General features: G+C 51.7%; 1 protein-coding gene across 1 annotated transcript; it reads right to left on the bottom strand.

Moving 5' to 3' along the window:
• Positions 1 to 22310: 22310 nt before the first annotated feature.
• Positions 22311 to 43523, bottom strand: LOC129403550 (CMRF35-like molecule 5). Its single transcript, XM_055132288.1, has 6 exons — positions 43505 to 43523; positions 35409 to 35738; positions 35005 to 35137; positions 34623 to 34694; positions 33845 to 33929; positions 22311 to 22367 (listed from the first exon to the last, which is right to left on the bottom strand). The coding sequence occupies exons 1-6, from the start codon at positions 43521 to 43523 to the stop codon at positions 22311 to 22313; spliced, it is 696 nt and encodes a 231-aa protein (XP_054988263.1).
• Between the last annotated feature and the right edge of the window lie 27439 nt (positions 43524 to 70962).

Below are 70962 nucleotides of genomic sequence, written 5' to 3' on the forward strand. Positions count from 1 at the left end.
GTGGCTTGACAGTCACCTTAGTCACCTTGTGGAGCTGGCGGGACTCAAGGTCTGTGCCACACAGGGTCTCATCACAGACTTTCTCCTCCCTGCCTCAAATAAGCCACCCATGGGGCCCCCGACGTCACTTCTGCCAGCTCTCGGGCTCCTTCCCTCAGTAGATCCAGGCTGTCCTGTTGGTCCTTTCCATCAGCCCTGCATGCTCTCTCATCCTGGCCGCTGTGTGGGTGGAGGAGTTTGCTGGGTGCCAGCACCCCGGGGCTCACACACTCACTGTGCTGGTCAGCCTCTCTCTGCTCAGTTCTCCCCGCTGCTTCCTGCCTCGCTTTCCCCAGGTCTTACACACTCTGCCAAGAACCCAGGTCAGCGCCTCTGGCCCTCACTCTGTTACTTCTCCACCTCCTCTGTCACCTCCTCCCCAAGGACACCCACTGCTGACCACAGGAGTAGGGTGGATCCCCCACTCAGGAAGACACATCAGCCCCGGGAAGCTGGGCTGAGGGGCAGATGCTGAGGGCCGGGTCTGTGTCTCCACAGGAATCGGTCCCTGGAGCAGTTTGGGAAACAGGCGCTTCAGGCTCAGATGCTCCCTCACCCCCTTTTGCAGTCGCCCCTCCACACTCCACCTGCCCTAGATGGCGTCCCTGCTCTGAGGTTCCTTCCCACCATGGGGAGACCTGTCACACCCTCCCAGTCTCTCACAGGCCCCTGCAAGGGAAGGTGTGGGGTGGGGGGCCCAGTACAGTGGGGTCTCAGGGTCTGAGAATTGGGTGAGGTGAGGTCGGGGGACACGTCTGAGGGGAACGTGTGTGAGGAGCATGTGTCTGAGTCGGACACGAGTGAGGAGAGCATGTAGGCTCTGTGTGTGTGTGTGTGTGGTGTGTGCCTGTGTTTGTGTTGTGAGCTGTGTCCCTGGGCATAATCTCGGGAGTTTGCACTTTGCTGTGCCAAGAGGTCTGCGTGATTGTCACTCGACAAAAAATTATATTTGTGCTATGATTTCAGGTTCAAGTGTGGCATGAGGCATGTATGTGTGTGGTGTGACTGGAGTGTGTGTTTTTCTCATGGTGTGAGATGTGTCTTGTATGACATGTGTGGCATCAGAAAGTCGTGGTCTATGGTGAGGAGTGTGCACCTAAGATGCGGTGTGAGGTGTGTGTGTGTTTGTGAGTGTGTGTATGTGATACACCCCTTGTTTTGTGAGGATTCTGCAGTGTGATTTATTGTATTTGTAGTGTGAGTTGTGTTTGTGTGAGTGTGTGGGTGAATTAGTTTTGTGTAGTGTTGGTGTGTTTCTTTCTTATGAGGTGTATGAGTCTCTGATATAAGGTGTGTCTGTGTCTGCAACATAGTCTAAAATATATGTGTCTGTGGCCTGAGGCATATGTGTTTGTGATATGAGGGTGTGCCTATCTCTGTTTTGAGCTGTCTGTGTGTCTGAGGTAGTAACTGAAATGTCTTTATGGTGTGAGCTGCGTGTGTTCTCTGAGGTATGTGTGTGCATGTTTGTGGTTGAGCTGTGTGTTGTGAGATATGGGTGTGTGTGGTGTGGGCTGTATGTGTACTGTGATGTACGTGTGCACATGTTTGTGGTTTGAGCTGTATATGTGTCTATGACATGAGACTGTGTCTGTGTCTGCGTGTGAGCTGTGTCTGTGGTGTTTTTATGAGTGTGTGGTGTAAGGTGTGTGTGTGTGTGTGTGTATTTGTATGTGTCTGAAATAGTATCAGGTGAGTGTTTGGAGTTTTTTCTGCGACTCCTCCATGGGGCCCTGAGACAGATACTCAGGAATCTCCATGAATTTCTTTTCCTTCCTTCCTTCCTTCCTTCCTTCCTTCCTTCCTTCCTTCCTTCCTTCCTTCCTTCCTACCTTCCTTCCTTCCTTTTTTCTTCCTTCCTTCCTTTTTTCTTCCCTCCTTCCTTCCTCTCTTTCTTTCTTTCTTTCTCTTTCTTTCTTTCTTTCTTTCTCTTTCTTTCTTTCTTTCTTTCTCTCTCTTTCTCTCTCTTTCTTTCTTTCTTTTTCTCTCTTTCTTTCTTTCTCTCTCTCTTTCTTTCTTTCTTTCTTTCTTTCTTTCTTTCTCTCTCTTTCTTTCTTTCTCTCTCTTTCTCTTTCTTTCTTTCTTTCTTTCTTTCTTTCTTTCTCTCTCTCTCTTTCTTTCTTTCTCTCTCTTCTCTTTCTTTCTTTCTTTCTTTCTTTCTTTCTTTCTTTCTTTCTTTCTTTCTTTCTTTCTTTCTTCCCCACACCCAGAAATGCTCAGGAGTTATTCCTGGCTCTGTATTTAGGAATCACTCCTGGTAGTGCTCAGGGGGCCCTATGGGGTGCCTGGGATTGAACCCAAGTTGACCGTTTGCAAGGCAACCGTCCTCCTTGCTGTACTATCGCTCCGCCCCCATGATTTATAAAGTCAAAAGAGGGAGCTGGGGAGATTGTTCAATGAGTGGGGCACACGCTTTGAGTGCGGAAACCCCAGGGTCAACCCTGACACCCCATGGTTCCTGAACACCTGCAGAGTGACCCCTGAGCCTGACAGCCACGATGAGAACTGAGCCGGAGGAGTCCGCAAGCACTGCTGAGTGTGGACCCAAACCCAACCTCCAGTCAGGCGAGGAACACTGGCCTCCACAGTTGTCTGAGCGTGTTCCCTGACGAGACTCAGGGAAGCTCACAGCAGCCCCAAAAGGGTAGATGCAGGGAGTCCCCAGTCCTCTGCTCCCCAGGGACCCCCAGCATCCTGAGATAGCCCCCGAACAGAGAGCTCTCCCAGGATGGCAGGGACGGTCATTCCTGGTCCCTGGCTAGACAGAAAAAGGTGCGAGCGACAGACAGAGTTACTCTCCACAGGAGGTCATCATTAGGAGGCGTTGAGCGAGGGAAAAGTGGACAGGTTACTGCCCAGGGTCGGATGCGTCCGGGTGAAAGCTGAGGCCCGTGGCATCACCTTCCTATTTAAAGAAAAATATTTTGGTTTTAGGTCACAGCAGTGGTGGTCAGGTCTTACTTTTGTTTTTGTGTTCAGGGAAGTCCTGACATGGTCGAGGGACAATTTGGGGTGCCGGAGAACTCATAAGTGATCCAAGGCCACGCCTTAATCGCTCCCACCTCCCCTCCCCGCTGTACTATCTCTCCAGCTCTCCATGATTTACACTTATTATAGAACCAAAAGAGGGAGCTGGCAGGTGGTCCAATTGGTCTGGCACCTGCTCTGCATGTGGGAACACCGGGGTCAACCTTAACCCAGGTTTACCCATCCCGATGAGGGATCGGGGTTCTCAGAGACTCCGCGTGGGAAACCAGGTCTTATGGCTGGTGGATCACTTGGATTGTGGGCAGTAGAAAACGGACAAGCAAGAAATGTCTTTGCTGAAACATCCGTTAGCAGCGCGTTTGCCATCGTCCCTGACTGGCAGCCCGAGAGCTCCTGGAGCTGAGGTCAGCAGTGGGCACTGGACTGGATGAAACAGGGTCCAGTGGGGAAAGGGCTCTCCCTCAGTCTTCTGGGGGACCAGTAGGAGAAGGAGAGTCAGTGCTGCCCATTCCTGGTCTCCTCTGAAGGTCTCCTCTGGGGGAGAAGGTGTGTTTGAGTTTCCTAGGAGCAAACACCCCTAGATTTGGAGATAAAAACCACAGACAAACTCCCTTGTTTTGGGTTCTAGCCTCGAAGACTGAGCCACAAGCGGGCAGGACCCTGTACCTCAAGATAGTGGGCGAGGTGCTGGTTTGGGAATAGGACTGACCTGGAAAGGGTTAACATCTCTTCCCTCTGCTCTCTTGGCCTTACTCTAAATTCTAGCATGACTGAAGAAGCAGTCTTCCCTTTCTCACAGATCCCTGACCCAGCTTGGCTTTGGAATGCAGACACTCTCTCACCCGTCTTATCACACCAGGTGCCAGGGTTTGTGACTTCTGTGCCAGCTATAGAGCTCCCCTTGCATTCCTCCCCGGAGATTGTTGACCATTTGGTTTACAGACACAACAGAGCAAAGTATTGATTGTTGTTCTGTTGTCCCTCCTGCACCCTCCTTTTCTCCATTAGTGACTTCTCTAAACTGAGCTCATTAGCGATGCATCCCCTATGCATAGGGTAGTAAATAAGAGACTGTGGGATTCTCCTCCTCAGCTATCACTCCAGAGAAAGCTGTAGCCCTCAGGACCAACTCCATTCCTCTCCTGTTTCTAGTCTCAGCACCTCTGACCAAAAGAATATTCATACAATACCTCCAAAGTCCTAGACCTGGAAGTTCAAGTGGCCATTGGCACCTGCCCACAAGAAGATGGCAACTCCTGGCAGAGCCCCTGGAGGCCGCAGGTCTCTTCCTCTTTCTGAGGGCTTGGGGCTTTTCTTGGCCAAACAACGATGCATTTTCACATGTTTCATTCAGAAGCGCTGATGTCTGGACTTGGAGATCTTCGGGGTCTGCAGCCCTGGTGGAGGGCCCTTGGCAGCCTGGACTGGTAAGAGCTAAGCAGTCAAGGCCTTTTTGTGTGTGTGAGTGTGTGTGTGTATGTGTGTGAGAGAGAGAGGTTGTGGGGGCAGAGCCTCCCAGGGGCCCAGCAGGAGGGAGAGACACTGTTAGCAGTATAGCCCGAAGGTTCAGGGACGGAAGGCAACGGGGGTGCTCAAAGGGGCCTGTTCTGCAGAAATTTTCCTTGGGGACACAGAAACAGGCTCTAACGGAAGCTCGTCATGACTAGTGACCTCCTAGATCTGAGACCAGGCAAACCGCTTCGGGCTGGCACCTAACACATCCCTCAGCGGGGAAAGGAGGTTCTGGGGCTGGAGAGATGGAATAGGGCTTAAGACAACTGCTTGCATGCGGCTGACCCTGGTTTGATCCCTGGCAGCCAAGGGATCCCCCGAGCCTGCCAGGAGTGACCCCTGAGTGCAGAGCCAGAGGAAGCCCTGAGCACTGCCAGGTGTGGCCACAAAACCAAAACCAAAACGAAACACCAGGCAAGAATGTTCAGGGCTAAATGAAGGAGGTGAGGCCACCAGAACATGGACAAAGGCTCATCTGCCCCAGTGCCCTGCATTTATTGTCCAGCCCTGTTGCTTGCAAGAAGAGGGGACATTTTCTCCATGTTCCGGAAGGTCAGCAGGAGCCAGCTCGCAGATGGATGAGGAGGCACAGCTCAGTAGGGTGTAGCTGAGATGCAGGCTGGGTGGGGGTCACCTAGCGCCCCCCCCTTTCCACAGAGGCTGTTTCTCCCTGGAGCTGTTTCCCCTGGAAGCTGCAGACTTGATCCGGGGGACGAGGCCAGACGTTCTCTTCTCTGCACCCTGAGTGGGGCCTCCTGCTCCTCCACTCCATCTCTGACCACTGTGTGGCCCCTCGAGCAGGACCTGGAAACGCTCAGCTGTGGGTGGGTAGTGTTTCAGAGGGTGGGGACTGGGCCCTAAATGGTGGGCACCATGACTGTGCCCACCCCAATTTCTGCGGCCCCTCAATGCTCTGTGTTGGCGGTTCTGTGTCTGTTTCCTAGGGCCCTTCTGAGGCCAGCTTGCCCAGACGACGGTCCCCATCAGAAACAGCAGCAGGGGAACCTTCAGGAAGACCAGGAGCAGGAAGTGGACGTGGACGCAGCTGAGCAGGGACCTGAGGGGGGACAGTGATATGAAATGAGTCACCTTCCAGGACCCTCTCCCAAGCCCCTGGGCCCCAACACCTGTGTGAGGGAACCTGAGTATCCCCCAAGACAGCCCCTGGGCCTCAGTCACTCGGACTCCTCTCAGCTCAATTAACCCATCAGGGTGGGAGTACTGATGAACTTTGAGCCCCAAGAACCCTGTAGCTGGTCGGATGCTACCCCCGTAGCCAGAGACCCTCATGGGGCTTCCAGGGATGACCCGGAAGAGGAAGCAGGTCTCAGATTACCTTTTCTGAGAGATTGGAAGGAGGAAACTTCAGAACAAGGACATGTGGGATGGGGTTTGAGGGTGCTGAGGGGGATCGGGGTCTCCTGATGGGGTCACCATGTCCAGGGTCTGAGCAGGAGGGGCAGGGCCTCTCTGCTTCTAGAAGCCTCAGATTGGCAGAAGCTGGGGGCAGCAAGCCTGGACTCAGTCTCCACTCTGAGAATGGTGGGCAGCAGGGACAGTCAAGGATAAGAGCCTGGGTTGAGACAGTGTCCCATGGCTGCTGGCCACCAGGGTCGGGAGTATTAGGATGACCCAATCTCCATGCAGAGTAGGGGAGGGGAGAGAAAAGAGGAGGGGAGAGGAGGGCAGAGGAGCAAAGAAGAGGGGAGGGGAGAGGAGAAGAGGGGGAGAGGACAGTAGGTGAGAGGAGAAGAGGGGGCGAGGAGAGTAGAGGAGAGGAGTTGGGGGAGGGGAGCATAGGAAGAGGAGGGGAGAGGAGAGGAGAGAAAGGGAGAGAAGAGGATAAAAAGGGAGAGGAGAGTGAGGAGGGAAATAGAGAAGGGGAGAAAAGGAGGACAGGACTGGAGGGGAGGAGAGGGTAGAGAATCAAAGACAGGCATGGTGGGTGCCCACGGCAGCTCAGACAGCATGTGAAAGGCTCCTCCCTGGAGTGCTCCCACCCTTGAGAGAAGTGTCTTCCCTAGCAGCTCAGACCATCGGCACCTCCTTTGGGTCCTTTGGGGACTTGGTGCTGCCAACTGGTCCAGGTGGCGAGTCCTGGGCTCCAGGCCCTGAGCCAGAGGTGGGCCTTGAGGAGGACATGGGCCCAGTGCAGGACAGGAGACATGGAGGGGGAGGGATGCTGGGGGCAACAGAGTTGGGAGTGGGGCCAGAGGCGATCTACCATCGATACCAGAGAGTGCCTCCAAACCCACCCACACTTTGGTTTCAGATTCAGGTTCGCTAGGAATGAGAGGGAAGTGGGGGACCCTAGCTGGGCCCCTCGAGGAGCCTGAGGGTCCAGAGACAAGTCCTGGGGGTCCCCATGGAGCAGTGGGCCCAGAGGGACGCAGCAGAGAGCAAAGCATGTGGCCGGCTCACGTGGTGTTGGAGAGGGCCCTGGTTACACTTGGGGCGTCTGTGGTCTCTTCTGTGGTGGCCGCTGTCCTGGGCGCGTTGGTGGTTGTTGTGGTCGTGGTGGACACAGTGGTGGTGGTCGGGGCTGGGGTTAGAGTTGGACAGAGAGACCAGGTCACAGGCGGCTCAGGCTGCTTCGCCAGCCCTAGCTATGCAGAGAGCGCTGAGCCCAGAGAGGACAGGGGCACCCAGGGTGGGGGGAGCCCCCGAGCATCGCAGAGAAGCCCCTCCCCCACTCAGTGGCCACATGGGCATGAGACCAGGACTCAGCCCCAGGACTGTCCTCCCAGAGTGACCAACAAGGCCAGGGGAGGGACCCGGGGAGAGGCCAGAGCAGGGCCTGGGGGACTCATGACACGGACACGGTCGCCTACCTGGGATGATGGTGACTGTGATCTGGAACTTCTGATCAGATGGCTCAATCCCGCACCAGTACGTGCCCGTGTGATCAGCCCTGAGCCGCTCCATGGTCACGGTGAAACTGCGCTGCCTCTGGTCATCCCTGATGGTCACCCGGTCCTTCCTCACCACCTGCTCTGTTCCAGTAGTTTCTACACGGTTCGAACAGCCACCCAGGGCCGCCCCTTGGCACCACCACTTCCGGTGCCTCTCATACCCGGCGTCATACTGACAGTTCACTGACACAAAGCTTCCAGCTTGACCGACAATATCTCTGGGTGCCCTGAGAGCAGCTGAGCCTGGAGACAAACGCACGACCCTTTGACCTCCCAGTGCGGGCAGTGCCACCGCCGGGCATGGGGACTCGTCCCATCCCTCCCCACCCAGGCACACCTGCCTCCCTCAGTCCCCCTTTTCTACCCTCCCCAGAACTCCCAGGACCCCATGAATATTAGTATGAAGTGTTTTAGCTGTTGTTGATCCTGGATCTATTCGACTTCTACTGCCTCCCCCAGTGTTACCTATTTCATGGAGTGTTATTATTGTTATTTAGGGAGGTTATGTTGGGGCCACACCCAGCTGCTCTCAGGGCTTACTCCTGGCTCTGTGCTCAGGGATCCCTCCTGGCAGGGCTCAGGGAATCACAGGTGGTGCGGAGAGTGAACAGAGCCAAGAGTGTTCAAGGTGAGCAACTTACCCGCTGTGATATCTCTCTTGACCTTTCATAGACTATTAATAGCACAAAATTTTTAAAATATAACTTGAATATTATTCACCATGAAAACTACTGATCTATTGTGAATGATACATTTTTACTACTTTTACTGATACTATTTTGATCAAAGATTTTTTTTTTAACCTCTTCAGGAATTCAAGCTGTTTCGAGATTCATTTGGTATTACTATCTTTTATTATTTAAATGATTAATTTCTCTCACATTTAAATTGATTCCTTTTATTTCTTTAAGTATATTTCCTGGAAACTGAGACTTAAACCTGAAAACTTTGTAACTTCCCACATGCTGACTCAATAAAAAAAAATTTAAAAAAAGAACATTTCCTGGGACCAGAGCAATAGTATAGCGGGGAGGGCACTTTCCTTGTATGCAGCACACTTGGGTTTGATCCCCAGCATCCCATTGGTCCCCCAACACCAACAATAGCAATTCCTGAGTGCAGAGCCAGGAGTAAGCCTGGAGAATTGCTGGGTAGGATTCAGAAAGAATCCTACCTGGCCTGGGTTTCGATCTGCGGCATACTGAATCCCCACTAGGAGTGATCCCAGAGCCCAGAGTTAAGAGTAAGCCCTGAGGGGCCAGAACAATAGTACAGAGGGTAGAGCATGCCTCCTTGCATGCGGCTGACCTTGGTTCAATCCCTGGCATCCCATATGGTCCACTGAGAATTGCCAGTAAATTCCTGTATACAGAGCCAGGAGTAACTCCTGAGCATCGCCGAGTGTGACCCCAGAAGCCAAGAATAAATAAACTATTTCATTTTTAAAAAGGAAGAGTTCTCCCTGAGCACATCTAGGTGTGGCCAGAGTTAAAAAAAAAGGAAAACACAAAAAATAATTTTTTCCCCACTTTTAAAACTGAGATATCTTTTGCAAAGCACCCAGCACTGCTCAGGGCTTAATCCTGACTCTGTGCTCAGGATTCATTTCTGGCGGTGCTGGGAAATTAAGAGGTGCCAGGGACCAAACCAGGGTTGGTGGTGTACAAGAAAGCACACCAGTTTGGATATACAGTATTCCCTTCCTTCCCTCCCTCCCTCCATCCCTCCCTCCCTCCCTCCCTCCCTCCCTCCCTCCCTTCCTTCCTTCCTTCCTTCCTTCCTCACTCTCATTCCTTCTTTTTTTCTTTCTGTTTTTGCTTTTTAGGTCACACCCAGCGATGTTCAGGGATTACTCCTGGCCCTGCACTCTGGAATTACTCCTGGGGGGGCTTGGGAGACCATATGTGATACTGGGAATCAAATCCTGGTCGGCCGCATGCAAGGCAAATGCCCTAGCCGCTGTGCTATTGCTCCAGCCCCTCCTTTTTTTCTTTCCTTATTTCTTTCCTCATTCCTCTTATGTTATGAGCCAAATATTATTCCCAGAACCTCACATATTCAAGGCAAGTATCTATCACTAAGCCACATCCCCAAATGTGTTTTTATTTAAAAAATCCAAGTCTTGGGGAGATCAGGGGGTCAGGGGTACTGGCCCAACCCTCTGCTGAGATTTAAGTGCAGCGGCCACACGTGTGTGGCCTTTCTGCTGCTGCAAGAGCATGATCCCAGAGGCCAATTAAACTACTTTGGACACTAGTAGCTTGCAGAAACGCCTCTAGACTGTGAACTGAGCCTCTGCCCGATGCGGCGCCAGGCAGGTAGGGTTTCTCTCTCCAGGATTTTCCATCTTATGAGCACCACAGAAGGGAAGTAAAAGCTTGCAGTGATGCAATTTCTGGCGGAATTTTCCCTGGACTTTATACAGAAATCCAAAACCCAATATTGGTTTTAATTAATCCAAGACCTAATATCTCTTAATTGTCAGCAATGTGAAACGGTTCCTTTTTAGCAGGTCTGACTTTGGGGGGAAACTCCAAACAATAATAGTGAGTTTTTGTTGAAATATTGAAGGTAATCAAAGTAGCAGCCACGTCTCTAGACTGTGAACTAAGCCAAATCCGCACGCCAGCCGAGGAGAGAAAATATCCTTCTTTCTCGGTTACTTTCCCTTTTCGGGGAAAAGCGGTATGGCGTCTGCCATATTATAAGGTCTATTAAGCAGGTACGAACTTGGTGGCGTGGGAAGGAGAAGAAAAAGGAAAAAATGATGTACTTGGAACTGCGGGACTCTTGGGCAGTCTCGGGCCGGGGCTGTTTCCGGCGCACGCTCTTCTGAGATTCGAACCGGTTGGCCACACTTTTGTGTGGCCGCTTTGCCGCTGATCGACCAGGATCCGGAGGCCAGCTAGATTACTTTTGGTCCCAGAAACTGCTTGCAGCCATGTCTCTAGACTGTGAACTAAGCTGTAGCCCCACACCAGCCGAGGAGGGGAAATATCCTTCTTTCTGGTCTTTTTCCCCTTTCAGGGAGACGCGGCGTGGCGTCCACCATATTTGAGGACTATTAAGCAGGCACAAACTTGGGGGTGCGGGAAGGAGAAAAAAAAAGAGGTATGTACTTTGAACAGCGGGACTTCATATCTCTTCATTCTCAGCAATGGAAAACTAATTATCAAATGCTTCCTTGGCAGTAGGGCTGTCTTTTTGGGGGGGAAACTCCAACAACAATGGTGAGTTTTGTGTTAAAATATGAAATGTAATCAAGGCAAAAGAAAATGAAGTGAAATTTATCATTTAGGCAGGTGGGGTTGGTGGGGGCGGGGGGTGGGAGGTATACTGGGTTTTTTGATGGTGGAATATGGGCACTGGTGAAGGGATGGGTGATTGAGTATTGTATAACTGAGACATAAACCTGAGAACTTTGTAACTTTCCACATGGTGATTCAATAAAATAAATAACTTAGAAAAAAATCCAAGTCTCAATACTTTTATATTGTCTATATTTCATATTATCCAATGATAGCAGGTTTTTAAGGGAAGCTAAAATTAAAATCAGTTCAGATCATTTTTATTTTCTGTGAATGATTTTCAGATACATTCTTCTTTTAATTATTTAGCTCAATATTTTCACGACATTTTGACTACATACAAATATTACATCAGCACACAATTGCCACCGTACTCAGGGCCGTTTCCCACAGGCTCAGACAGCCTCAACAATGAGATAATCTACTGAAAACAGTTATGGGGGTTTTGTGACAGAAATCTCCTGGCTTGCACAGAGTTGGTCATGGGTGACCTCCCCGCATCTCCCTGTTGTGGTAGTCATGCCCACAAACAGCCTCTGGCTCCATATAAGCTCATTAGCCATGATCCAGAGGCTCACAAATAAGCCTCCAAAGAGGAAGAGAGCAACATTCTGCAGAGATGCCTCCAGACCCAACGTCACCATCCAGTTAAACATTTAACTCTAGCTGTATCACCCTAGTTAAAATCTTAGACTTCTCAGAGCATGGGCTGCATTCGTGGCCCCGTGACATCTCTCACTCTACACCACTGATGTGCCAAGGGTAGCATATCACATTTGATGGGGTTTTAAGTAGAAAACAATCAACCTTGATTAAAAAATTATATGTATATGTATATACTAGTATGAAAGGCTCAACCTTTAACAACATGTTAGTAAACTCTTATAGAAGTGTTCAATGGCTCCAGGGTGAAACACAATAGTCGTTATACACTTTCCTCTAAGGAAATTTCTTTGGGTCATTTTAGCGGATTATTCATACAAAATAAATTATTTAGGTCCAGTTTTGTGGACAGGCTTTGGATATCAGGGTGGAAAAATTCTGAATACGGTGCTGTGAAGGTATAATGGTGGTGGGATTGTTGTTGGAATATTGAATGTAATAAATTATTGTGAGCAACTTTATAGAAATTAAATTAACTTAAATAAAAATGTAGCGTCAGGATATACTATTACAAAAGTGAAATGAGAAGAACATAGAATAGTGCACGGATGAATAAAATTAAAAACTGTTTTTTAATAAAGGGTGAATGATGAAATAGTAAAAATTATGAATTTTCTACAAACCAAAGCCACATCCATGATCCAGGCAGAATCTATTGCTTCAGTACTGAGCCTGACAGAGAGAAATTCCCCTACACTTTACTTAAACATTTTGGTTTTCAGAGTTTCTCATAAAGGTTTGTGACAGTCATTCACTATTCCAATACCAACCCCACCAGCACTGTCACCTTCCCTCACCATTGTCTCCATTTTCCCAACCACCTCCCAAGCCTGTCCCCACAACAAGTCCAGAATAATTTATTTTATATTTCTTGTTATCCAAAAATGACTAACAGAAGGATCAAAAAGTGTTTCCTTAGATGAAAATTAGTGAAAACTTTTGTATCTCACCACGCGCAAATTTAGTCCTAGTTTGAGGTTCTACTAAAATGTCTTCACAAGTTAAGCTCCGGTGTTAATGCTTTTCTAGTCGAGATTGGTTGGTTCTCACGCCCTCCCTTCCCATCTGTGTGCTCCTGCTGGAGTGTCAGTGCGGGAGAGTCTGGAGATGTCATGCGGCCTTGAATGGGCGCTCGCCCAGAAAATCCAGTTTTTAACTGGTCAGTCCATCTGGAGTTAAATGTTTTACTGCTGAACTAAGCTGGTGGTGTGGGTGGTCTTGGGCATAGCTGTGGAGACTTCTGGAAGTTCAGGGAGGTGTGTGCGGGTCGCCCATCCCGACTGTGAGGAGGCCCAGAGCTCTCAGCCTCAGGGGCCTGAGAACCCGAGACTTTATCTGGGTGAAGGTCACCTCACAGAGTCTTAACCTGCCCAGACTCTCAGGCACACGGGTCCCTGAGGCTGACACCTCAGGCCTTCTCTGAACCTGGTTGGGTGACCTCCCCACCGTCATGTCCTTCCGGAAGCCCCAGCAGCCACACCTACAGTCACTTCAGCCACAATGTTAGTGCAGCTACCGGAGCAACTTCAGCCGTTCCCAGCCCTCGGCCCTTCTGTCTGCCCCACCTGCTCCCAGTGCCCAGTGCAGGCTCCCTGACTTCCCGCACTTTCCCCTCTTTCCTTCCTGCACCCCGTCCCATCCTTCCAGGGTCAACACCACCCTCAGGGACAGAGAGGCAGAGGAGTGGACTTTGGTCTCTGCGCTGTCTCCGCTGCTTCCCTGACCTGACACGGATTTGCTCACTGTCCATCTGGCCACTCACTGGGGGTCAGGAACTGTGCCCTGGTAGATCCCCTTGCAACCCTGCAGCTCACCCTTTCTGGGTCCACTCAACTCAGACTGACCCCACTCTTACAGGACCTGGATACTCCATGGAAAAGGGGGTGAGCCCAGCGGGACCCCGGGCAGGGCCCCTTCTCCCAGGACAGGCCCAACTCACCTGAGAGGCAGTAGAGGAGGAGCAGGAGCACAAGCGGCCGCATCCTCTCACCCGGGGCCGGGGTGTGGGCACAGTTCAAAGGACAGATGGAGCCCCTCACCTTTCCTCCTTCCACTCTCTCTGTCTCACTCACTTGTGCTTCCTCCTCAGCCACTCCCCGCCCCTGAAGTGTCAGAACAGGTGGCTGGGGCGGGGTGGGAGGAGCAAGGCCACACCAGGACCCACTTTTCCGAAATGGCCCCTATGGAGCCTTGAGGGCTCCTGGACTGAGAACTCGGTGCTCGTCCTGGGGCTGTGGGATTCGCAGACCCTCCTTTATCCCTGCTGGTGGCCGTGGATCCCGCCACTGTGAGCCCTGACACAGTGTCTGACACCCGGGTTCCCCGGAGCCCGTGCTTGGTTTTGCTTTTTTATATTTCCTTTGCAATTGGCCACACTTGGCAGTTCTCTATCTTATTCCTGGCTCTGAACCCAGGGATCAGTCTTGGTGGGCTCGGGGGACCATATGGTTTACCAGGGATGGACTATGGGTCAGCCACGTGCAAGGTGAGCACTCCACCTACTGGACTTTCGCTCTGCTCCAGGGGAGCTAATGTTTGGGGTCCAGGAAGTCACAGTGCAAAAGCTGGAGTACCTGCCCATGAATGGAAAGAAGGGGTGGGGGTCAAGCACCCACTGCAGGGAAAGGGGGTTCAGGAAAGGAGTCCCAGTCGGGATATTGGCCATGGGTGGGGGTGTTTGTGCTGGAAATATGCCCAACAGGCCTATTTCAGGCTAGCCTGTGCTCTGTGTTCTGAATATCCCAAAACAAGTCAGGGTCCTTCCTGGAGAGGCACCGGCCCATCCAATGCCCCCTTCCCTGGTGGGGCACAAGGCCGACAGGAACGGGGTTTTGTCCTGTTTGGTCCCAAGCCAACTCTGCACGAGCCCCCACAGCCTGTGTTCTTTGGGGGACGGAGACATTGGGATGATGTGAGCCCCACAGCCTCAGCAGGACAAGCGCAGTCTTGTGGTGCTTCCAGAGACCTGCAGAAAGGCCGTAGGCCGCCCACAGGATGTGGCCAGCGCGTCTGCACTTGGCCCATGTCAGAGCCTCCGTGAACCCTGCCCAGTCCCCAGAGCCAGCGGCCCGCACACGAGGGGAGGGGAAATTGGGAAGAGAGTGGCGAGGCTGGGGGCGGAGGGTCCCCTTCTGCTCTTGTCCCAGCCGATGGGGGTCTAACCTCACCTGAGCTGCTCAGATCCCCTATATGACCCATCCCCTGGGGTTGGACCAGGAATGAAAATGACCTCAGGGCTGGGGTGGCAAGACCCTCCCAGAGCTGGGGCCCGACTCTGGGGACCACGTGCTCACAGAAATCCTCATCCCTCAGGACCCTGACTTGACACGATCCAGCCAGGCAGGGGTCCTCGGCGGCTTCTGCCCACACTGGGAAAGATGGGTTTGGATGTCTGTCTGAGTGTCATCTGCTCTCAAGTTTTTGGTGCAGATGTGTGTGAATATGTGTGTTTGTGTATGTGTGCGCATGCATTCGTGTATGTTTTTGTGTACTGGTGTGTGTCTATGAAGTCCTGTGCTATGTGTTGTATGTGGGCATTTGTAGGCTTGTGTGCACACATGTGTAGGGAGTGTGTTGCACATCTTGGTGCAGGGCTGAGAGCCCAGGTTTAGTGTTTGCAGTTGTGTGAGTATGCCTAGTGATCATGCGTATGTGTGTGTGTGAAGGACGCAGTCCTCAGGACATGTACCCATTACCCATGCAGGGAGAACAGCCTAAACTTGGGGGTGTGGCTGAAGAATGGGAGCTCACGGTCACCTCACATGTTCAGCTCAGTCCAAGGTAGCTTGACCATGTACCGCACCCCACCCCACTCCTGTCTTGTATAATGGCTGTGACAGGAATCAAAGGGTTTGGTGTATGCATGCACATGTGTTTGTGCCTGTGTGATGTGTGTGCATGAGTGGGCATGTGCATTATGTGTGTGCAGGTGAATGTGTCGTCAGGGCATGCAAGTGTAGGTGTGTGTCTGCAAATGTGTGCGCAGGTGTATGTGTGTATGCTGGTGTCTATACTTAGGTGTGTGATTCAGGTGTGTGTGTGCAGGTATGTGTGTAGGTGTGTATTGTGCAGGTGTGTGTGCATGCTCTGTGTGTGCAGGTCTGTGAGTGTGCGGGTGTGTGCACTTGCCTCTGCAGGAACCACAGAGGCATCTCCATGGAAGCTTCTCCCCAGGAGCCCCATTCCCGAAGACCTGCTGTCCTTCCCTTTGACAACTGGAAGGCACCACTACACCTGCTGCCACTGAGGCTCCCTGGTCCCTCCTAGAGAATTATGTCTTCATGGATTCTCTGCTTTAGCCATAGCCCAGGGCCCCTCGGATTAGGGACCAGATGTTTTTGGCAGGGCTGCATGCCAGTGACAAGCTTTGCTCTGAATCTCTGAAAGTATCGACTTTCAGACACGGTTTGATTTTCCTGTTGAGAAGATATGGGAAGGTCAAGGAGACAAAGGGAGAGAAGGACCTGGGGGATGAGGGCAGGGATTGTGAGTAGGGCGCTGCAGGGAGAGAGAGAGAAGGGGACACTGGTGGCGGAAATGTACACTGTCGGAGAGAAGGGTTGGTTTCAGGACCAAGGAGAGAGAAGGGTTTGTCGCTGAGAATTCAGGGATCAAGCTGCTTTACCCTGGAAGTTCTGTATCTATCCCACCTCTAAAGTTCAAGGACCCAGGTGACTAATGTAGCTCCAGTAAGACTCAACATCAGTCAGAGCCATTCCCGCTTTACTATTTTTCAAAAGAACTTTTAGGCATCCTATTTCCTTTGGTTTTCCTTGTAAATTTGACAGCAAGTTTTGCCTTACAAACAAGTTTCTGGCCTTTTTTCCTTTTTTCTTTTTAATTGAGTCACAGTGGGATACAGAGTTAGAAAGCTGATCATAGTCAGGTTTCAGTGATATGGTGTTCCAACACCCGCCCCTCCATCAGTGTACATTTCCGCCACCAGTGTCCCCTTCTCTCCCTCTCCCTGATTCACTTTCACTTGTGCTCTTCTTCTGTGTCTTCTCCCTCTACTTCTCTTACAGTCTTAGTTCATACAGCAATCACATAGGGTGGTGACACAAAGGTGGGTTGAACATTAACAAATCTACAAAGAGGAGAAACACCACTCCTCCAGGAGATTAACAAAATCTCACCTAAGGCAATTACTCCAGATTACTAGATCTGCTCAAGGGTGGGATCCCATCCAGGGTGTGTCAATTTCTTCTTTCCTCAGCTAGTAATCCACTTAAATAGTTATAGTAAATTTACTTCTAATATTTCTAGCAATGTCATTCTGTATGAGCACAGTAAGTGATATATCAAACTTAAAGTTTGATTTTTCTTGAGGACATTCACTATATATTCCATACCACAGTCCTCAGGCCAGGTTAGTTTTCCTAACCCCAGCAGCGTCCTAGTCTTGTTGCTACTTTTGGATCATGACAGCATTTGTCTATGATCATGTTCTCAACTTACAGTTGAGTATTTTAGCTCTTTGGCTGGCCCATTTCGATGCCAGGGTAGCTCACAGCTTGCCCCGAGTTCATTCCGTCTCTCATTGGGCCCTGCTTTTGGGGTGCTAGGAAATAATGGCACTTGACTTGAGAAACCAGATGCCCAGGAGTAAATATTATTGGAGTCAGTCAACTCCCAAGTTCCAAGGCATAATATTAACTGTCTTCCTGTGTCCATACAGAAAGGACATTGCTTTAAGGTAAACTAAGTTCCCTGTGGCAAGGCTAAAAGGACAAATCCACTGTTATCCTACACTGGTGGTGGGATTAATGTTGGAACATTGAATGCCCGAAACAACTGTATGAGGAACTACTTGGTAAATCATGGTGGTATTGTAAAAAATTTCTTAATAAGAAGTTTAAATTTCTATATACATTTTACTTTAAGATTTAAAAAATAAATGGGTCACTACGCATTCGAGGGTCCACTCTGTCAGTGCTTGCACCCAGTTTTCAGACCCTGCCCCAGAACTGTCCCTGAGTGAGCTCAGTCCGTCATTCCCTTCCTCTGTCTTTGCCAAGGTTGGCATTAGAGCTGCTCATTTTGCAGCGTCCTGAAGATACACTCGCATAGGCCGGGAGAGCAGATATCCAGAGATCGGAGGAGTCATGGTTTCCTTAAACCCTTCACATGATCCCAGAGCTCTCAGACAAGCTCCTCAGGCAAGTACTCTATCACTAAGCTAACTTCCCAAACCTTGATGTTTTTACTTAAAAAAAAGTAAGCATTTGTACTTTTATACTATCTATTTTTTTATTATCATCTGATAGTAGGTTTTTTTGAAGTAAATATATTTTATTTAGAGGTTTCTGAGGGAAGGAGGAAGGGATAAGTGGAAAAGAAAAAACCAGTATGAGTAACGCTCTCAAGAGAGAACGCGGGCTTCTCCAAGGGTGGAGGAAGCTCTACACACATCCTAGCACTGGACACAAAAGAATGAGAGTACACATCTCAAGGGGGGAGATGCGGGCACCACATGTGCTCAGGCACCACATGTGCTCAGCCACGAGGGCACAAGCAGCACTTGGGCTCAGGCAGCATAGGCGCTGATAGTAGGTTTCTAAGGGACCTCAAATTAAACTGATTTTAGATACTTTTCATTTCATTGAATGATTTTCAGATGCATTGTTCTTTTTGATATTTAGCTTAATATTTTCATAAAATGTTATTACATACAGATATAATACCAGGACATTCCAATACAAAAAAGTGGAAATGCAAAGAACAGCATTAAGACCTGAATGAATAAAATAAGAAATATTATTTATTCTCCTAATAGAGTGAATGGTGAAATAATATTAAGATTGAGATTTTCTCACAAACCAAAGCCACCACAAGAGTCTTTCACCTCAGCACTGAGCCTCAGAGACCCATCCCCACTTCCCCCCCTACACACGCACTTTACGTCAATGCTGTGGTTTACGGACTCTCTCATGTAGATTTGTTCTGGGCATTCAGTATTCCAACACGAAACCCACAATTGGCAACTTCCATCCACAATTGTCTCCATTTTCCCAAACCAAACCCCAAGCCTGTCCCACATAATTTATTTTATATTACTTATTACCCATTACCGTCTAACAGAATACTAAAAAATTCCCTTAGAAGAAAATTAGTGAAATGTTTTTGCATCTCATCATGAGAAAATTAAGTCCTAGTCTGAGGTTCTACTAAAATGTTTTGCAATTTAAGCTCCGGGGTTAATGCTTTTCTAGTCGAGATTGGTTGGGTTCTCATGACATCCCATCCCATCTCTGTGCTACTGCCCGATTTTCAGTGTTGTAGAGTCTGGAGATACCATGTGGCCTCGACTGTGGCCACTCACCTAGGAAATCCAGCTATTAACTGGTCAGTCTATCCAGAATTAAAATTTTTTCTTTTTGGCTCACACCCGGCAATGCACAGGGGTTACTCCTGGCTCATGCACCCAGAAATTACTCCTGGCGGTGCTAGGGGACCCTATGGGATGCTGGGAATCGAACCCAGGTTGGCCGCATGCAAGGCAAATGCCCTCCCCGCTGTGCTATCACTCCAGTCCAACAGAGTTAAAATTTTGACTGCTGAGCTCACCTGGCAGTGGGGATGGTTGTTGGGCGTAGCTGCGGAGACTTCTGGAAGTACAGGGAGGTGTGTGGAGGTCGCCCATCCCGACTGTGAGGAGGCCCAGAGTTCTCAGCTTCAGGGAACTGAGAACCCGAGACTTCTTCCAGGTGAAGATCACCTCACAGAGTCTTAACCCGCTCAGATCCTCAGGCACAAGGGTCCCTGAGGCTGACACCCCTGGCCTTTTCTGAACCTGGATGGGCGACCCCACACCCCCACGTCTTTTCAGAAGCCCCAGCAGCCACACCCACAGCTACCTCATCCGCCATGTTAGCGCAGCTACTGGAGTTGCCTCAGCCATCCCCAGTCCTCGGCTCTTCCGCCTTCCCCACCTGCTCCCGGTGCCCAGTGCAGGCTCCTGAGTGTCCAACACTTTCCCCGCTCTCCTTCCTGCACCCTGTCCCCTCCTTCCAGGGCCCCCACCACCCTTCAGGGACAGAGAAGAGGGAGAAGTGGATGCTAGTCACAGAGCTGTCTCTGGTGTTCCCCCCGACATGACCGGGTGCTCACTGTCCACCTGGCCACCCGCTGAGTCAGAAGCCAGGCCCCAGGCAGATTTCTGTGCGGCCCCCGCAGCTCACCCGTTCTGAGTCCACTGCACTCAGACCGTCCCAACTTCCACAAGACCTAGACACCCATGGAGAGGAGGTGGGCCCAGCAGGACCCCAGACAGGGCTCCTTCTCCCAGGCCAGGCACGACTCACCTGAGAGGCCGCAGAGAAGGAGCAGGAGAGCAAGTGGCCACATCCTCTCACCCGGGGCCGGGGTGTTTAGGTAGCCTGTGGACAGACGGAGCCCCTCACTTTCCCTCCTTCCGCTCTCTTGCTCGCTCACTCGTTCTTCCTCCTCAGCCACTTCCCGCCCTTGAAGTGTCAGAGCAGGTGTCTGGGGCGGGAGTGGGGAAAGAGCAAGGCCAGACCAGGACCCACTTTTCAGAAATGGCCGCTATTGGAGCCTTGCGGGCTTTCGGAATGAGAACACGGGGCTCGTCCTGGGGATGGGATTCGCAGACCCTCCTTCCTGTCCAGTTTTCCCTACTATGGTGGGCCCTGACACAGTGCTCGACACCTGGATTCCAGGGATTCGTGTTTGGTTTTGGTTTTTGTATTTTATGTGCTTTTGGCCATACCTGGCAGTGCTCAGGTGCTCAGGCTTATTCCTGGCTCTGAGCCCAGGGATCGCTCCTGGTGGCTCAGTTACCAGGGATTGACTATTGGCCAGCCACATGCAAGGCAAACACCCATCCTGCTGAACTATCGCTCTAGCCCAGGGGAGCCTATCTTTGGGGTCCAGGCAGTAGCAGTGCAAAAACCGGGGCACCTGCCCATGAGTGAAAGGAAGAGGTGTGGTGTCAGGTGCTCACTACAGCAAAGTGGGTTCCAGGAAGGGAGTCCCGCCTGGGCACTGTCCATGGGAGGGTGTGTGTGCTGGGAATACGCCCAACAGGCCCTTTTCAGGGTGAGCTCATGCCTCAGAGTGATAGAAGCTGGGGGCACCAAGCCTGGACTCTGTGCCCACTCTGGGGAATGGGGGTCAGCATGGATAGCAAGGACAGGAGCTTGGGGACTGAGAGAGCCCCAGGGCTGCTGGGCCACCAGCAGGGAGAAATAGGATGCCCAATATCCATGGAGAGGATAGGAGGAGAAAGAAAAGAGGAGGGGAGGGGAGGGCAGAGGAGTGAAGATTGGGGAATCGAGAGGAGGGAAGGGGGAGGAGAGGATAGGAAGGGAGAGGAGAGTAGGAGGGTAGGGGAGAGGATTGAAAAGGAGAGGAGCGGTGAGGAAAGAAAAAAAGAAGGGGAGAGGAGGAGGAGGAAGAGGGATGGGGGGAGAAGATAGGACTGGAGGGGAGGGGGGAGAGGAACAAAGACAGGTATGGTGGGTGCCCACTGCCACTCAGACAGCACGTGACAGGCTCCTCCCTGTAGTGCTCCCACCCTTGAGAGAAGTGTTCTCCCCAGCAGCTCAGACCATCAGCACGTTCTGTGGGACCTCTGGGGACTTGGTGCTACCAACAGGTCCAGGTGGAGAGTCCTGGGCTCCGGGCCCTGCGCCAGGGGTAGTTCTTGGAGAGAACACGGGGAGGGGGCAGTACAGGAGACATGGGGAGGATGGATGTTTTCAGGGACAGAGCTGGGAGCAGGGCCAGAGACGCAGTAACCCATGGGGCCCAGAGGGTGCCTCCCACCACACTCACGTCTTGGTTTCAGATTCGGGGTCACTGGTGCTGAGAGAGAAGTGGGGGATACCAGTGGGCCCCTAGAGGAGCCTGAGGGTCTAGAGATAAGTCCCGGGGGTCCCCATGGTGCAGTGGGCCCAGAGGGACACAGCAGAGAGCAGAGCATGTGGCCGGCTCACGTGGTATTGGAGAGGGTCCTGGCCACACTCGGGGCGTTTGTGGTCTCTTCTCTGGTGGCCACTGTCGTGGGTGCGTTGGTGGTTGTAGTGGTTGTGGTGAACACGGTGGTGGTGGTCGGGGCTAGGGCATCTGTGGTGGCTGTTGTCATTGGTGCGTTGGTGGTTGTGGTTGTGGTGAACACGGTGGTGGTGGTTGGGGCTGGGGCGTCTGTGGTCTCTTCTGTGGTGGCCATTGTCATTGGTGCGTTGGTGGTTGTGGTTGTGGTGAACACGGTGGTGGTGGTCGGGGCTGGGGCATCTGTGGTCTCTTCTGTGGTGGCCGTTATCGTGGGTGCGTTGGTGGTTGTATTGGTTGTGGTGGACACGGTGGTGGCTGGGGTTGGAGTTAGACAGAGAGACCAGGTCACAGGGGCCTCCGGCTGCCTGGCCAGCCTTGAGCTGGGCAGAGAGCGCTGAGCCCAGAGAGGGAAGGGGTACTCAGGTTGGTGGAGCCCTCCAGCGTCAGCGTCGCAGAGAATCCCCTCCCCCACCCAGTGCCCACATGGGCATGAGGCCAGGACTCAGTCCCAGGACAGTCCCCTCAGAGTGATCGACGAGGACAAGAGGAGAGTAGCCAGAGCAGGGTCTGGGGGACTCATGACACGAACAGGGTCACCTACCTGGTCTGACGGTCACTCTGATCAGGAGCCTCTGATCAAGTTTAACTTTCTCTATCCCACACCAGTACGTGCCCGCGTCATCTTCTCTTAGTTGCTCCATGGTCACGGTGAACCTGTGCTGACTCCTGTTGTCCCTGATGGTCACCCGGCCTTTCCTCACCACCTGTTCTGCTCTAGCAGTTTCTACACGGTCCCAACAGTCACTCCCAATCACCCTTCTGCACCACCATTTCTGGTGCTGCTCATAATAGCTGTTATAGACACAAGCCACAGTCAAGGATCTTCCAGCTTCACCAAAAACTTCTTGGGGTCCCCTGAGAGCAGCTGAGCCTGGAGACAAATGCACAAGGCTGTCACTTCCCAGCACGAGCAGCGCCACCGCCAGGCACAGGGACTCTCCCCATCCCTCCCACCCAGGGAGACCTGCCTCCCCCAATTCCACCTTCTACAATCCCCATGGCACTGGCCAAAGTTGCGGAACCCACAGGACCACATATGACCTCAGACAAGACCTTGACCCTGAGCAATAACGACCTCAGCCTGCAGTCTAGACATGGTGCACGTGGACGCTTCAGTCTGTCCCTTAGCAGCCCCACGGGACTGGGCTGGCGGGGCCTGGGCCCCTGTCTCTGAAGGATGAAGGATGGAGGGTTATGGGTGGTGGGTGACAGATGATACTTCTGCTCTGGTGACAGGAGCCCCAGCGGCTGCAGCCACACACCCCTGGGGGTGGCGGCTCTTTATATTGGTCACCGTGGTCTCTCCTCGGTTGGTGATAAACCATCTATAAGACAATCTCGAAGCCCCCCATGGCTTGGTGCCCACTGCCCCATGTGCTGTGGAATCTGCCTCCCCCAGGGCCATGGTTTTCTGGAAACTTCTTTGACCCCCAGAGGAATCCTTTGTGTGTGTCACTTGGGATGTCCCGGTTCCCTCTGTCCATCTTGATGCCGACCCATCCCTCTGTCATGTGGGTGTTAGGGTTGCAGAGGCGTTTCCTCCAAAGCCCTTTCTCTCTCTGACTCGTTTGAAGATTTAGGGCCGCGGAAAGGCTTCTTTCCTTTCCGGAACACTCTACACACAGCGGGGTCCTGAGACCTCTGTTGGTCATGGCGCAGTGCTAGGGCCACCCCCCAGGGCCGTGAGGACCCACGGAGACAGGCCCCTCCCACACAGCCTCTGTTCCCTTGCAGGATGTGGGCCCTGTGGTTCCAGGTCATTGCACTCTGCTGGAGTGGCCCGAAGCGGGGCATTGTTGGGTCTGTCCACAGGAAACTCTACCAGAAATGACAACAGTAGTGGAGATGTGAATGGGTCAGTTGGGCCACGCCGCAGGCAGAGAACTGGCTCAGCGCCAAGTCTCCAAAAGAACTGGCTGGTCTGGGCTGAGAACTTGGGGGCTTCTGGAATGGGGGCACGAAGATTCCCCTTTCTGCCTGAAGGCCCAGCAGCCCCGCCAACCCCACCCCGAACCCCTCCCACCCAGCTCCAGAGCTGACCCTCATCAAGCTGCCCAGCCCCCACATTGCTCCACACTGAAGCTCCCGGACCTCAGAATCCCACAGCGCTGTCAGCTCACAGGGTCCCAGTGAGGCTGATGGGAAAGTTGCCCAGAAGCCCCAGCTCAGGGGCCTGATCAGTAACTGGAGGCTCAGCCAGGAGCAACCAGCCCGACAGAAACTTGGATGGCGGCTTTACTAACCCCAGTGTGAGGGGACAATCGCCACAAAGTCACTCCTCCCCATCTAAGATCTGCTCATTCCTCTTGCTTTTGTTCCACATAAATGATACAAGTAAATTTACTCATGCCTGAAAGAGGCAGGCTGGGGTGTTGGGTGGGAAACTGGGGGGCACTGGTGGAAGGCAGGTCACACTGGTGGTGGGATTGGTGTTGGAACACTAAATGCCAGAAACAGCTGTCTTAGGAACTACTTGGTAAGCCACGGTGGCATAGTAAAAAAAATTCTTAATAAAAAGTTTAAATTTTTATATGCATTTTACTAAAAGATTTTAAAATTGAATGGGTCACTATGCATTCAAGGTGCCTCTCCGTCAGTGCTTGCACCCAGAGGTCAGACCCCGCTCCAGATCTGACCCGGAGTGAGCTCAGTCTGTCATTCCCTTCGTCTGTCTTTGGCATTAGAGCTGCTCATTTTGCAGCGTCCTGAAGATACATCTATGTGGCCGGGAGAGCAGATGTCCAGAGAACGGCGGAGTTGTTGTTTCCTTAGAACCTTCAGGATTATCCCAGAGCTCTTGGACAAGCTTTTTCTGCTGTCGCTCGCCATGGAACCCAGGACCTCACGTCAAGGCAAGTGCTCTGCACTGAATGACCTCATTTCCCTGGTACCAGTTCTTTACTGGGCCAAATTCCGTGATTTGGTCAATATTTGTATTATTCCCCATGAATATTAACATTGAAGTGTTTTAGTTGTTGATCCTGGGTATATTCTACTGCGATGGCCTCCCCCAGTGTTATCTATTTTATGGAATACTATTATTGTGTTCAAGGCGAGCAACTTACCTGCTGTAATATCTCTCTAGACCTGTTATAGAACTATTATTAGCACAAAACTTTGAAAAACAAATAGAATATTATTTATCATGAAAACTTCTGATCTATTGCAATTATACATTTTTACTACTTGTACTTATATTATTTCTATCAAATATTTCTTTATTTTTAACCTCTTCATGCATTCAAGCTGTTTTGAGATTCATTTGGTATTTCTATCGTTTATTATCGAAATTATTAATTTATCTCACATTTAAATTGATACATTTTATTTCTTTAAGAGTATCTCCTAGGCCCAGAGCAATAGGACAGCAGGGAGGGCATTGGCCTTGCGTACAGCCGACTTGTGTTTGATACCCAGCTTCCCATATGGTCCACTAGCACCGCCAGGCGTGATTCCTGAGTGCAGAGCAGAAGTAAACCCTGAGTATTGCCAGTTGTGACCCAAAAAGCCAAGAATAAAGGAAATAATTAATTTTTTTAAAAAAGAGTAAACTCTAAATACAACCAGAAGTGGCCAGAGAAGAAGAAAGAGATACAAAAGAAATTTTGTTTAACTCAAAATTAACAAAGAGTTAAAAAAAAAAAAGAAAATTTGTTTAACTCACTTTTATAACTGAGATATCTTTTGCAAAGCACCCAGCACTGCTCAGGGCTTACTCCTGGTCAGTGCTGAGGAATCACTCCTGGTTGTGCTGGGAACATTTGGGTGTCAGGGCTCAATCGAGGGTTGGCAGTGTGCAGGACAAACACCCTACCAAGTGTACTATTGCTCCAGCCCATATAACACAGGTATTGTAAGGTTGCCAGGTCATATGCTAACTTTATTTAACAAGAATTTATATTTGAATTCAGCTTTGGCTTTCACTCACCAGTTTGGATATGCAGTAATTCCTTCCTTCCTTCCTTCCTTCCTTCCTTCCTTCCTTCCTTCCTTCCTTCCTTCCTTCCTTCCTTCCTCCCTTCCTTTTTTCTTTCCTTATTGCTTTTTCTCATTCCATTATTGTTATGAGCAAAACAGTAATCCCAGAACATCACACATATAAGGCAAGTACTCTATCACTAAGCTAAATTTCCAATGGCGTTTTTATTAAAAAATACAAGTCTTAGAAAAAAAAAAAGAGAGAAAAGGGGCTGGAGTGATAGCACAGCGGGTAGGGCGTTTGCCTTGCACGCGGCCGACCCGGGTTCGAATCCCAGCATCCCATATGGTCCCCTGAGCACCGCCAGGGGTGATTCCTGAGTGCATGAGCCAGGAGTGACCCCTGTGCATCGCCGGGTGTGACCCAAAAGGAAAAAAAAAAATACAAGTCTTTATATATTTATATTGTCTATTTTATTTATTTATTTAAAATTATTTATTTATTAATTTTTTGCTTTTTGGGTCACACCCCGCGATGCACAGTGGTTGCTCCTGGCCCTACACTCAGGAGTTACTTCTGGCGGTGCTCGGGGATCATATGGGATGCTGGGAATTGAACCTTGGTGGGCAGCGTTCAAGGCAAACGCCCTCCCTGCTGTACTATAGCTCCAGTCCCTATTATCTATATTTTATATTATCAAATGATAGTAGGTTTTCAAGGGACCACAAATTAAAATGACTTTAGATACTTTTTATTTCATTCAATTATTTTCAGATGCACTGTTCTTTTTGATGCTTAGCTCAATATTTTCATGATATTTTATTAGATACAATATAATATCAGGACATTCCAATACAAAAAAGCAGAAATGCAAAGAACAGAGTTAAGACCTGAACAAGAGCCCTTCTGGAAAACAGTATGGATGCTTCTCAAAAATAAGACTTTGAGCTCCCATTTGACCCAGCAATACCACTTCTGGGAATATAGCTCGGAGAGGCAAACAAGTATAGTCCAAATGACATCTGCACTTGTATGTTCATTGCAGCACTGTTTACAATAACCAGAATCTGGAAAAAACCCGAAAGTCCGAGAACAGATGACTGGTTAACGAAACTTTGGTACATCTACACAATGGAATATGATGCAGCTGTTAGAAAAGATGAAGTCATGATTTTGCATATAAGTGGATCAACATGGAAAGTATCATGCTAAGTGAAATGAATCAGAAAGAGAGAGACAGACATAGAAATATTGCACTCATTTGTGGAATATAAAATAACAGAATGGGAGACTAACACCTAAGAATAGCTAAGAATAGTTGAGATAATTACCAGGAGGTTTGCTCCATGACTTGGAAGCTGATCTCACATGCTGGGGGAAAAGGCAGCTCAGATAGAGAAGGGAACACCAAGTAAAGGGTGTTTGCAGGGCCCGCTCGGGATGGGAGACGTGGGCTGAAAGTAGACTATAGATCAAACATGATGGCCAATCGAAACTTCTATTGCAAACCATAACACCCCAAAAGAGAGAGAGAACAAAAGGGAATGCCCTGTCACAGAGGTGGGGTGGGGAGGGGTGGTGGTGGTGGGAGGGATACTGGGTTCATTGGTGGTGGAGAATGGACACTGGTGGAGGGATGGGTACTCAAGCATTGTATGACTGAAACACAAACGCAAAAGTTTATGTCTGTAACTGTACCTCATGGTGATTCACTAATAAAATTTTTTTTAAAAAGACCCGAATGAAAGATAAGAAATATTATTGATTCTCCTAATAAAGAGCAAATGATGAAATAATATTAAGATTGTGAGTTTCCTACAAACCAAAGACACCATGAGAGTCTCTTACCTCAGCCCTTTCCTTCAATGCTATGGTTTACAGAGTCGCTCATGAAGGTTTGTTCCAGGCATTCAATATTCCAACTCCAACCCCACCAACACTGGCAACTTCCCTCCACCATTTTGTCTCCATTTTCCCAACAAACTCCCAAGCCTGTCCCAAAAAATTTATTTTATATCACTTATTACCCATTATTGTCTAACAGATTGAAAAAAATACTCCCTAAGAGGAAAATTATGAAATCATTTTGTATCTCATCATGAGGATATTAAGTCCCAGTCTGCGGTTGTACTAAAATGGTTTTAGAAGTTAAGCTCCAGTGTTAATGCTTTTGCTAGTAGAGATTGGTTGGGTTCTCGTGCCCTCCCATTCCACCTGTGGGCTCCTGTTGGATTTTCAGTGTGGTAGAGTTGGAAGACGTCATGTGGCCTTGAATGTGGCCACTCGGGTCCCTGGTGCTGATACCTCAGACCTTCTCTGAAACTGGATGGGTGACCCCCCACCCCATGTCATTCCAGACAGCCACACCCACGAGCCACCTCAGCTGCCATGTTAGTGCAGTTCCTGGAGCCACCTTATCTGTTCCCAGTTTATGGCCCTTCCACCTGCCCCACCTGCTCCTGGGGACCAGTGCGGGCACCCTGACTGTCTAGCACTTTCCCCTGTTCCTTTCTGTACCCATGCCCTCCTTCCAGGGACCTCACCACCCTCCAGGGACAGAGAGGAGGGAGAAGTGGATGTTGGTCACTGGGCTGTCTCTGATGCTCCCACCGACTTGACTGGGTGCTCACTGTCCACATGTCCACCTGCTGGGTCAAGATCCCTACCCCAGGCAGATTTCTGTGCGGCCCTGCAGCTCACCCTTTCTGGGCCCACTGCACTCAGACGGTCCCACCTTCCACAAGACCTAGACACTCCATGGAAAGGGGGGTGGGCCCAGTGGGACCCCGGGCAGGACCAACTCACCAGAGAGGCCGCAGAGAAGGAGCAGGAGAGCAAGTGGCCGCATCCTCTCACCTGGTGCTGGGGTGTTTACGTAGCCTATGGACAGACAGAGCCCCTCACCTTGCCTCCTTCCTCTCTCTCGCTCACTGACTTGTTCCTCCTCCTCAGCCACTCCCCGCCCGCCCCTGAAGTGTCAGAGCAGGTGGCTGGGGTGGGGGTGGGGAAAGAGCAAGGCCAGACCAGGACCCACTTTTCAGAAATGGCCTTAATGGAGCCTTGACCTCGGGCCTCATCCTGTGGCTGGGGGACTCACAGACTGTCCTTTCTGTTCAGTTGTCCCTGCCATGGTGGGCCCTGACACAGTGCCCCACACCCGGGTTCCAGGGATTCCGTATTTGGTTTTGGTTTTTGTATTTTATGTGCTTTTGGCCACACCTGCCAGTGCTCAGGTGCTTAGGCTTATTCCTGGCTCTGAGCCCAGGGGTCACTCCTGGCAGCTCGGGGGACCCTATGGTTTACCAGGGATGGACCACATGTTTGCAAGCAGCCCTCCTGCTGATCTATCGCTCTATCCCATGGAAGCCTATGTTTGGGGTCCAGGAAGCAGCAGTGCAAAAACCGGGATACATGCCCATGAGTGGAAGGAAGAGGTGTGGTGTCAGATGCTCACTGCAGAGAAGTGGGTCCCAGGAAGGGAGTCCCGCCGGGCACTGTCCATGGGAGGGTGTCTGTGCTGGGAATACGCCCAACAGGCCCTTTTGAGGGTGAGCTCATGCTCTGTGTACTGAATCCCCCAAAACTAGTCCGGGTCCTTGCTGGAGAGGAGGCTGCCAGTCCAACACCCGCTTCTGTGGTGGGGCACAAGGCCAACAGAAACGGGGTTTTCTTCTGTTTGGTCTCAAGCATAAGCCCCCACAGCCTGTGCCCCATTGGTGCCCCATTGGGGGACAGAGACACCGGAGAGACCTGAGCCCCTCAGGCCTCAGCTGACTTGCTCAGTCTGTGGCGGGTTGCAGAGACCGGCAGAGGGGCTGGGGGCTGCCCACAGGATTTGGCCAGCACATCTGCCCTTGACTCATGTCAGAGCCTGTCGTGAGGGCTGTCCAGTCCCCAGAGCCAGTGGCCTCTCACACGGGGGAGTGGGGAGGGCTGAGGAAGACAGAAGCGAGGCTAGGGGCCTGGGGTCTCCTTCTGCTCTTATCCCAGCAGACAGGGGTCTGCCCTCACCTGAGCTGCTCAGATCCCCCTTCCTTCCCCGTCCCCCTGGGATTGGACCAGGAATGGAGAATGATTGCAGGACTGGGGCAACGAGACTCTCGCATGCTCACAGAAATCCTCGTACCATGGGACCGTGATTGACATGATCCTGCCCAGGCAGGGTTTCCCCCGGGGTTCTGACTACACCGGGAAAATGGGGTTGGATGGATCCTCTGAGCACCATCCGCTCTCAAGCCCTGGTGCGGGTGTTTGAGTGTGAATATGTGTGAGCATTATGTGTGTGTGTGACAATGTGCTGTGTGTGAGTATGTGCGACTATGTCTGTGAGTGTGTGCATATTTGTGTGTATGTGAGTATGTGTGCTGGTGTGTGCCATGAAGTCCTGTGCTATGTGTTTTATGTGGGCATGTATGGGAGTGTGTGAACACATGTGCAGGGAGTGTGTTGCATGTCTTGGGAGCAGGGTTGTGATCCCGTATTTAGTGATGTAGTTGTGTGAGTATACTTAGTGCTCACGCATGCATGTCTGTGTTTGTGTAAGTGAAGGATGCAGGACATGTACCCACTTCTAATGCAGGAGAACAGCCTGGACCTGGGGATGTAGCCGAAGAGGGGGAGCTCACGGTCACCTCACATGTTCAGCCCAGTCCAAGGGAGCTTATCCCCTGCACCCCACCCCACTCCCCTCTTGTATAATGGCCATGACAGGAAACAAAGCGTATGGTGTATGCACCTACATGTGTGTAAACCTGTATGATGTGTGTGCCTGAATGGGCATGTGCATCTATATGTTTGCAGGTGAGTCTGTGTGTCAGGGCATACATTGCAGGTGTGTGTGTGTGTGTGAGTGTGTGTGTGTGCATGTGTGCGTGCAGGTATATGTATGTTTACTGGTGTGTATGCTCAGTTGTGTGATGCAGGTATGTATGTGTACATGTGTGTTTCTGCCTGCAGGTGTGTGTTTAGGTATATGTGTAGGTGTGTATGCAAATCTGTGAATGTGCAGTTGTGTATTTTGCAGATGTTTGTGTGCAGGTGTGTGTGCGCAGGTGTGTACATGTGTGTATATGTGTGTGCAGGTGTGTGTGTGTGCAGGACCGTGTGCCCTCCTTTGTGCACTTGCTCTGGGTGCTCAGCTGGGAAGACGTCACAGCTGGTGCAGTTGCACCAGGGCAAGGTCCTCCAGGCTCCTGATGCCACCGTGGGCATCAGCGTCACGGTAAGTGCTGCCAGCCAGGCCGCGCGGGGCCAAAGATTCTGCCAGGTGTGGGTAGGAAATGGGTCTGGGTCCCCGGGGTCCTCCAAGGACTTGTGGACAAAGGCAAACTGCCAGGAAAGCAGGCTTCAGGGAAGGGAGAAGGGACTGGGGCCTTCCAGAATCTTCAGGCAAGGCCTGTGTGAGCAGGAAAACAAAGGCCATGATCGCTCAAGACGAAGAGGGTCTCATGGGCAGGCTGGTGGCGGGAGCCGCACCTTCAGGACAACCGCACCCGGGACAGTCAGCACCTGCCATGCTCTCCTGCTCCCTCGTCTCCTGGGGCTCCCCCTGGCTGAACGCGACTGAAACCTCCTGGAAGTCAGAGCCGTGTCCTTGCAGGCTGCTCAGGGCTGTGTCCAGGGGAGGAGTCCGTGAGGCTGAGGCCGGCAGAATATTCTAGACAGATCCCTCAGCTGTGCCTCCCAGAGGCAGTCCAGGGCCCAGCTCCACTTCAGCCCGTGTCCGGACCCAGCTGAGAGGCAGTTCCAGCAGGACATTCCCGGCCTGCAGACACAGCCCAGAGCCCTCCTGGGCCCGGCCACTGCCCCGGCCTGTCCCTGTCCAGTGCAGCCTGACCAGGGGAGGAGCCCGTCTCCCCCTGGCCCTCCAGGACCACCCACTGGAGCCTCCTAAGTCTGAGCAAGGGCCATGGTCACGTCCGAGCCACAGCAAGCACAGGCCTGGGAGGCCCAACTTGGGGACACAGCAGTGCCCCGATGGGGAAGACGGGAGAGGTGAGCCACAGGGTCTGGTCGTGCCTGTGGGTTCCCAGTGAGGAAAGCGAGGGTTCAGGATGACGGGGTTCCAGGCCCCCCAGCCCTGAGAGAAACTCTCCTCACACCCCTAGCCTGTCAGCGCTGCAGAGTGAGGTGTGTGCGCGGGTGTAACCCTCAGGCTCACAGATGCACAGGTTGGGTTGGGGCCCCATTTCCATGCTGGCCTGTCCTCAGAGCCCCAGGCCGGCCAGGCTGGGCCCCAACCTTGGGGAGGGCCCTGAGCCCTGGGCTGTGGCTCCTGCGGGCCCAGCTCACAGGCTGAGGAGGCTGAGGGGAGGGTCACCCTCTGGCCTCCGGATCTCCCTCACCCAGAAGGCCCCAGCCCAGGGCTCCCAGCGCTCTTCAGCCGCTCCCTCACCCTGGCCGCTGTGTGGGTGGAGGAGTTTGCTGGGTGCCGGCACCCCAGGGCTCACACAGTCACTGTGCGGGTCAGCCTCTCCCCACTCAGGTCTCCTCACTGCTTCCTGCCTCGCTTTCCCCAGGTCTCGCTCCTGAAGGGTGCAAAGAACCCAGGTCAGTGCCTTTGGCCCACACTCTGTCACCTCTCCAGCTGCTCTGTCACCTCCCTGAGGCCTCGTGCTGCTGACACAGGTACATCGTGGGCCCCCCACTCAGGAAGGCCTGTCAGCCCCGGGAAGCTGGGCTGAGGGGCAGATGCTGAGGGCCGGGTCTGCATTTCCACAGGAACCGGTCGCCGGACCACAGTTTGGGAAACAGGCGCTTCAGGCTCAGACGCTCCCTCACCCCCTTTCAGAATCGCCTTCCACACCCAACCATGGTGCCCCTGCTCGGAGGTTCTTTCCCACCATGAGGAGCCCCCCTTACCTCCCCAATCTCTCACAGAACCCTGCAAGGGAAGCTGTGGGGTTGGGGGACCCAGTCCAGTGGGGTCTCAGGGCCTGAGCATTGGGGCATCTCGACTGGGTGAGGTGAGGTCGGAGACACGTCTGAAGGGAACGTGTGTGAGGAGAGCATCTGAGGCACTGTGTGTGTGTGTGTGTGTGTGGTATGCATGTGTTTGTGGGGTGATATGTGTCCCTGGGTATGTTCTAGGGAGTTGCACTTTGTTGTTCTGTGAGGTCTGTGTGATTTTCACACGACACAAATTATATTTGTGCTATGATTTCAGTTCAGTGCGGCATGAGGCATGTATGTGTGTGGTGTGACTGGAGTGTGTGTTTTTCTTATGGTGTGAGCTGTGTGTTTTCTGATATGTGTGGTGTCAGGAAATTGTAGTCTGTGGTGAGGAGTGTGTACCTGAGATGCAGTGAGGGGTGTGTGTGTGTGTGATGTGTGAGATGAGTTTTGTGTAGTGCCAGTGTGTTTCTTTGATGTGAGGTGTATGAGTCTCTGATATAAAGTATGTCTGTGTCTGCAACATAGTCTGAAGTATGCGTGTCTGTGGCCTGAGGCATATGTGTGTGTGATACAAGGGTGTGCGTGTCTCTTGTATGAACTGTTTGTGTGTCAGAATTAGTAACATAAATGTCCCTCTGGTGTGATTGTGTGTACGCTGTGAGGCATGTGTGCTGATTTTTGTGGTGTGAGGCGTATGTGTGTCTTTGTTTTAAGGGATATGTATGTGTCTGTGGTGTGAGATTGTGTGTCTGTTCGGTGTGTATATGGTGTGTTTATATGGTATGAGGGGTGTGTGTGTGTGTGTGTGTCTGAGATAGTATCAGGTGAGTGTTTGGGGTTTTCATCTGCTACTCCTCCATGGGGCCATGAGACAAATATTCAAGAATCTTCATGATATACTTCTTCTTTTTCTTTTTTTACTTTTTGGGGCACACCCTGCGACGCTCTGGGTTTACTCCTGGCTCTGCACTCAGGAGTCACTCCTGGTGGTGCTCGGGGGACCCTATGGGATGCCTGGAATTGAACCCAGATTGGACGCATGCAGGCAAATGCCCTCCTGGCTGTACTATTGCTCTGCCCCCATGATTTACATTTATTATGAAGCCAAAAGAGGGACCAGGCATGTGGTCCAATGGGCCGAGGGAACCCTGGGTTCAACCTTTACCCAGCTGTACCCATCGCGATGAGGGATCGGGGTTCTCAGAGACTCTGTGTGGGAAACCAGGTCTTATGGCTGGTGGATCACTTGGAGTTTATGGAGTAGAAAACGGACAAGCAAGAAATGACTTTACTGAAACATCGGCTAGCAGCGTGTTTGCCAGCGCCCCTGACTCTGGCAGCTCTCGAGCTCCAGGGGTTGAGATCAGCAGTGGGCACCAGGAGAGATGAGTCGGGGGCCAGTAGGAAATTGACTCTCAAGCCCTGCAGGTTGGGGACCCCAGTCTTGCCTGGAACCCCAATTTCTGCTACTCCTCAATGCTCTGTGATTGGAGGTTCTCTGTCTGTTTCCTAGGGCCCCTCTGAGTCCAGCTTGCCCAGACTATGGCCCCCATCAGAACCAGCAGCAGGAGAACCTTCAGGAAGACTGGGAGCAGGAAGTGGATGATGCTGAGCAGGGACCTGAGGGGCGACAGTGACGAGAAATGAGGTCCCTCCCTGGCCCCCTATCTCAAGCCCCTCGGCCCCATCACCTGTATGAGGGCACCTGAGTGTCACCCAGGACAGCCCCTGGGCCTCAGTCACCTGGACCCTGCTCTGCTCAATGAACCCATCAGGGTGGGAGCACTGATGACTCTGAGCCCCAGAACCCCGTAGCTGGCCGGATGCTTCTCCCATGACCAGAGACCCTCATGGAGCCTCCAGGGCTGACCTGGAAGAGGAAGCAGGCCTCAGCTCACCTTTTCTGAGTGATTGGGAGGGGGAAACCTCAGAACGAGAACATGTGGGGAGGGAACCTGAGGGTTCTGAGGGGGCTCAGGGTCTCCTCATGGGGTCACCATGTCCAGAGCCAGAACAGGAGGGGCCGGGCCTCTCTTTCTAGAAGCCTCAGAGTGGCAGAGGCTGGGGGCTCCAAGTCTGTCTCAGTGCCCGCTGTGGGGAGTGGGGGGCAGAGGTATGGCCAAGGATGGAGGCCCGGGATCTGGACAGCGCCCCATGACTGCTGGTCACCAGGTCTGAGAGGACTAGGACACCCCAATCTCCATGGAGAGGAGGGAGGGGAGAGAAAAAGGTAGGGGAGGGGAGGGCATAGGAGTGAAGAGGAGAGGAGGGGAGCAGAGAGGAAAGAGGGGAGAACGGAGTAGCTCAGACCACCTGAACTTCCTGTGGGTCCTCCAGGACTCAGTGCTGCCAATGGGTCCAGATGGAGAATCCTGGGCTCTGGCCCTGCAACAGGTGTAGGCCTTGGGGAGGACACGGGCAGGGGGTAGGACAGAAGACATGGGGGGTGGAGGGTTGTTGGCAGGGACAGAGCCCGGAGTGGGCCTGGAAACTTGGTCTTCTGAGGAGCCCAGAGTGCCTCCCACCCCATCCATGCCTTCGTTTCAGATTCAGGGTGGCTAGGACTGAGGGGGAAGTGTGGGACCCCAGAGGGGCCCCTCGAAGAGCCTGAGGCTCCAGAGTCAAGTCCTGGGGGTCCCCCTGGAGCAGTGGGCCCAGAGGACATGGCAGAGAGCAGAGCATGCGGCTGGCTCACGTGGTGTTGGAGAGGGTCCTGGTCACACTCAGGGCGTCTGTGATCTCTTCTGTGGTGGCCGTTGTCGTGGGTGTGTCGGTAGTCATGGTGGTCATGGTGGACATTGAGGTGGTGGTCAGAGCTGAGGTCGGAGCTGGACATAGACCAGGTCACAGGTGTTTCTGGCTGCCCAGCCAGCTCAGAGCTGGGCAGAGAGCACTAAGTCCAGAGAGGGCAGGGGAGCACCCAGGGTGGGGAGCCCCCGTGCATGGCAGAGAAGTCCTTCCCCCAGCACCGTGGCCAAATGGGTATGAGGCCAGGACTTAGGCCCTGGACATTCCCCTAAGAGTGACCAATGAGAACAGGAGAGGGACCTGGGGAGAAGCCAGAGCAGGGCCCGGGAGACTCGTGACATGGACACCTACCTGGGCTGATGGTCACTCTGATGGGGAGCACCAGAGAAAATGTATCCGCCTGAATCCCACACAAGTATGTGCCTGTGTCATCATCCCTGAGCTGCTTCATGGTCAAGGTGAACCTGTTCTGACTCTGGTCATCCCTGATGGTCACCTGGTCACTCCTCATCACCTGTTCTGCTTCAGTGGTTTCTAGACGGTTCCAACGGAAGCTCTGGGGCACGTATCGGCACCAACACTTCCGGTGCCACTTATACTTGATGTTATAGTCACAGATCACGTCCAAGGAGCCTCCAGCTTGACCGACAAATTCTCTGGGTTCCCCGAGATCATCTAAGCCTGGAGACAAATGCACGTGCATGAACCTGTCACCTCCCAGCATGGGCAGCGTCACCCTAGGGTATGGGGACTCACCCCATCCCTCCCCACCCAGGGACACTTGCCTCCCCCGTTACTCCTTTTTGTCCTCCCCAGAACCCCAGGATCCCCTATAGGCCTCAGAACCTCAAGTCTGTAACCCTGAGCAGTGATGGCCCCAGCCCACAGCCCAGACCCGCTGCACACAGACGCCTCAGCCTGTCCCTTAGCAGCCCCACGGGACTGGGTTGGCAGGACCTGGGCCCTCGTCTCTGAAGGATGAAGGATGGAGGTGATGGGTGATGGGTGACAGAGGACACTTTTGCTCCTGTGACAGGAGCTCCAGTGGCCACAGTCACACCTCCCTGTGGGTGGGTGGCGTCTCTTCCCAGAGGTCACGGTGGTCTTTTCTGGGTTGGTGATAAACCGTCTGCACAGACACTCTTGAAGCCCCCCTTGACTCGGTGTCCACAGCCCCGTGTGCTGTGGAACCCACCTCCCCCACGGTCATGGTTTCCCGGGAACTGCTTTGACCCTCAGGGGAATCCTCTGTGTGTGTCCCTCGAGGTGTTCTGGCTCCCTCTGTCCATCTTGATGCTAATCAGTCCCTCGTCAGTGCGGGTGTCACGGGTGCAGAGGCGACTCCTCCAAATCCCTTTCTCTCTCTGAGTCATCTGAAGATTCAGGGCCACGGAAAAGCTTCTTTCCTTTCCGGAACTATCTGCAGAAAGTGGGGTCCTGAGACACCCTATCGGTCACGGGACAGCGCTGGGGCCACCACCCAGGGGTGTGAGGACCCCACGGAGACAGGCCCCTCTCACAGAGCCTATGTTCCCTGCAGAATATGGGCCCTGCGGTTCCAGGTTATTGCACTGTGCTGGAGTGGCCGGAAGTTGGGCCTTTTGTGGGTCTAACCACTGAAACTTAACCAGAAAGGACAGCAGCAGCAGAGATGTGAATGGGTCACTGCAGGCCACTCCTCTGGCAGGGAACTGGCCCAGCATCAAGTATCCAAAACAACGTGGTGCCACTGAACCTTCCCGGGTAGACTGGTCTGGGCTGAGAACTTGGGGGGCTTCTCGGAATGGGGGCATGAAGATTTCCCTTTTCTGTCTGAAGGTTGTTTTTAGATTCTGGTTATTGTGAACAATGCTGCAGTGAACATACAGGTGAAGATGTCATTTCTATTGTGCTTTTTTGCACCCCTGGGATATATTCCCAGAAGTGGTATTGCTGAGTCATAATGAAGTTAAATTTCTAGTTTTTAAAGGAATGATGAACATTCTTTAAAACAGTTAACTGTTTTCACAAAGGCTGGATCAGTCCGCATTCCCACCAACAATGAAGGACTTTCTCCCTACATCCATGCCAGCACTGGTTGTTCTTGCTCTTTTTGATGTGTGCCAGTCTCTGTGGAATGAGATGACATCTCCTGGTTTTGATTTGCATCTGCCTAATGACTAGCGATGTAGAGCATTTTTTCATGTACCTTTTTGTGTAATCACAAAATAAGTGAGCACGGCCTCGGGCGGTCTCTCTTACCTGCCATGTGCGTTTGGTGGACATGTGCCACTTCCTCTCCTCGGCCTGCAGCTGCCTCCAAGAGATGCATGAAAGAGGGAACATGGCCACCAGGCTGGTTTGTGATCAGCTGCTGTTTATTTCATTCTCCCGACACGTCTGTTCCAGTCTCACTAAGCGCCCCATTCCAATCTCATACTGACTCTCATTCCCGTCTCCTCCTGTCCTCCACGCTAGTCTCTCTGCACTCCATTTTACTGCTTGGAGGTCTCTCTGCACTCCATTTTACTGCCAATCTCCAAGCATTCCAGGTAGCAGCTACACCCAGGTGAGTAGAACAACCAGCATATGAAAGCCCTTCCTTTGGAGGGAAGACAAAGATATCCTGCAGCCAGGATTGCTGCTCAAGGGTGAAATACCACCTAAGGGTGTTTTTTCTTTCCTTAGTCCAACAAGCATCTTAGATTTAATTACTTCCAAATAATCTTTGTAGTCATTTTGTATGGACACAATAAGAGATAATAATAAGCTTGTAAGTTGGTTCTCTGAGGGACATCTCACTATAGATCCCAGAATAATTGCTCAGGCCAGATTAGTCTTTCCTAACCCTATCAGGGTCTTAATCCAGTTGTTATTCTTTGCTTTATGACAGAATTTGTCCATGAACGTGCTCTTAATTTATAGTTAAGTATTATGGAGATTAACCTGGCGCATTTCAATGCCGGGGTAGCTCACAGCTTGCCCTGGGTCCATCCAGTCTCTCATCTGGACCCTACTTTGGGGTGCTAGGAACTAAGGGCAACTGAGACTTAAGTTGAGAAGACAGATGCCCAGGAGTGAATATTATGAGGAGTCAATTAACTCTCAAGTCCAAAACTATAGCATTAACTGTATCCTTGTGTTTATACAAAAATTATTCTGAAGTAAACTATGCAAAAGGATCTAAGGGAAGGAGAAAAGATATATTTCACTTACAAATACAAAATCAGAGATTTCTGAGAAATTTAACTTTACAAGTCACAGGTAGTGCTTAGGGGAAAATGGTGATTAACTGGTTGCTGAAGAGAGCATAGAGAAGAGGCTACAGATAAACACAGGAATGGGAGTGCCTCGGGAGCACTGTGATGGGTATAACTTAATAAACCTAACCTCCCTGCGTTCAGGGAGAAAGGACAAACCAATATTATTCTACACCTTTTGCTCATTTGTATTTGTTTTTTGAGGAAGCTTCTGTTCATTTCTTGTTCCCATTTTTTGATGGTGTTGGAGGATTTTTTCTTGTACAATTCTACTAGTGTCTTGTATATCCTGGATAATAATCCCTTATCAGATGTGTATCAGGTACATACTCTTTCCCATTCCATGGGCTCTCTCTGTATTTTGTTCACTGTTTCTTTTGAGGTACAGAAGCTTCTTAATTTAATGTAGTCCCGTTTGTTTATCTTTGTTTGCACTTGTTTGGTCAGTGGTGTTTCATCCTTAAAGATGCTTCTAGCTTCAATGTCATGGAGGGGGGGGGCTGGAGCAATAGCACAGCTGGTAGGGCATTTGCCTTGCATGCGGCCGACCCAGATTCAATTCCCAGCATCCCATACGGTCCCCTGAGCACCGCCAGGAGTAACTCCTGAGTGCAAAGCCAGGAGGTAACCCCTGTGCATTGCTGGGTGTGACCCCAAAAAAAAGCAATGTCATGGAGGGTTCTGCCTACATTTTCCTGCATGTACCTTATGGATTCATGTCTGATATTGTGGTATTTAATCCACTTTGATCTGACTTTTGTGCCTGGCGTTAGACAGAGGTCAGAGTTCATATTTTTGCAGGTAGCTGTCCAGTTTTCCCAGCACTACTTGTTGAAGAGGCTTTCCTTGTTTCACTTCACATTTCTTTCTCCTTTATCAAAGATTAAGTGATCATATATATGAGAGTCTGTTGACAGAATATTCAATTCTGTTTCATTGGATTGCAGGTCTGTTTCTAGTCCAATACCATGATGTTTTAATTACTAATGCTATGAAATACAGTTTGAAGATGGGGAAAGTAATGCCACCCATCTTCTTTCCCCCAAGGATTGCTTTAGCTATTCGTGGGGGCTTATTGTTCCATATGAGTTTCAGGAGTTTTTTGTCTATTTCTTTGAAGAATGTCATGGGTATCCTGATACGGACTGCATTAAATCTGTATAGTGCTTTGTGGAGTATTGCCATTTTTATAACATTCATTTTATTTTAAGTTTTAAGAAATTGAATGGGTCACTATGCATGGAGGGGCCACTGCGTCAGTGCTTGCACTCAGCAGTCAGACCCCGCTTTAGATCTGTCCCTGAGTGAGCTCAGCCTGTCATTCCGTTCCTCTGTCTTTGTCAAGGTTGGCATTAGAGATGCTCATTTTGCAGTGTCCTGATGATGAACATAGGCCGGGAGAGCAGATGTCCAGAGAATGGAGGAGTCGTTGTTTCCTTAGACCCTTCAGGATTATCCAGACCTCCTGGACAAGCTCTTTCTTGCTGTCGCTCAACAAGGAACCCAGGATCTCAGTCAAGGCAAGTGCTCTGCACTGAGCAACGTCACTGGCCTCATACCAATTCTTAACTGGGCCAAATTCCTTGATTTGGTCAATATTTACATTTTCCCCCATGACTATTAGTATTGAGGTGTTTTAGTTGTTGTTGATCCTGGGTCTATTCTACTGTTACTTCCTCCCCACTGTTATCTACTTTATGGAGTATTATTATTACTGTTACTTGCAGAGGTTGTTTTGGTGCCACACCCAATTGCACTCAGGGCTTACTCATGACTCTGTGCTCAGGGATCCCTCCTGGCAGGGCTCAGGGAATCACAGGTGGTGCAGAGATTGAACAGAGCCAAGAGTGTTCAAGGTGAGCAACATACCCGCTGTAATATCTCTCTAGACCTTTCATAGCCTATTATTAGCACCAAATTTGGAAAATAAAACTTGAGTATTATTTACAATGAAAAGTGCTAATCTATCGCAATGATACATTTTTACCACGTATACTGTTATTATTTTGATCAAAGATTTCTTTATCTTTAACCTCTTCACGCATTCAAGCTGTTTTGAGATCCATTTGGTATTGCTATGTTTTATTATCTAAATTATTAATTTCTCTCACATTTAAATTGATTCCTTTTATTTCTTTGAGAATATCTCCAGGGGCTGGAGTGATAGTACAGCGGGGAGGGCATTTGCCTTGCGTGCAGCCTACCTGGGTCCAATCCCTGGCATCCATTGATCTTCCAGCACTGCCAGTGGTAGTCCCTGAGTGAAGAGTCAGGGGAAAGCGCTGAGCGTTGCTGGGTAAGACCTAGAAAGAAAACAAAAGAGAAAATATCTCCTATCTCTTCTCAAAATAAATCTTATATTTTCCTTCTGTGATTCAATGAAGCATGGTTAAGGCTAAGAATTTGCTCTTTGGGACCCAGAGTGCTAGTAGAGCAGGGAGGACATTGGCCTTCACATGGCCAATCCGGGTTCATCCTCCACATCCCACATGGCCCCAAGTATTGCCATGTGTGACTCCTGAGTGCTGAGACAGGAGTAACCTCTGAGCATCACTGGGTGTGCCTCCCCGCATCCCCGAATAAGTTTTGTTCCTTTGGGCTAGAATAATAGTGCTTCAAGCTGGGTGCTTACTTTGCACATGGCTGGCCTGGGTTTTTATCTGCAACATCCTGTATCCCCGCCCCAGTAGTGATCCCAGAGCACAGAGTTAAGAGTAAACCCTGAGAGGCCAGAGCAATAATGCTGCAGGGAGGACATTGCCTTGCATGTGGCCAACTGGGTTCAATCCCTGGCACCCCATGTGGTCCACTGATCATTGCCAGTAGTAATTTCTAGGTACATAGCTGGGAGTAACCCCTGAGCATCGCCAGGTGTGACCCCCAAAGCCGAGGGTAAATTAATTAATGAATTAATTGAAAAAGAAAGAGTTATCCCTGAGCACAGCTAGGTGTGCCAGAGATCAGAAAAACAAAAAGCAAAAAACAAAAAAGAATTTTTTCCCCACTTTGAAAACTTAGATATCTTTTTCAAAGCACCCAGCACTGCACAGGGCTTACTCCTGGCTCTATGTTCAGGATTCATTTCTGGCAATGTTGGGAACATACGGGGTGCCAGGAACCAAACCAGGGTTGGCGGTCCACAAGGAATGCACTGTATCCACCGTACTCTTGCTTCAGACCCTATAGCACAAGTATTGTAAAATTGCTGGGTCTTGTGCTAACTTTATTTAACAAGAATTTATGTTTGAATTCAGCTTTAGCTTTTGCACACCAGTTTGGTTGTGCAGTATTTCTTCCCTCCCTCCCTCCTTCCCTCCCACCCTCCCTCCCTCCCTCCCTCCCTCTCTCCCTCCCTCTTTTTTCCTTCCTTCCTTCCCTTCCTCCCTCCCATATTCCCTCCCTCCATCCCTCCTTCCTCCCTCCCTCCCTTCCTTCCTTCCTTCCTTCCTTCCTTCCTTCCTCTCATTCCTTCTTTTTTCTTTCCTTATTTCTTTCCTCAATACTTTTTTGTAATGAACGAAACATTGTTCCCAGAACCTCACATATTCAAGGCAAGTACTCTGTCACTAAGCTTCATCCCAAAATCTGTGTTTTTATTTAAAAAATACGAGTCTCAATACTTTTCTATAGGATATCACTAGCATGTTAAAGTTTGGGTGATGTGAGCCTTGGTACATAAATCTGAAAATATGTATATATGCATGCATATATATATTTCCCTCTATGATTTGTTGCCTACTCTCTGAACTCCATCAAATATTCCAGTTGTTCATGGGACAACTGGAATGGGAAGGAATGGGATTGAAGATAGATGGTCGGCAACTATACCTCCTCCGCTTCTCTGATGACATCGTTCTAATAACAGCAAACATTAGCCAAGCAGCACGAATGCTGGTTGACTTCTACCATGAGTGTGGAAAGGTCAGATTACAGCTGAATCTCACGAAGACAATGTTCATGAGAAACAGACTAGTTCCTGACGTTCTATTTGCTCTCAAAGGAAAGAGCATTTCCGAATGCAGCAGTTATGTGTACCTAGGTGAGTTATTGTGCCCGAGGACTCAATATGACTAACAACATGGCACCTGAGCTGCGCAGGAGGAAGAGAGTGGCGTAGAACGCCTTCAAGAGCGTCAAAGAAGTTGTTAAGAGGAAGAAGAACCTCTGGCTCCAGAAACATCTTTTTGACTCCACCATTCTTCCTGCACTAACATACGCCTCAGAGACCTGGGCCTTATGAAAACAGCATAAGAATGCTATTTGTGTCTCCCAAAGAGGATTTGAAAGAGCTATGCTTGGAATATCACGTTTCACTCAAGTGAGAGAAGGAATCTGGTGTTCTGACCTCCGTCAATGATCAAGAATCAGGGACGCTGTCTCATTTGCCAAGGCATCAAAAATCAGATGGGCCGTACACGTGATGCAAATTGGAGATGACCACTGGACTAGAGCTGTTCCACGGGACGTCAGAAGAACGTGTGGCCGCCCACTTATGAGATGGTCAGACTTCTTTGTCAAGACCCTGAACAAATGGCTTGAGGAGCGTTTTCCTGGAGCGAGCAGAAGCCACTGGGATACACTAGCACACCACAGGAATGAATGGAGACGTTACTGGTGCCCGCTCGAGCAAAACAATGAGCAACAGGATGACAAGTGATACAAGTGATACTGGTATTTGTTCAGCCATTGATTAAACTCATTGAATTGGGCATGAACTCCACATTACTTTTTTTTTTAATTGTATCACCAAGAGGAATTGAAAGAGCTATGCTTGGAATATCACGTTTCACTCAAGTGAGAGAAGGAATCTGGTGTTCTGACCTCCGTCAACGATCAAGAATCAGGGACGCTGTCTCATTTGAAAACAAAGTTTTCATGTTTGAGATTCAGCCATACAATGATGGAACACCCATTCCTCCACCAATGCACATTTTTCACCAGCCACATTCCAGTCCTCACCCTGCCTCTACAGCAGAAAATTTTCCCAATACTCTCTCTCTAATTTTGGGCATTATGTTTTGCTCAAAATTTCACACAACCATTCAAACCTATCTGCCAAGGGCAAACGCTAGATAATTTATTTTTCATTGCTTATTTTGAGTATCAAGAGAACTTGCATGGCCGCGATTGTTAATATAACTTTCTAGATTGTAAATGACTGAGATCCAGAGACATCTCTGTATGACACTCATCCATTTGGGGACTCACTTGGAAGTCTCTGGGCCATGGCTATTGGTGCACTAAGATGGATCACAGAGGCAAATTGTGGGCATGACAGCCAGTCTTCTGGGTGGGCAGGGACCCGTGGAGGGACAACCTGGGTTCTCTGCTGCCATGGGGCCTGGAGATTTAGTCCTGGAACCTGCATGACCGGACTTTGCTTGTGGAAGCTCTTGGTCACCGGGATTCCATCTGGAGTAGGTGTGGAGAGCACACCTACTCCATCTGGGGTGACTTGGTGAAATAACTCGGTATGGAGCCCAGAGAGAACTCCGGTACTTGGTGTCTTCCAGTATTTACTGCTGAGTCTTTGGGTCAGGGCTGTTGGTGCGCTAAGATCCATATTAAATTTTTTTCAGCAGATTATATCTTGGTGAGATCCATCTAGAGACGGTGGAGTCAGACTGGGGGTATGGCAGCGATTATGGATTGTGGAAGCAAGTGGCTTTGGGGGCTCTGCTTGAGCAGGCACAGGTCAACCCGCCCCCTCCAATTTACCCTGGTCTATTCAGCCATACACAGGAGTGAGCTTTTCTGCGGTTTTTGATCTCTCTCGAGATTTATTTAGGGGTCTCTGAAGCAAGGCCAGCAGCAGAGCTTACAGGGTGGCACTGGAGTTGGTTCGTGATGGTGACTGTCAGTGCTTCCATGTGTATTGGGAAGTGGGGGGAGGTAGCCCACCTCAACTCTGAGAAGGTCTGGAGATTTCAGTCACAAAATCCGCATACCAGAATTTTCAGCAGATTATATCTTGGTGAGGTTCGTCCTGAGACAGTGGAATCAGGCCGGGGTTATGGCGGCAATTTTGGATTGTGGAAGCAAGCGGCTGCTGGGGCTCTGCTTGGGCTGGCCCCTGGCCAACCCGTATACACCTCCGATTTACCCCAGTCTGTTCAGCCATGAGCATGTCTGAGATTAACTGCGGCTTTGGATATCTTTCAAGATTTATCTATCGGTGTCTGAGATAAGTCCTATAAATGAGCTTGTATAGCTGAGCCAGAGGTGGTTTGTGGGTGTGGCTCCCACATACCTAACTTTTGGCCATTTAATTTCTTGGTAAACTTGGTCCCAAGTTGTTAGGGTCTGGCCAAAGGCAGAGCAGCAATTTTGGTGTATCAGGAAGCCTGAAGGCACCATCAGGATGTTGATACACTCGCCTCACAGGTACAGGTTGACCTGCTGGTGGCACCATTCCCCATCTATTTTTTATATTATCCAATTATAGCATGTTTTTAACGGAAGCTCAAATTAAAATCACTTCAGATTATTTTTATTTCCTGTGAATTATTTTTAGATGCATCTTTCTTTTTAATATCTAGCTCAATATTTTCATGAAATTTTGACTTGATACAAATATAACATCAGAACACAATCACCACCATGCTCACGGCCAATCCCTACAGTCTCAGAGGAGCCTCATACATGAGAGGATCTGCTGAAAAAAACATTATGTGGGTTTTGTGACAGAAATATCCAGGCCTGCACAGAGTCAGGAATGTGTGACCTCCCCCATCTCCATGTTCTGGAAATCATGCCTACTAACTGCCTCTGGTGCCATAGAAGCTCATTAATGTCATGATTCAGAGGCTCACAAATATTCCTCTAAAGAGGAGGGAGCAAAATGCTGCAGAGATGCCTCTAGACCCAAAGTCACCATCCAGTTAAAATTTTAACTCTAACTGTATCACCCTAGTTAAATTCCTAGAATTTTCGGAGCATGGGCTGCATTCGTGGTCCCGCGACATCTCACACTCTACACCATTGATGTACCAAGAGTAGCACACCACATTTGATGGGGTGTTAAGTAGAAGACAAGCAGTCTTGATTAAACACTTTATTTATATACTAGTATGCACTGCTCAAGCTTTAATAACATATTAGTAATCTCTTACAGAAGCGTTCAATGGCTCCTGGGTAAAATACAACAATCTTCACACACTTTCTTCTAAGGAAAATTTTGGGTCATTTTTAGCAGATTATTCATAGCAAGCAATACAAAATAAATTGTTTAGGTCCTGCTTTGGGGATAGGCTTTGGATATCAGGGTGAAAAACTTCTAAATACTGTGGTGGGAAGCTGTAATGGTGGCGGGGTTGGATTGGAATATTGAATGTAATAAACTATTGTGAACAACGTTATAAAAATTAAATTAAGGGCTGGAGCGATAGCACAGCGGGTACGGTATTTGTCTTGCATGCGGCCTACCTGGGTTCGATTCCCAGCATCCCATATGGTTCCCCAAGCACCGCCAGGAGTAATTCCTGAGTGCATGAGCCAGAAGTAACCCCTGTACATCGCTGGATGTGACCCAAAAAGCCAAATATAAATAAAACCATTTAAAAATTTAAATTAATGTAAAGACAAAAGTAACATCAGGATATACTAATACAAAAATCAGGATATACTAAATGCAAAGAACAGAGAAGAACACATGAATGAATAAAATAAAAAAGAATATTTTTTTCTCCTAAAACAAGGTGAATGATGAAATAATACTAAAATTGGGAGTTTCCCACAAACCAAAACCACAGACATGCCTGCAGGCAGAGCCCATCGCCCCAGCACTGAGCCGCACAGAGACACTTCTTCCCCCACATTTTACTTAAATACTGTGGTTTTCAGAGTTGCTCATAAAAATTTGTGCATGCATTCAATATTCCAACCCCAACCCCACCAACACTGTCACCTTCTCTCCACCATTGTCTCCATTTTCCCAACCACCCCCCAAGCCTGTCCCCACAGCAGGCCCAGACTCATTTAATTTTTATTGCTTGTTACTCACAAATGACTATCAGAAAGATCAAAAGAATTACCTTAGAAGAAAATTAGTGAAAATTTTTGTATCTCACCATGAGGATATTAAGTCCTAGTCTGAGGGTCTACTAAAATGTTCTTGCAAGTTAAGCTCCAGTGTTAACGCTATTGTTAGTCGAGATTAGTTGGATTCTCATGATCCGCCATCCCCTCTGTGTGCTCCTGCTGGAGTGTCAGTGTTGTAGGGTAGGAGATGTCATGCGGCCTCGACTGTGGCCACTCACCCAGAAAAACGCAGTTTTTAACTAGTCAGTCCAGCAGGAGTTAAATTTTGACTGCTGAGTTCACCTGGCGGCAGGGGTGGTTCTTGGGCGTAACTCCTGGGACTTCTGGAAGTACAGGGAGGTGTGTGCGGGTCGCCCATCCCGACTGTGAGGAGGCCAGGAGCTCTCAGCCTCAGGGGCCTGAAAACCGGAGACTTCGGGGTGAAGGTCACCTCACAGAGTCTTAACCTGCCCAGACCTCAGGCACACGGGTCCCAGGGGCTGACACCTCAGGCTTTCTCTGAACCTGGATGGGCGACACCCCCACCCCACCGCCATGACCTTCTGGAAGCCCCGGCAACCACACCCATGAGCCACCTCAGTCACCATGTTGGCGCAGCTACCGGAGCCACCTCCGCCGTTCCCAGCCCTCGGCCCTCCCGCCTGCCCCACCCGCTCCCAGTGCCCAGTGCAGGCTCCCTGACTGTCCAGCACCATCCCCGCTTTCCTTCTTGCATTCCGTCCCTTCCTTTCAGGGCCCTTGCCACCCTCTGGGGACAGAAAGGAGGGAGGAGTGAAAGTTGGTCTCTGCACTGCCCCCGCTGCTACCGCCGACCCCACCCCGGGGTGCTCACTGTCCACCTGACACCTGCTGGGGGGTCAGGAGCTCTGCCCTGGGCGGATCCCTGTGCAGCACCCACAGCTCACCCTTTCTGGGCCCACTGCTCTCAGACCTTCCCACACTCCACAGGTCCAAGACACTCCATGAAAAGGGGGGTGAGGACAGTGGGACCCCGTGCAGGGCCCCCTCTCCCAGCCCAAGTCCGACTCACCTGAGAGGCCACAGAGGAGAAGTAGGAGTGCAAGTTGCTGCATCCTCTTTCCTAGGGCTAGGGTGTGGGCACAGCCTGCGGGACACACGGAGCCCCTCGCCTTCCCTCCTTCCTCTCTCTCTCTCTCTCTCTCTCTCTCTCTCTGTTTCTCTCACACTCGCTTGTGCTTCCGGCTCAGCCACTCCCTGCCCCTGAAGTGTCAGAGCAGGTGTCTGGGGCGGGGGTGCGGAAGGAGCAAGGCCAGACCAGGATCCACTTTTCAGAAGTGGCCCCTGTGGAGCATTCTCGGATCCCAGAGTGAGATCTCAGGGCTCGCACTGAGGCTGGGGGATTTGCAGACCCTCCTTTCTGTTCAGTTGTCCCTGATGAGGGGCTGGGGATGCTGCCATGGTGGGCCCTGCACAGTGCCCTACATACTAGGTCCAGGGGAGCCCATGTTTGGTGTTGGCTTTTGTGTTGTCTTTGCTTTTGGCCACACCTGGCAATGCTCAGGGTTATTCCAGCTCTGAACCCAGGGATCACTCCTGGCAAGCAGCACACATGTGCTGACAGTGTGTGAGTATGCCTAGCGCTCATGCATGCATGCATGCGTCTGTGTGTGTGCGTGTGTCTGCAAGGCCTCTGCACATGCAGCCACTGCCGATGCAGAAGAACAGCCTGAACCTGGGGGTGTAGCCAAAGAGAAGGAGCTCACGGTCACCTCACAGGTTCAGCTCAGTCCAAGGGAGCTTATCCCCTGGGCTTCACCCTGCTCCCATCTGCTATAATGGCCATGACAGGAAACAAAGGGTTATGGTGTATGCACGCATGTATGTCTGTACCTGTGTGATGTGTTTGCATAAGTAGGCACGTACATTATGTGTATGCAGGAGTGTGTGGTTAGGGCATGTAGTGCAAGTGTGTCTGCATATTTTTATGCAGGTGTATGTATGTATACTGCTGTTTATAATCAGTTGTGTGATGCAGGTGCATGTGTGTGCAGGTGTGTGTACAAGTCTGTGAGTGTACAAGTGTGGATTGTGCAGGATTGTGCATGCATGTGCGTTTACAGGTGTGTGTGTTTATAGATACGTGTGTGTGTGCAGGATTGTGAACTGGCATGTGTACACTTAGCTGGAACTCCTTCCCAACCCCCAGGCCCCCCTCCGGCGCACACATCACCCTCTCTCTGCTCCCTCGCAGACCTTCCTGGTGGGCAACAGTGGCGTGGGGAAGTCCTCGCTGCTGGTGCAGTTCGACCAGGGCAAGTTCCTCCCGGGCTCCTTCTTGGCCACCGTGGGCATCAGCTTCATGGTAAGTGCCATCAGCTGGGCCGCGTGGATCCAAGGCTCTGCCGGTTCCACGCGCCTGGGGGTCCTTCAGGGAATTTCGGACAAAGGCCACCTGCCAGGACAGTGGGCTGTGGGGAAGAGAGGAGGGACTGGGGATCTCCAGAACCTTCACGCAAGGCCTGTGTCAGCAGGTAAACCGAGGTCATGATCACTCGGGATAAAGAGGATGTCTTGAGCAGGCCGGTGGCAGGAGCTGTGCCCTCAGGGCACCCGCATCCAGGACAGTCACCCCCCCCCTCCTGCTCCCCCATCTCCTGGGGCTCCCCCTGGCTGAACACGACTGAAACCTCCTGGATATCAGAGCCGTGTCCACGCAGGCTGCTCAGGGCCGTGTCCAGGGGAGGAGCCCGAGAGTCTGAGGCCGGCAGAACATTCTAGACACAGCCTTCAGCTGTGCCATCCGGACTGTCCAGGGACCAGCTCCATTTCAGCCCGTGCCCGGACCCAGCTGAGAGGAAGCTCCTGGCAGGATATTCCCCACCTGCAGACACAGCCCAGAGCCCTCCTGGGCCCGGCCCCTGCCCTGGCCTTTCCCTGCTCTCTGCAGCCTGGCCCTGGGGAGGGGCCCATCACCCAAGGCCCTCCAACGGCCCACTGGAGCCTCCTAAGGCTGGGGGTTGAGCGAGGGCCATAGTCACGTCCGGTCTTAGCAAGCACCACGTCAGGCCCCACTTGGGGACAGGGCAGAGCTGTGACGGGGGAAACGGAAAAGGGGGCGACAGGATCCGGGCGAGAAAGGCGAGGATTCAGAATGACTGGGCTCCCCGGGTAGCAGAGAGGGGAGCCTGTCAGGCGAGGGCGGGGCCTAGAATCTGGCCCCCAGAGCTGGTCCCGAGGCCCCAGGCAGGAGTAGGGCTGGGAGGTGGAGGGGCAGTGTGGCTCAGGGTCCTCAGCCCAGGACCCCCCGGCCGGAGTGAGCTCTCCTCACACCTCTAGCCTGTCAGAGCTAGAGTGAGGTGTGGGGGTGGGTATAATCCTCAGGCTCACAGTGCACGGATGGGGGTGGGGCCCCATTTCCATGCTGGCTTGTGGCCAGAGGCCCCAGACTGCCCTGGTGGGGCCCCACCCTTGGGGAGGGCCCTCAGCCCCAGACTGTGGCTCCTATGGACCCAGCTCACAGACTGAGGAGGCTGAGGGGAGCGTCACCCCCTCGCCTCCGGAATGCCTTCACCCAACAACCCCCGACCCAGCCTTCTGGGAGACGTGATTTTGGCCCAGGGCTCCCAGCACCCCTCAGCCGCTTCCTCAGCCTGGCGCTCTGTGGGTGGAGGAGTCTGTTGGGTGCCGGCACCCCGGGGCTCACACAGTCACCGTGCCGGTCAGCCTCTCCCCGCTCAGGTCTCCCCGCTGCTTCCTGCCTCGCTTTCCCCAGGTCTCGCTCACACAGGGCTGCCAAGGACCCAGGTCAGCGCCTCTGGCCCACACTCTGTCACCTCTCCAGGTGCTCTGTCGCCTCCTCCCCGAGCCCTTGCGCTGCTGACACAGGTGTGGGGCGGGTCCCCACTCAGGAAGGCCTGTCAGCCCCGGGAAGCTGGGCTGAGGGGCAGATGCTGGGGGCCGGGTCTGCGTCTCCACAGGAATCAGTCCCTGGAGCACAGTTTGGGAAACAGGCGCTTCAGGCTCAGACACTCCCTCACCCCTTTTGGCAGTCGCCCCTCCACACCCACCTGCCCTCGCTGGTGCCCCTGCCCTGAGGTTCCTTCCCTCCATGGGGAGCCCCCCCACACCTCCCCAATGTCCCACAGGCCCCAGCAAGGGAAGCTGCAGGGTCGGGGGCCCAGTACAGCGGGGTCTCAGGGCCTGAGAATTGGGCATCCGGACTGGGTGATGCGAGGTCGGGAGACATGTCTGAGGGGAACGTGTGTGACAAGCATGTGCCTGAGGGGAACGCATGTGAGGAGAGCGTCTGAGGCACTGTGTGCGTGTGTGTGTGTGTGTGAGTGTGTGTGTGTGTGTAGTGTTTGTGGGGTGAGTTGTGTCCCTGGGCATGATTTCAGGAGTTTGAACTTTGCTGGTTCATGAGGTCTGTTTGATTGACACAGGACACAAAATTATATTTGTGCTATGATTTCAGGTTCAAGTTTGGCATGAGGCATGTATGTGTGTGGTGTTACTGGAGTGCGTGTTTGTTTATCTTACGGTGTGAGATGTGTGTTGTATGATGAATGTGGTGTCAGGAGATCGTGGCCTGTTGTGAGGAGTGTCCACATGAGATGCAGTGTGAGGGGTATTTGTGTGTGTGTGTGTGAGATGAGTTTTGTGTAGTGTCAGTCCAGTCGCCGGACCACAGTTTGGGAAACAGGCGCTTCAGGCTCAGACGCTCCCTCGTCCACTTTCAGAATCGCCCTCCACACCCCACCCATGGCGCCCCTCGTCTGAGGCTCTTTCCCATCATGTGGAGCCCCTCACACCTCCCCAATCACTCACAGAACCCTGCAAGGGAAGTTGGGGGCCGGGGGTCCAGTCCAGTGGGGTCTCAGGGCCTGAGCTTTGGGATATCTGCACTGGGTGAGGAGAGGTCGGGGACACATCTGAGGGGAACGTGTGTGAGGAGCATGTGTTTGAGGGACATGCGTGTGAGGAGAGCATCTGAGACACTGTGTGTGTGTGGTGTGCATGTGTTTGTAGGGTGAGCTGTGTCCCTGGGCATGACCTTGGGAGTTTGTACTTTGTTGTTCCGTGAGGTCTGTGTGATTGTCACACCTGACACAAAATTATATTTGTGCTATGATTTCAGTTCAAGTGTGGCATGCGGCATGTACGTCTGTGGTATGACTGGAGTGTGTGTTTTTCTTATGGTGTGAGACGTGTGTTGTATGATGTGTGTGGTGCCAGGTAATTATGATCTTTGATGAAGAGTGTGCACCTGAGATGCGGTGTGAGGGGTGTGTGTGCGTGAGTGTGTGAGATGAGTTTTGTGTGGTGTTAGTGTGTTTCTTTGGTGTGAGATGTATGAGTCTCTGAAATGAGGTGTGTCTGTGTCTGCAACATAGTCGGAAGTATGCGTGTCTGTGGCCTGACACATGTGTGTGTGGTATGAGAGTGTGAGTGTCTCTTGTATGAGCTGTTTGTGTGTCAGAATTAGTAACAGAAATGTCCCTCTGTTGTGACTGTGTGTATGTAGTGAGGTATGTCTACACATTTTTGTGGTGTGAGGTGTATGTGTGTCTTTGTTGTAAGGGATATGTATGTGTCTATGGTGTGAGATTGTGTGTCTGTTAGGTGTGTATATGGTGTGTTTATATGGTGTGAGGTGCCTGCGTGTGTGTGTGTGTGTGTGTCTGAGATAGTATCAGGTGAGTGTTTGGGGTCTTCATCTACTACTTCTCCCTGGGGTGCTGAGACAAATATTCAAGAATCTTCATGATTTACTTTTTCTTATTCTTTTTTTACTTTTCGCGGCACACGCTGAGATGCTCAGGGCTTACTCCTGGCTCTGCACTCAGGAATCACTCCTGGTGGTGCTGGAGGGACCCTATGGGATGCCTGGAATTGAACCCAGATTGGACGCATGCAGGCAAATGCCCTCCTGGCTGTACTATAGCTCCGCCCCCATGATTTACATTTATTATGAAGCCAAAAGAGGGAGCTAAACAGGTGGTCCAATGGGCCTGGCACAGGCTCTGCATGTGGGAACCCTGGGGTCAACCTTTACCCAGCTGTACCCATTGCGATGAGGATCGGGGTTCTCAGAGACTCCGTGTGGGAATCCAGGTCTTATGGCTGGTGGATCCCTTGGAGTTTATGGAGTAGAAAATGGACAAGCAAGAAATGACTTTACTGGAACACCCGCTAGCAGGTGGTTGCCAGCGCCCCTGACTCTTGTGGCCGGCGAGATCCCGGAGCCAAGACCTGTAGTGGGCACAGGGCAGGATGAGTCGTGGTCCAGTAGGGAACTGGATCTCAAACCCAGGCCCCGGGGTCCCAGAGGAGAAGGAGAGTCAGTCTTGCCCATTCCTGGTCTTCCCTGCAGCTCCCCTCAGAGGGGGAACGTGTGTCTGATTTTCCTAGGAGCAAACTCGCCCCCAGATTTGGAGATTAAAGCCACAGACAGAGTCTCTCAAAGCCCTAGAGACCGGAAGTTCAACTTGGCCACTGGCACCTGCCCACAAGAAGCTGGCAACTTCCGGCGGAGCCCCTGGAGGCCGCAGGTCTCTTCCTGTTTCTGAGGGCTTGTGGCATTTCTCGGCCAAACAAAGATGCGTTTTCCACATGTTGCATTCAGAGTGTCGGGTCAGACACCACCAATGCTGGTGTCGGGTCTTGGAACTCTCTGGGGTCTGCAGCGCTGGTGGAGGGTCCTTGAAAGTCTGGACTGGTAAGAGCCAAATAGGCAAAGCCTTTGTGTGTGTGTGTTGGGGGTGGTGAGTGTGGGGCAGAGGTTCCCAGAGTCCCATTGTGAGGGAGAGACGCTGTTAGTAGCAGAGCCAGAAGGTCCAGGGACAGGGGGCACAGGGACGCGCGATGGGGCCTGTTCCCCGGAAACTCTCCTTGGGGGACAGGGAAACAGGCTCTAACGGAAGCTCGTCATGACAGTGACCTTCTAGATCTCATACCAGGCATGTATCCTGGGGCTGGCACCTAACACGTCCCTCAGCGGGTCTTGGGGAAAGGACGTTTAGGGGCTGGAGAGACCAAACAGGGCTCAGGGCACTCGTTTGCATGTGGCTGAACCAGTTTTGATCTCAGGCACCCCAAGGACATCCTGAGCCTCCCAGGAATGATCCCTGAGCACTGAGCCAGAGGAAGCCCTGACACTGCAGGGTGTGGCCGCAAAACCCAAACCAAACCCAAACACCAGGGGAAAGAGTCTGTTCAGGGTAAACACAGGAGGTGAGACCGTCGGAACCTGGGCCATGGGCTGGACTCATCTGCCCCAGCGTGTCCTGCATTTATTGTCCAGCATTTTTGCTCTCGAGAGGAGGGGACATTCTGTTCGCAGGTTCTGGAAGGCCAGAGAGAGCCAGTTGACAGATGGGAAGTCACAGTTCAGTCGGGCATAGCTGAGGGACAAGCTGGGTGGGGGTCCCCTCGAGGCCCCCCATTCTACAGAGGCTGCTTTCCCGGGTGCTGTTTCCGCTGGAAGCTGCGAACTTGTTTCCGGGGAAGAGGCAGATGTTCTCTTCTTTGCATCGCACTTGGGGTCCTCCTGCTCCTTCACCCTGTCTCTGACGACTGCGTCTCCCCTCTAGCAGGACCTGGAAATACTCAGCTATGTGCAGGCACTGTTTCGGGGAGTGGGGACCGGCCCTGCAGGGTGGGGACCCCGGTCTTGCCTGGCATCCCGATTTCTGCGACTCCTCAATGCTCTGTGACTGGAGGTTCTCTGTCTGTTCCTAGGACCCCATTTTGGCCCACTTGCCCAGATGACAGCCCCCATCAGGACCAGCAGCAATGGCACCTTCAGGAAGACCAGGAGCAGGAAGTGGACGCTGCTGAGCAGGGACCTAAAAGACACTGACAAGAAATGAGGCACCTCCCAGGCCCCCTATCTCAAGCCCCTGGGCCCCATCACCTGTGTGTCTCCCAGGACAGCCCCTGAATGTCCCCCAGGACAGGCCCTGAGTCTCAGTCTCCCAGGTCCCCCTCCACCCAATGAACCCATCAGGGTGTGAGCACTGATGACTCTGAGCCCCAGAACCCCGTAGCTGGCCGATGCTCCCCTCTGTGGCCAGAGAACCCCCTGGAGCCTCCAGGACTGACCCAGAAGAGGAAGCAGATCTCGGCTCACTGTTTCTGAGTGATTGGGAGGAGGAAACCTCAGAACCTCAGAACAAGGAGGGGACCTGAGGGTTCTGAGTGGGACTTGGGTCTCCTCATGGGGTCACCATGTTCAGAGGCAGATCAGAAGGGGCCGGACCTCTCTTTCTAGAAGCCTCAGAGTGGCAGAGGCTGGGGGCTCCAAGTCTGTGTCTGTACCCGCTGTGAGGAGTGGGGGGCAGAGGTGTGGCCAAGGATGGAAGCCCAGGATCTGGACTGTGCCCCATGACTGGTGGTCACCAGGTCTAAGGGGACTAGGATACCCCAATCTCCATGGAGAGGGGGAAGGGGAGAGAAAAGAGGAGAGGAGGGGAGGGCATAGGAGTGAAGAGGAGAGGAGCGGAGAGGAGGGATGGAGAGGGGATGAGGGGGAGAATTGAGTAGCTCAGACCATCTGAACTTCCTGTGGGACCTCTGGGACTCAGTGCTGCCAATGGGTCCAGGTGGAGAGTCCTGGGCTCTGGGTCCTGCGAGAGGTGTGGTCCTTGGAAAGGATATGGGCAGGGGGCAGGATAGAAGACATGTGGGGTGGAGGGATATTGGCAGGGACAGAGCCGGGAGCGGGGCTGGAGACATGGTCTCCTGAGGAGCCCAGAGTTTCTCCCACTCCATCCATGCCTTGGTTTCAGATTCAGGGTCACTGGGGCTGAGGTGGATGTGGGGACCCAGCTGGGCCCCTAGAGGAGCCTGAGGGTCCAGAGACAAGTCCTGGGGGTCCCCATGGAGCAATGGGCCTAAAGGGACACGGCAGAGAGCAGAGCATGTGGCCGGCTCACATGGTGTTGGAGAGGGCCCTGGTCACACTCGGGGCGTCTGTGGTCTCTTCTGTGGTGGCCGCTGTCGTGGGCGCGTTGGGGGTTGTGGTGGTTGTTGTGGCCACGGTTGTGGTGGTCGGGGCTAGGGTTGGAGTTGGACAGAGAGACCAGGTCACAGGCGGCTCTGCTCTCACAGAGAGCGCTGAGTCCAGAGAGGGCGGGGGCACCCTGGCTGGAAGGAGCCCAGAGCATTGCAGAAAAGTCCCTCTACCCACCCCCGCCCCCATGACCACATGGGCGTGAGGCCAGGACTCAGCTCCAGGACAGTTCCCCCAGAGTGACTGACGAGGACAGGAGAGGGACCCGGGGAGTATCCAGAGGACCTGGGGACTCGTGACATGGACATGATCACCTACCTGGGCTGATGGTCACTCTGACCTGGAACATCTGATCGGATCTCTCAATCCCGCACCAGTACATGCCCGCGTCACTGTCCATGAGCTGCTCCATGGTCACGGTGAACCTGTACTGACTCTGGTCGTCCCTGATGGTCACCCAGTCCTTCCTCACCACCTCCTCTTGTCCAGAGGTTTTTACCCGGTTCCAACAGCCACTCAGGGTCACCTTTTGGCACCACCACTTCCGTTGCCTCTTATACCAGGGGTCATAGTCACAGGTCACAGTCAAGGAGCCTCCAGCTTGACCGACTACTTCTTTGGGTCCCTTGAGAGCAGCTGAGCCTGGAGACAAATGCATGAGCCTGTCACCTCCCAGTGTGAGCAGCGCCACCACCGGGCATGAGGACTCGCACCATCCCTCCCTGCCTCGGGACACGTGCCTCCCCCAGTCCCCCCTCTATCCTCTCCGGAACCACAGAACCCCATACGGGCCTCAGAGACTCAAGCTCGTGACCCTGAGCAGTGATGGCCCCTGCCCAGTGGCCCAGACCCGCTGCACATGGACACTTCTGCCTGTCCCTTAGCACAGCACTGGGCTGGCGGGGCCCGTGCCCTGTCTCTGAAGGATGAAGGATGGAGGGTGATGGGTGGTGGGTCACGGATGATGCTTTTGCTCTGGTGACAGGAGCACGAGTGGCTACAGCCACACCTCCCTGGGGTTGGTGGCTCTTCCCAGTGGTCATGGTGGTCTTTCCTGGGTTGATGATAAACCGTCTGCATAGACACCCTTGAAGTCCCCCCATGGCTCAGTGCCCGCTGCCCCGTGTGCTGTGGAACCCGCCTCCCCCAGGGCCGGGGTTTCCAGGAACTGATTTGGCCCCCAGGGGAATTCCCTGTGTGTATCACTCCGGGTGTCCCAGCTCCCTCTGTCCATCTTGATGCTGACCCGTCCCTCCCTCATCGCAGGCATTACGGGTGCAGAGGCCTCTCCTCTGAAACTCTTTCTCTCTCTGACAAATCTGAAGATTCAGGGCCGCGGAAAGGCTTCCCTTTCTGGAATGTTCTGAAGACAGCGGGGTCCTGAGATGCCCTGTCAGCCTTGGGCAGCTCTGGGACCAACACCTGGGAGTTTGGGGACCCCACGGAGACAGGCCCCTCCCACACAGCCTCTGTCCCTTTGCAGGATGTGGATTGTGGTTCTAGATTATTCTACTGTGATGGAGTGGCCGGATGCTGGGCATTGTGTGGACCTGTTTGCTGGAAACGAAACCAGAAATGACAACAGTAGCAGAGGTGTGAATGGGTCACTCTGGGCCATGTCCTGGGCATAGAACTGGCCCAGTGCCAAGTCTCCAAATGAACATGTTGCCATCGAGCCTTCCCAGGTAGACTGTTCTGGGCAGAGAACTGGGGAGGTTTCTCGGAATGGGGGTGTGAAAATTCCTCTTTCTGCCTGAAGTTCCAGCAGCTCCGCCACCTCCACTCCCTCCACACAGCTCCAGAGCTGACCCTCATCAAGCTGCCCAGCCCCCACATTGCCCCACAATGAAGCTCCCGGACCTCAGAATTCCACAGCGCTGTCGGCCCGCAGGGTCCCAGAGAGGCTGATGGGAAAGTTGCCCAGAAGCCCCAGCTCAGGGGCCTGATCAGTAACTAGAGGCTCAGTCAGCAGCAACCAGCTGGGCACAGCCTTGGATGGCATCTTTACTAACCCCAGTTTGAGGAGACAATCGCCACAAAGTGACTCCTACCCATCTAAGTTTTGCTCATTCTTCTTCTCTTTGTGTTATGATAAATGATTTGAAGTAAATTTACTCGTGCCCACACGGGGCAGGCTGGGGTGGTGGGTGGGAAACTGGGGGACACTGGTGGAGGGCAGGTCACACTGGTGGTGGGATTGGTGCTGGAACACTGATCCCCAAAACATCTGTATTAGGAACTACTTAGTAAACCATGTGAATATCACTGTCACTGTCATCCCGTTGCTCATCGACTTGTTCGAGCGGGCACCAGTAACGTCTCTCATTGAGAGACTTATTGTTACTGTTTTTGGCATATCCAGTACGCAAGGGGAGCTTGCAAGGCTCTGCCACATGAGCTCGATACTCTTGGTAGCTTGCCGGGCTCTCCGAGAGGGGCAGAGGAATCAAACTCGGGTCGGCCATGTGAAAGGCGAACGCCCAACCGCTGTGCTATCGCTCCAGCCCTAAACCATGTGAGTATAGTAAAAAAAAATTCTTCTTGATCATAATTTTAAAGTTTTATATCATTCTATTTTAAGATTTTAAAAATGAATGGGTCACTATGCATTTGAGGGGACACTCCATCAGTGCTTGCACCCAGCGGTCACACCCTGCTCCAGAACTGTCCCTGAGTGAGCTCAGCCTGTCATTCCCTTCCTCTGTCTTTGTCAAGGTTGGCATTAGAGCTGCTCATTTTGCAGCGTCCTGAAGATGACGTCTGCATAGGCCAGGAGCGCAGATGTCCAGAGAACGGAGGAGTCGTTGTTTCCTTAGACCCTGCAGGATTATCCCAGAGCTCTTGGACAAGCTCCAAGCTCTTCTTGCTGTCGCTCGCCATGGAACCCCGGACCACAGGTCACAGCATGTGCTCTACATAGAGCGACGTCACTGGTCTTGTACAAATTCTTTACTGGGCAAATTCCTTGATTTGGTCAAGATTTTATTGTTCCATATGAATATTAGCATTGAAATGTTTTAGTTGTTGTTGATCCTGGGTATATTCTACTGTTATTGCCTCCCCCAGTGTTATCAATTTTATGGAGTATTGTTATTGTCATTTGGGGATATTGTTTGGGGGCTACACCCAACTGCACTCAGGGATTACTCCTGGCTCTGTGCTCAGGGATCCCTCCTGGTAGGGCTCAGAGAATCACAGGTTGTGTGGAGAGTGAACAGAGCCAAGACTGTTCAAGGCGAGCAACTTACCCGCTGTGATATCTCTCTAGACCTTTCATAGACTATTATTAGCACAAAATTTTGAAAATATAACTCGAATATGGTTTATCCTGAAAACTTCTGACTATTGTAATTATACATTTTTCTACTTGTACTGATCTCCTTTCTGATAAAGGATTTCTTTATTTTTAACCTCTTCATGCATTCAAGTTGTTTTCAGATTCAGTTGGTACTATTGTCTCTTATTATCTAAATTATTAATTTCTCTCACATTTAAATTGATTCCTTTTATTTCTGTGAGAATATCTCTTGGGACCAGAGTGACAGGAGAGTTGGGAGGGCATTTTCCTTGCATGCAGCCCACCTGGGTTCGACCCCCAGCATTCCATCGGTCCCCCAACACTGCCAATAGTAATCCCTGAGTGCAGAGGCAGGAGTAAAACCTGAGCATTGCTGGGTGAAACCCAGAATGAAAAAAACAACAGAGAGAATATCTCCTATCTCTTCCCAAATGAAATCTGATAATTTCTTTCTGGATTCAATGAAGCATGGTTAAGGCTAAGAATTTGCTCTTTGGGACCCCGAGTGACAGTACAGTGGAGAGTGTGTTTACCTTCATGCGGCCAACCCAGGTTCATATTCCACATCCCATATGGCCCCGAGCACTGCCATGTGTGATTCCTGAGTACAGAACCAGGAGTAACCCCTGAGCATCGCTCCGTGTGCCTCCCTTAACCCCCCCCCAAAAAAAAAAAAGATTTGCTCCTTTGGGCCAGAATAATAGTGCTTCAGGCTGGGTGCTTGCTTTGCACATGGCTGGCCTGGGTTTTGATTTGTGGCATCCTGTATCCCCACCAGGAGTGATCCCAGAGCACAGAGTTAAGAGTAAGCCCAGAAGGGCCAGAGTGATAGTAGAGCAGAAAGGGCTTTGCCTTACATGAGGTCACGTGGGATCAATCCCTGGCTCCCCATATGGTCCACTGAGCATTGCCAGTAGTAATTCCTGGGTACAGAGCCAGGACTAAACCCTGAGCATTGCCGGGTCTGACCCCAAGAGTCAAGAATAAATAAATAGATAAATTATTTTTAAAATAGAAAGGATTATCCCTGAGCACATCCAGGTATGGCCAGAGATCAAATAAACAAAAAGCAAAAATCAAAAAAGAATATTTTCCCCACAATTAAAAATGAGATATCTTTTGCAAAGCACCCAGCACTGCTCAGGGCTTACTCCTGGCTCTGTGCTCAGGATTCAGCCTGGTGGTGCCGGGAACATATGGGATGCCAGGGACCAAACCAGTGTTGGCGTTGCACAAGGAAAGCACCCTACATGCCATACTCTTTCTTCAGACCCTATAATAGAGGAATTGTAAAGTTGCTGACTCATGTGCTAATTTTATTTAACAAGAATTTATTTTTGAACTCTGCTTTCACTTTTTCTTTTTGCCTTTTGGGTCACACCCAGCGATGCTCAGGGGTTACTCCAGGCTCTGCACTCAGGAATCACTCCTGGCGGTGCTCAGGGGACCTTGTGGGATGCTGGGAATTGAACCCGGATCAGCCACGTGCAAGGCAAACGCCCTACCCGCTGTGCTATTGCTTCAGCCCCTCAGCTTTCAGTTTTACACAGCAGTTTGAATATGCAGTAATTCCTTCCTCCCTCCCTCCCTCCCTTCCTTCCTCCCTCTCATTCTTCTTTTTTCTTTCCATCTTTCTCATTCCTTTTCTTTATGAGCCAAACATTAGTCCCAGGACCTGAGATATTCAAGGCAAGTACTCTATCACTAAGCCACATCCTCAAATCTCTGTGTTTTTATTTAAGAAATAAGAGTCTCTATCTACAGAATGGGAAAGGATATTTACACAATACCCATCAGATAAGGGGTTGATATCAATGGTATATAAAGCACTGGTTGAACTCTACAAGAAGAAAACATCCAACCCCATCAAAAAATGGGGCGAAGAAATGAACAGAAAATTTTCCAAGGAAGAGATATGAATGGCCAAAAGGCACATGAAAAAGTGCTCTGCAGCACTAATCATCAGAGAGATGCAGATCAAAAGGACCATGAGATACCACCTCATACCACAGAGACTAGCACACATCCAAAAGAACAAAAACAACCGCTGTTGGAGAGGATGTGGGAAGAAAGGGACCCTTCTACACTGCTGGTGGGAATGCCGGCTAGTTCAGCCCTTTTCGAAAACAATATGGACGATTCTCAAAAACTAGAGGTTGAGCTCCCATTTGACCCAGCAATACCACTGCTGGGAATATATCCCAGAGGAACAAAAAATTATAGTCGAAATGACATCTGCACTTATATTTTCATCTCAGCACTGTTTACAATAGCCAGAATCTGGAAAAAACCTGAGTGCCCTAGAACAGATGACTGGTTGAAGAAACTTTGGTACATCTATACAATGGAATACTATGCAGCTGTTAGAAAAAATGAGGTCATGAAGTTTGCATATAAGTGGATCAGCATGGAAAGTATCATGCTAAGTGAAATGAGTCAGAAAGAGAGAGACAGACATAGAAAGATTGCACTCATCTGTGGAATATAGAATAATAGACTAGGAGTCTAATACCCCAGAATAGTAGAAATAAGTACTAGGAGGTTGACTCCATGGCTTGGAGGCTGGTCTCTCATTCTAGGCAACTCAGAGAAGGGAACACCAAGTAAATTGTGGTCGGAGGTTATGCTGAGGAGGAGTGACGCATGCCGAATGTAGACTAGAGACTGAACACAATGGCCGCTCAACACCTTTATTGCAAACCACAACACCTAATCAGAGAGAGAGAACAAAAGGGAATACCCTACCATAGTGGCAGTTTGGGGTGGGGGGAGACGGGACTGGGGAGGGTGGGAGGGACCCTAAGTTTACTGGTGGTGGAGAATGGGCACTGGTGAAGGGATGGGTTCTCGAACTTTGTGTGGAAGAAACATGAGCATAATAATGTATAAATCTGTATCTGTACCCTCACGGTGATTCACTAATTTTAAAAAATTAATTAATTAAAAAATCAATAATAACAGGGAGGAATTCATTTATCAACAAACAAAAATAAATAATAATTTACCAAAAAAAGAAATAGGAGTCTCAATACTTCTATATTGTCTATATTTTATATTATCCAATTATGTCATCTATAAGGGAGCTCAAATTAAAATAATTTCAGATCATTTTTATTTCCTGTGAATAATTTCCAGGTGCATTCTTATTTTTGATATTTAGTTCAATATTTTCATGAAATTTTAACTAGAATTAAATATAACATGAGAGCACAATTGCCACAATGCTCACGGCCAATCTCTATAGGCTCAGAGGAGCCTCATCCATGAGAGAAACTGCTGAAAAACCAGTCATGTGGGTTTTGTGACAGAAATCTCCAGGCTTGCACAGAGTCAGGATTGGGTGACCTCCCCCATCTCCATGTTCTGGAAGTCATGCCCACAAATTGCCTCTGGCTCCATATAAGCTCATTAACACCCTGACCTAGTGGCTCACAAATGAACCTCCAAAGAGGAGGAGAGCAACATGCTGCAGAGATGCCTCCAGACCCAAAGTCACCATCCAGTGAAACATTTAACTCTAGCTGTATCACCCTAGTGAAAATCTTAGAATTCTCAAGTGTGGGCTGCATTCATGGCCCCTGTGACATCTCAAACTCCACACCACTGATTTTCCAAGAGTAGCACACCATATTTGATGGGGTGTTAAGTAGAAGACAACAAGTCTTGATTGCAAAAATTATATATATATATATTAGAATGCAAGACTCAACCTGTGACAACATGTTAGTAATCTCTTATAGAAGGACTCAATGGCTCCAAGGTGAAACACAACAGTCTTCCCACACACTTTCGTCTAAGGAAACTTTTTTGGGTCATTGTTAGTGGATTATTCATAGCAAGGAATACAAAATAAATTATTTAGGTCCTGCTTTGGGGACAGGCTTTGAATGTTGGGGCAAGAAAAATTCTAAATAGAGTTGTGGGAAGGTGTAATGGTGGTGGAATTGGTGTTGGATTGTTGAATATAATAAACTATTGCGAACAACTATATAGAAAACATTAAATTAAATAAAAAGTAACATTGGGATATATTAATACAAAAGTGAAAATGCAAAGAATGGAGAAGAGCATATGGATGAATAAAAAAAGAATATTTTTTCTCCTGATAAAGGATGAATGATGAAATAATATTAAAATTGGAATTTTCCAACAAACCAAAGCCATAGCCATACTCCAGGCAGAGTCCACACCTCAGCACTGACCCACATAGAGACATTTTTCACTCAAACTTTACTTAAAAACTGTGGTTTTCAGAGCGGCTCATGAAGAGTGGTTCCAGGCATTCAATATTCCAACATCAACCCCACCACCACTGTCACCTTCACTCCACCATTGTCTGCATTTTCCCAACCACCCCCCAAGCATTTATCCACAGCAGGCCCACAGTCATTCATTTTATATTGCTTGTTACCCACAAATGACTCACAAAAGGATGAAAAAATATTCTCTTAGAAGAAAATTAGTGAAAACTTTTGTATCACACCATGCAGATATTAAGTCCTAGTCTGAGGGTCTATTAAAATGTTTTTACAGCTTAAGCTCCAGTGTTAATGCTTTTTCTAGTTGAGATTGGTTGGTTCTCATGCTCTCCCATCCCATCTGTGTGCTCCTGCTGGAGTGTCACTGTTGTAGGGTCTGGAGTTGTCATGAGGCCTTGAATGGGGCCGCTCACCCAGAAAAAATCCAGTTTTTAATTAGTCGGTCCAGACGGAGTGAACTTTTTGAATGCTGAGCTCACCTGGCATCGGGGTGAGAATTGAGCATAGCTGCTGAGACTTCTGGAAGTACAGGGAGGTGTGTGTGGGTCGACCATCCCAACTGTGAGGAGGCCTAGAGCTCTCAGCTCTCAGAACCCGAGAATTTTTCTGGGTGAAGGTCACCTCACAGAGTCGTAACCTGCCCAGAAACTAAGGTACCCAGGTCCCTGGGACTGACATCTCAGGCCTTCTCTGAACATGAATGGGCGACCCCCCCACCCATGTTCTTTTGGAAGATCCGACAGTCACACCCATGAGCCACCCCAGCCGTTCCCAGCCCTCGGCCCTCCCGCCTGCCCCACCTGCTCCCGGTGCCCAGTGCAGGCTCCCTGACTGTCCAGCACTTTCCCAGCTCTCTTTCCTGCACCCCGTCTCCTTCTTCCAGGGCACCTGCCACCCTCTGGGGACAGAGAGACTGGAGGAGTGGACGTTGGTCTCTGTGCTGTCTCCACTGCTCCCCCTGACCTGACCTGGGGTTCCTCACTGTCCACCTGGCCACCCACTGGGGGTCAGGAGCTCTGCCCGAGAGGATTGTGCAGCCCCTGCAGCTCACCCTTTCTGGGTCCACTGCACTCAGACCGGTCTCCCTCCTTAAGACCTAGACACTCCAAAAAATTGGAGTGAGCGCAGCGGCACCCGGGGCAGGGTTCCTTCTCCCAGGCCAGGCCCAAACTCACCTGAGAGGCTACAGAGGATGAGGAGTAGGAGCTCGAGCGGCAGCATTCTCTCACCTGGAGCTGGGTGTGGACACAGCCCGCGGCACACGTGGAGTCCCTCACCTCCCTCCTTCTGCTCTCTCTCTTCCTCACTATCGCGTGCTTCCTCCTTCAGCCACTCTCGGCCCCTGAAGTGTCAGAGCAGGTGGCTGGGGCGGGGGTGGGGAAGGAGCAAGGCCAGACCAGGAACCGCTTTTCAGAAACGGTCCCTATGGAGCTTTGATGGCTCTAGGAATGAGAACTCGGGGCTCGTCCTGGGGCTGGGGAATTCGCAGACCCTCCTTTTTGTTCAGTTGTCCCTGCTGGGGGCTGGGGATCCTGCCATGGTGGACCCTGACACAGTTTCCAACACTGGGTTTCAGGGAAGCCCCTGTTTGGTTTTGGTTTCTGTATTTTCTTTGCTTTTGGCCACACCTGGCAGTGCTCAGGCCGATTCTTTGCTCTGAGCCCAGGAATCACTTCTGGTGGGCTCAGGGGACCATGTGGTTTACCAGGGATTGATTAATGGTTAGCCACATGGAAGGCAAGCAGCCCACTTGCTGGACTATCGCTCTGGTGCATGGGAGCCAATGTTTAGGGTCTAGGCAGTCATAGTGTAACAACGTGGATACCTGCCGACGAGTGGAATGAGGAGCTCTGGTGTCAAATGCCCACTGCAGGGAAGGGGCTCCCAGGAAGGGATTCCCAGCCAGGGCAATGGCCATGGGTGGGCTGTCCGTGTTGGGAATATGCCCAACAGGCCCATATCAGGGAAAATCCATTCTCTGTGTTCTGAATCCTCCCAAAACTAGTCGGGGTCCTTCCTGGAGAGGTGGCAGTGTTCTCGTGGCACCCCCATTCCCCTTTGCCCCCCATACTGTCTGCTGTTGCAGGTAGGGCCTTAACTCTCCCACACCCCTGGTGGGGCACAGTGGGCCACCTGGAACGTGTTTTTCTCCTGTTTGGCCCCAAGCACGAGTCCCCAGTCTGTACCCTATTGGGGAACAGAGACCTGGAGAGATGTGAGCCCCTCAGGCCTCAGCAGGAAGAGCGCAGGCGGGTGGGGGGGTTGTGCAGAGACCCGCAGAGCGGCTGTGGGCTGCCCACAGGATGTGGCCAGCAAGTCTGCACTTGGCCCATGTCAGAAATTGCCACGAAGCCTGTCCAGTCCCCATATCCGGGCGGCCACTCACATGGGGATGAAGTGGGGGGGCATCCTGTGTACAGAGAAGCGAGGCTGGGGGCGCAGGGTCCCCTTCTGCTCTTATCGCAGCAGACGGGGGTTGACCTCACCTGAGCTGCTCAGATCCCCTCTTCCAGCCCTGTCCCCCTGGGATTGGACAGGAACAGAGAATGACTGCAGGGCTGGGACAGTGAGACCCTCCCAGAGCTGTGGGCCTGACTCCGATGACCCGTATCTTCACAGGAATCCTTGTCCCTGGGACCCTGACTTGACACAATCCTGCCAGGCAGGGGTCCCTGAGGCTTCTGCCCACACCAGGAAAGAAGGGGTTGGAGGATCCTCTGGCATCAGCTTCATGGTAAGGGCTGCCTGCCAGGCTACGCGGGACACCGGGCTCTTCCGGGTGCAGTAATAAAAAGGGTCTAGGACCCCAGGGTCCGTCAGGGACTTGTGGACAAGGGCCACCTACCATGACAGTGGGCTGCCGGGAAGAGAGGATGGACTGGGGCTTCCAGAACCTTCATGGAAGGCCTGTGTGAGCATGTAAACCAAGGCCAGGATCACTCAGGATAAAGAGGGTGTCATGGGCATGCTGGTAGCAGGAGCTGTGCCCTCAGGGCACCCGCACCCGGGACAATCAACCCCCTCCCAGGCTCTCCTGCTTCCCCATCTCCTGGACCTCCCCCTGGCTGAATATGACTAAAACCCCCTGGATATCAGAGCTGTGTCCACGCAGGCTGCTCAGGGCCGTGTCCAGGGGAGGATTCCAAGAGGCCGAGGCTGGCAGAACATTCTAGATGCAGCCCTTAGCTGGGCCATCGGGGGCCGTCCAGGACCCACCTCCACACCAGCCCTTACCTGCACCCAGCTGAGCAGCAGCTCCTGGCAGGATATTCCTCAACCTGCAGACACAGCCCAGAGCCCTCCTGGGCCCGGCTCTGCCCTGGTCTCTCTCCGCCCCCTGCAGCCTGGCCCTGGGTGCGGGGGCCTTTCTTTCCCTCCAGGCCCTCCAGGACCATCCATTGGAGACTCCTAGTGCTGGGGGTCGATCAAGGGCCACAGCGATGTCTGGGTCCCAGTAAGCACTGGCCCGTGAGGCCTCACTTGGGGATGGGGTGATGCCCTGATGGGGGAGATGGGACAGCGGACGCCCAGGGTGTCCCAGTGAAGAAAGGCAAGGGCTCAGGGTGACGGCTTCCCCTATCAGGGCGATGGCGGGGCCTGGATTCGGGGCCCTGAGAGCTGGTCCCAGAGACCCCAGGCAGGAGCAGGGGAAGATGGAGAGAGTGTCTCAGGGTCCTCAGCCCAGGCCCCCCAGCCCTGAGTGAAGCTCTCCTCACACCTCTAGCCTGTCAGAGGTGCGGAGTGAGTTGTGTGCGCGGGTGTAACCCTCAGGCTCACAGATGCACGGGTGGGGGTGGGGACCCAATTCCCATGCTGGCCTGTAGCCAGAGCCCCCAGGCCGGCTGGCTGGGCCCCAACCCTGGGGAGGGCCTTCAGTCCTGGGCTGTCTCCTGCAGGCCCGGCTCACAGGCTGAGGAGGCTGAGGGGAGGGTAACCCCTGGGCTCCAGACGCCCCTCACCCAGCAGACCCTGGACCCGGCCTTCAGGGAGCAGTGCTTCCACGAAGGGCTCCCAACGCTCCTCATCTTCTCCCTCACCCTGGCCACTGTGTGGGTGGAGGAGTTTGCTAGGTGCTGGCACCCCGGGGCTCACACAGCCACTGTGCCGGTCAGCATTTCCTCGCTGCTTCCTGCCTCGCTTTCCCCAGGTCTCGCTCCTGAAGGGTGCAAAGAACCCAGGTCAGCAGCTCTGGCCCACACTCTGTCACCTCTCCAGCTGCTCTGTCACCTTCCTGACGCCTCGTGCTGCTGACACAGGTGCATCGCATGTCCCCCACTCAGGAAGGCACATCCAGCACCGGGAGGCTGGGCTGAGGGGCAGATGCTGAGGGCCGGGTCTGGGTCTCCACAGGAACCGGTCCCTAGACTACAGGCTGGGAAACAGGTGCTGAGAACTGAGCATCTGGACAGGGTGAGGAGAGGCCGGGGGACACGTCTGAGGGGAACATGTGTGAGGAGCATGTGTCTGAGTGGGTCGCATGTGAGGAGATAGTGAGGCACTGTGTTTGTGTGTGTGTGTGTGGTGTGCGTTTGTTCATGATGTGAGCTGTGTCCCTGGGCATGATCTCAGGAGTTTGCACCTTACTGTGCCATGCAGGTGTGTGATTGTCATATGACACAAAATTATATTTGTGCTATGATTTCAGGTTTGAGTATGGCATGAGGCATGTATGTATGTGGTGTGACTGGAATGTGTGTTTTTCTTATGGTGTGAGATGTGTGTTGTATGACGTGTGTGGTGTCAGGAAGTTGTGGTCTGTGGTGAGGAATGTGCACCTAAGGTGTGGTGTGAGGGGTGTGTGTGTGTGTGTGTGTGTGAGAGAGAGAGAGAGAGAGAGTGAGAGAGATTAATTTTATGTAGTGTCACTGTGTTTCTTTGGCGTGAGGTGTATGAGTCTGGTCTCTGATATAAAGTGTGTCTGTGTCTGCAACATAGTCTGAAGTATGTGCTTCTGTGGCCTGAGGCATATGTATGTGTGGTCCGAGGGTGTGTGTGTCTATGGTCTGAGCTGAAGGTGTGTCTGAGACTTTAACCAATGTCCCTGTGGTGCGAGCTGTGCAGGCTGTGTGAGGTATGTGTGTGTGCGCATGTTTGTGGTGTGAGAGGTGTGTGTGTGTCTGTGGTGTGAGATTGTGTGAGATGTTTCTGTGGTGTGTTTATGGGTGTGTAGTGTGAGGGGTGTGTGCATTAGTGTGTGTCTGAGATAGTATCAGGTGAGTGTTTGGGGTCTTCATCTGCTCTTCCTCTGTGGGGCCCTGAGACAAATATTCAGGAATCTTCATGATTTACGTTTTCTTTTTTTGCTTTTTCATCACACCCGGCGATGCTCAGGGGTTACACCTGGCTCTGCACTCAGGAATCACTCCTGGTGGTGGTTGGGGCATTCTATGGGATGCTGAGGATTGAACCCAGATTGCACGCATGCAAGGCAAATGCCCTCCAGGCTCTACTATAGCTCCGCCCCCAAGATTTACATTCATTATGAAGCCAAAAGAGGGAGCTGGCAGGTGGTCCAATGGGCCAGGCACATGCTCTGCATGCGGGAACCCGGGGGTCAACCTTTACCCAGCTGTACCCATCGCGATGAGGATTGGGGTTCTCAGAGACTCCGTGAGGGAAACCAGGTCTATGGCTGGTGGATCCCTTGGAGTTTATGGAGTAGAAAACGGACAAGCAAGAAATGACTTTACTGAAACACCCACTAGCAGCGTGTTTGCCAGCGCCCCTGACTCTCCCGGAGCCCAGAGCAGCAGTGAGCATGGGGCGGATGAGACGGGGTCCACATGGGGAACAAGCTCTCACACCGAGTCCTGGGGGTCCCAAGGGAGGAGAGTCAGTGCTGCCCATTCCTGGTCTCCCCTGTAGCTTTCTTCTGAGGGGAAAGTTGTATCTTAGTTTTCTAGAAGCAAACTCGCTCCTAGATTTGGAGATTAAAGCCACAGACAGTTTTCAAAGCCCTAGAAACCAGAAGTTCAAATTGGCCACTGGCACCTGCCCACAAGAAGCTGGCAACTTCCGGCAGAGGCCCTGGAGGCCGCAGGTCTCTTCCTGTTTCTGAGGGCTTGGGGCATTTCTCGGCCAAACAAAGATGCGGTTTCCACATGTTGCATTCAGAGGCGCTGGTGTCGGGTCTTGGAGCTCTTCAGGGTCTGCAGCCCTGGTGGAGGGCCCTTGGCAGCCTGGACTGGCTTGTGTGCATGTTTTGTGGGGAACTGTGGGGGCAGAGCTGCTAGGGGGGCCCAGCGGGAGGGAGAGACACTGTTAGCAGCAGAGCCAGAAGGTCCAGGGACTGCAGGCAGCGGGGACGCCTGACGGGGCCTGTTCTGTGGAAACTTTCCTTGGGGGAACATGGAAACAGGCTCTAACGGAAGCTCGTCGTGACTAGTGACCTCCTAGATCTGAGACCAGGCAAACAGCTTGGGGCTGGCACCTAACACATCCCTCAGCGGGTCTTGGGGAAAGGAGGTTCACAGGTTCGAGAGATGGAAGAGGCCTTAAGGCACTTGTTGGCATGCGGCTGACCTGGGTTCAATTCCCGGCATCCCAAGGGAACCCCCGAGCCTTCTTGGAGTGACCCCTGAGCACAGAGCCAGAGGAAGCCCTGAGCACTGCCGGGTGTGGCCACAAAACCAAACCCCAAACTAAGCACTAGGGAAAAAGAGTCTGTTCGGGGCTAAAGGAAGGAGGTGAGACCGCCGGAACAAGGACAAGAACTGGACTCATCTGATTCATTGTCCAGCCCTTTTACTTGGGAGAGTAGCGGGCATTCTCTCTGCATGTTCTGGAAGGCCAGAGGGAGTCAGTTCACAGATGGACGAGAAGGCACAGTTTAGTTGGATTTAACTGAGGGACAGGCTGGGTGGGGGTCACCTTGAGTCCCCCCTTCCACAGAGGCTACTTTCCCGGGTGTTATTTCCCTGGAAGCTGTGGACTTGTTCCGGGGAAAGGCCAGACATTCTCTTCTCTGCGTCCTGCGTGGGGTCTCCTTCTCCTTCACCCCATCTCTGACCACTGCATCTCCTCTCAAGCAGGACCTGGAAATCCTCAGCCACAGGTGGGCAGTGTTTCAGGGAGTGGGGACCGGGCCCTGCAGGGTGGGGACCTCGGCTCTGTCTGTCATCCTGATTTCTGCGGCCCCTCAGTGCTCTGTGATTGGAGGTTCTCTGTCTGTTTCCTAGCACCCCTCTGAGACCTGCTTGCCCTGAAGACGGCCCCCATCAGGACCAGCAGCAGGGGCACCTTTAGGAAGACCGGGAGCAGGAAGTAGACACTGCTTATCAGGGACCTGAGGGGGCATAGTGACAAGAAGTGAGGCCTCTCCCAGGCCCCTCTCCCAAGCTGCTGGGCCCCATCACCTGTGTGAGGGCACCTGAGTGTCCCCCAGGACAGCCCCTGGGTCTTAATCACCCGGGCCCCACTCAGCCCAATGAACCCATCAGGTGGGTGCACTGATGACCTCTGAGCCCCAGAACCCTGTAGTTGGTAGGATGCTCTCTCCTTTGCCAGAGACTCTCATGGAGCCTCCAAGGCTGACCCGGAAGAGGAAGCAGGTCTCAGCTCACCTTTTCTGAGCGATTGGGAGGAGGGAAGCTCAGAATGAGGACATGTGAGGAGGCGACCTGAGGGTTCTGAGGGAAAAGGGATCTCCTCATGGGGTCACCATGTCCAGGCCATGAGTAGGAGGGGCCAGGCCTCTCTGCTCTAGAAGTTTCAGAGGCTGGGCACACCAAGCCTGGACTCTATGCCCAGTCTGGGGAATGGGGTCAGTGGGTGTGGCAAAGGACAGAAGCCCGGGAACTGGACAGTGCCCCATAGCTGCTGACCACCAGGCGTGGGTGATCAGGATGCCCCAATCTCCATGTTGTTCCTGTTGTGGACCAGGTTGACCCCAGTGACCTCAGGACCCTGAGTAACCGTTCCCTCTCCAGGTGCTTCTCTGTTGGTTCCAGTCTGTCTCGTGCTCCCCCCAGAGCTGGACAGGACACAGACCTTGGACAAAGGAGCGATCACAGTACCCAGACACCCATGAGCGCACGGGGGGTTTTCTGTGGGCCCCAGGACACTGAGCAACAGGAAGTGGTGGTCAGCCCAGACT

The sequence above is a fragment of the Sorex araneus genome, chromosome 3 (genome assembly GCF_027595985.1).
Source record: "Sorex araneus isolate mSorAra2 chromosome 3, mSorAra2.pri, whole genome shotgun sequence".
Taxonomy (NCBI): Eukaryota; Metazoa; Chordata; class Mammalia; order Eulipotyphla; family Soricidae; genus Sorex; species Sorex araneus.

Coding starts and splice junctions, on each gene's coding strand:
- LOC129403550 (XM_055132288.1), bottom strand. Junction 34,695..35,004: donor AGGACCCTCTCCAACACCAC/GTGAGCCAGCCG, acceptor CACCTGTTGCAG/GGCCAGAGCCCAGGATTCTC. Junction 33,930..34,622: donor AGGACCCACAGGAAGTTCAG/GTGGTCTGAGCT, acceptor GTCGCCCCTCAG/GTCCCTGCTCAGCATCATCC.